We start from the raw sequence: 58,939 nt of genomic DNA, 5'->3' as shown, positions 1-58,939 counted from the left end.
GCTAAAGGATGCCGCCTCGCAGGGCTCTTCCTAGGAGGATTCAGTGAGCATGGCACTTCCTAGCTGGACCAGCACCTCCGATTTCGCGTTGTGCTCCTTCTTGGCCGTGATGGATATCACCACTCGAGCGGTCTGCTAGGTGCGGACAAATGAATTGACCGGTGCCCGGAAACACAAGCTACCCAAGACTGGTACACTACGACATGGTATTGGGTGCACACTATAGAATAGCAGGATCGTCCTCGCCTATACTCAAGTTCGTGGACTAGGTGAAATCGAGTTCTTGGCCCAGATCAGTACACGTATCGACGTCTATATACGCTTGCTAGACAGGAATTAGACCACTGAGCAGCATGCGAAGCTCTTCCGCACGATTGAGGTAGTGGCTATTAGGTGATATACAACGGCGGGCCTCGGCGTAGAGCTCAACTGAGGAAGCAGGCTCCGTCTGAGGCTTCAGTTGTCCACAGAGGGGAAGACGGTTGTGCGCGATGCCGCGAGATCGGTCTGAAGCAGACTATAATACAGAGGCGCCGGTCAGACCTCGAATCAGGACTGTGTCACCGCAGGAACCGTGTCCGGAGCCAGTAACGCGTGTGAGTGCCTCCGGAACCAAGACCAGAGTCACAATCACGAACGCCAAAGATGCGAAGCCTGGACGCACTCGAAGTCCGATCTATGTGCCTCATTCCTCTGGCAGCCGTCGTCCAGCGCGCTCCAGCTATAATCGAGTATATACTCTTCCACGAAACCGGACATCCGAGACTACCGCTGACGACCGCTTGACTAGAGAATACGAGTCTAAGGGACGTGAAGGAGACGATCAAGAGCGATATGATTCTGAAGATGAAGAACTGCTTCCTGACCTTGATGGTGAACTCTCAGGATTGAACTTCGACTTCACATTCTCGGCTTCTGGTGAGAAGACAAATAGCGACTCATCTGATGTGAACCCCACGGTTGCGTCAGCTCTTGGTAGTGCACTGGGAGGAGCAATAGCAGAGACTGCCATTGAGCGCTCAACATGGTTGGGCACCGCGCTTGATGAGTGGTCCTTCGGCGCAGAGCTCTTCGTGTCTTCGTCAAGATCTACAAAGAGGAAGCCGGCAATACGTTGGCTTCATTTGGAGAGAAGTCTGATGACTTTTGAGGAATTTGTCGCTGTTACTCGCTCAGCCATGGATTGTCCGCAAGAAGACAAACGGCATGTCGAAGGGGTGCTCTTGAAAGCGCAAAAGGAACACGAAATGCAACGACAGCGTGGGCGTGAAATGGAGCCGTTCTGCATCGGTGATGTGGACTACCAAGATGCAGGCCCACAAGAAATGCGAACATCGTCTATCTGCTTCTTGAGCTTTCCCAGCTTTTCTCTTGAGCAGGGTTCCGGCGACCGCATTAAAGCTCTCCCATTTGGCTCACCAGAGCACCCGTCGACGCCCCTGGTGCAAGTACAAACCCGCACGGCCAATGAAAGACGCGAGCTAGCTCAAGCCATCGCTAGCCTATCAACTACGAAGAAAGGAGCATACTTACATGTTGCTAATGTCTGGTGCCTCATAGTAAACGAAGCACTCATCATAACCTGCAGCAAAGCCTCCCTCAAAGAGCTTCAACAGGACGCGATCATCCATTCTCCGGCTGAAGATGGAGGTAGTTACACAATTGTCAAAGTTGGAAGTGCTCGGAGCTGGCAAATTCCTCGAAGCCTATCCCTCTCTCTGCCATCAACAGTTTCATATTTCACCGATAATTTGTCAGAGATGATGGGATTTGACCCTGATGCGGTGTTTATGCGGCAGACCCGAGTCCTGGACTCCGTTACATGGCAAGGCGCGTTGAGTCATGATACTCGATCTAATGTCGAGATCCGTCTTGAAAAGCCGGTGAACTCCAATCTGAAAGCCAACATGGCAAAGACCATGCAGGAAGCGCGAGAGGCGTTTTGCCCGGTCTCTGAGAAATATCAGCCTGGAATAACATCAACTCCCAGCGACGAGAAAGAGTCGACTGTCAGCTCGATACAGGTGACTGGGTCTCGCACGAAATTTGCTGAGGCAGCAGAAATTGGGCACATTAAGATTTTCTTATACGCCAGTAATGAGTCAAATGCAACATTGTCCCAGGTCTCGGATGCAATGAGCAACACACTTGCAGAAAACATCCAATCTGCTTTGAAGGATAGTTACGCTACATGCCCAGAAGCCTCCCGCGCGGATGTCCAGGCATGGCTGGCCACTTTTGCAGGCGATACCAGCTTCAAATCTCCCCAATCTGGCACCGCGATAGGTAAGACTCTGGCATCTAGGAAGGAATGGATTGCCTTGCTGTCGGAGTACGTCTTTGGCTTCTTCTTCCCCCTCGACTTCGACCACTTGTTGACAAGAAAATTCTGGGGCGCCCTTGAAAATCTTCTTCAAGCTACTACCTTCTATGGACATGGTGCCGAGGATGTGGAATACGATCGCCAAATGGCAGGAGAATTCCTAGCACTGCTCCTCAAGGACCTTGTTCCCTATATTGCGTCATTGTCGAAGGCTTTCTACGGTCATGAAAGCAAAACTCCGTGTGCACCAGATCACTTCTTCAGGGCTTGGCTGCACATCATTTCTGCGTTCGTACTCGCATCAGAAATCAAGTTTAAGAGGAGTCGTCGGAGGGCTTGGAGAATGCCTCTTGAACAGCTCATATCTGCTGGGAAACAGCTCGAGGGTGGCGAGCGTGCTATCACAATTACCCTCAGGAACGGTGTGGACATTTCGAAGTATGAAGTGTGCTCGTCTAGAGGCCTTGTTGCCCTGGTTCTTGATCGTCTCAGCAATGACTTGATTCACCGCGGTCCCAATGTATCGCAGGTCTATGCTGATTATTGCCAACAATTGGTAAGCCATCCGAATGCCGCTTGACATGCCGTCGCTAACGATGTTGCCAGGAAGCAAAGATGCTGGGCGACCCCCTCAATCGTTCTCACCAAGTGACGATCCGAGCCCTTCATCAGGAACTGGAAGCCGTGACAAGCACTCTCACATCGCAGTTAGATGTTGTCAACGTGTTCGAAAGGACAAATCAGCAGCTTGATGGTGGTACTGAGCTGCCGAATCTGCAAATCGTGCGTGAGAACCGACAGGACGATCTCATTGCGCAAACGAAGGCTACAATCAGCTCTCGCATCGACCAATTCAAAGCGCTGCAAAATCGAACCACAGACCTCGGGGACTGGCACTTAGCCGAGATCGACACCAACAAAGATCGCCAGGAGGCTGCTATCATGGTCTTCACAGTCGTCACCTTGATCTTTCTCCCCCTGTCATTCGTGGCAAGCGTTTTTGGCATGAGCACCAGCGATATTCGCGATATGAGCCAGGGCCAGTGGCTGTACTGGGCAGTCGCTATTCCCGTGACGGTCGTGGTCGCTGGTGGTAGTCTGTGGTGGACGGGTATGTTTGGTGACTTGGGTGCGTGGCTGTCAAGACCTGCGACCAGCTTGAGATCCGAGTCCCTGTCGCCGCGAGGCAAGAACAAAGCGGTGGCGCCAGAAGTTCGTGAGGCGCCTACTAGGCTGCCACCTGCTGCATCCAGGCGCAGAACGACTTATCCGGTCAAACGTGGGTAGGAGTATGGTTAGCGAGTCTACAGTGCATCTCACAGATAGCTTACGTAATTGCTCCGATGCTTCGCCCGCTTTTCTGCCCCTCAATTCGCACGCCTGGGGAATTCACATATTCTTCTGCACACGTGACGCCGCCGATGGAAGCGAGGTCGACATCAATTGGGGTGTTGTCGGCATGCATGCTGGCTTGGCAAGATGGTGACGTAGGCGGCTACTGTACCAGAAATCTTGGACAGCGAAGACAAGGTGCAAGCGACAATATTAATGGCACCACCGACTCTTCACCCGCAACCAACATCGTCCTAGACATTGTTTGTGAGTGAGAAAGTGCCAAGCGCCGGGCCGTCGCACACAAACACAACAACAGCGTGCGCTTCACTCCAGACATATTAAGCGCCTCGCTGGAAGTGAAACGTCTCGGTGGCGCGGTCTGCCGCATGACGTGCACGAGCTGCTCCATTGGCTGCTTCTACTCCTCGCGTCGCGACTCCTTGGAAACTTTGACATACACTTCGACAATCCGACGGCAGCAGGTTTGCCTCGTACGCCGACAGTGACAGTACGGTAGCTGTGCTTTGCTACCAGCTTCACTGCATGGCCAGACAGCCTTCACCACTCCTGCATCCACCACCGCCGCCGATAGCCTTCATGACCCTACGATAACACCTCCTGCGACAATCTTGCCGTGTTCGCCGTCGACTTCCATCGCCCAACACCGCCGCCAACATGTCCAGTCCACCGGCGCCCTCCTGCTCCGCTGGCGGAGGTGTATTGGGCCTGCTGAGCTGCGGATCCGGGCAGGCTTCGCAGAGGGAGGGTCAAACCGTCAACACGCTAGCAGCATCATTGGTGTCCGCCTTTGCCTCACTAGGAATCCAGGTTCTGGTGTTTATGCTGCTGCGTTTGCGCCTCTCCAGGATATATCGGCCCAAGTCATATCTGGTCCCTGAGCGAGAACGAGTCGCGGCACCTCCTGGAGGTCTTGTAGGATGGCTCTATCCACTGTTCACAACCACAAATCTGGGCTTGATTCAGAAATGCGGCCTTGACGCATACTTCTTTTTGCGCTTCCTGCGAATGCTGCTGAAGATCTTCTTTCCCGCCACTTTACTGGCTTTGCCAATCCTGCTACCGGTCAATCACAATGGAGGCGGGACCGCGAAAGGACTGGACAAGTACTCTATCTCGAATATTGCACCTAAAAACAGTGACCGACTGTGGGCGCATCTTTTCCTTGGCATTATCTTCATTCTATGGACTTTCTACGTCGTGTTCAAAGAATTACGAGGTTACATTCGCGTGCGTCAAGCATTCTTGACGAGTCCTCAGCACAGAATCCGCGCGTCTGCCACTACCGTGCTTGTTACTGGCATTCCACGCAAATGGCTGACCATGGAAGCTCTATCTGGGCTATACGATGTGTTTCCTGGCGGAATCAGGAACATCTGGATCAATCGCAACTTCGATGACCTGAATGACAAGGTTAAGTACCGCGACAAGATTGCGAGGAATTTGGAAGATGCTGAGACTGTTCTGATCAAGAACTGCCGCAAGAAGCACATCGAGGCCGAACAAAAGAAGGCCAAGGAAGATGGGAAGAAAAAATCAAAGAAAGAGAAGCTGCAAGACGAGGCAGAAGAAGACGCTGCAGCAGAACGCATGGCTCAAAGTGAAGGTGTCAGTGCTGGAGAAAACCACGAGCTCTCTCAAGATCTGAAGGACACACTGAAGGAGGAAGAGCAACACCAAGCGGACTCTGACAAACGCAGGCGGAATCCATTGGGTCTTGTCGGAGATAGCGTCAATGCCGTTGGCCATGGCTTTAAGGACGTCGGCAAAGGCATTAGCAAATTCGGCGATAGAGTCGTCGGCGGTGTCGATAATGGCTTCCACAAGGCTGGAGATGACTTAAACATCGCTACACGCCGCGCCAATGCTGGTGGTGGATTCTCTCTTGACGATGATCTGTATCGAACCACGTCGACTAATGACGCGGGGGCGAAGAAAGCACCACTCCAGGAAGCACGGACAAAGCTCGATGCGATGCACCGTAATAGAGAAGATGGCGCAGAGCAGCCATTAACGGGCGATACGAAACCGCGAACGACTAGGCATCCCTTTGCAGCCTTGCCGAACCCTGTTGATGGGGAATCGCATGATAGTGATAGGACGCTAGACGTGCGCGACGTTCACACGACACGTCCCGCGGGAGATACAAGGCCCAAGTCCAGCTTGCAAATCGAAGAGCCTGCACATCATAAAGGCAATCGAAAGTCATGGAACATCTTCAAGAACAACGACGAATCCCTGGCAATGCACTCTCCACAACCTCACACAGCCGAGGATGATGACGAGTTCCCACTTCACGGTGATGCAGAGCAAAAAGAGCCCGAAGCCAAAGACAAGCAGAAGTCCAAGAGCTTCATGCAGAAGCTCGCTTTCTGGAAGAAGAATAATGATGAAGAGGACGAAGACAAAGACGAATACCCCAATGCCATCGACAAGAAATGGGACGAAGACCAAGACGAAGAACCGTACTGGAGGAGGTATCTGGAGCCAAAAGACCGTGAAACCATCCGACTACCGCTTTTTTGCCCAACTTGGTTCCCTAGCATTCCACTAATAGGCAAAAAAGTAGATCGCATCTACCATCTTCGACGGGAGCTGGCACGCCTGAATCTGGAAATCGAAGAGGATCAGAAGGACATCGAGAAGTTTCCGTACATGAACTCTGCATTCATCCAGTTCAATCACCAGGTGGCTGCACACATGTGCTGTCAGTCTCTCAGTCATCACATTCCCCAGCACATGGCGCCCCGGCTCGTCGAGATTAGCCCTGAAGATGTGATCTGGGACAATATGTCTGTGAAGTGGTGGGAACGCTACTTGCGAACTGGCTTGATCTTGCTGATTTCCGCCGGCCTCATTTTGCTCTTCGCCATTCCCGTCGCCTTTACCTCTTTGCTCAACAAGGTTAGCCAACTTGCTTCATACATCTCTTGGCTGGAATGGCTCACCACACTTCCGGACGTTGTTATCTCTATCATTCAGGGTGTCCTGCCACCAGTTCTGCTGAGTCTGATTCTGTTGCTTGTCCCGATCATCTTCCGTCTCTTGATCAAGCAACAGGGAGTGCCCACCGGCAACGATAGAGAGCGAGGGGTCCAGAGTTGGTACTTCGCATTCTTGTTCATTCAGGTGTTCTTGGTCGTCACCATTTCCGGAGGCCTGATCGCAATCTTTCAAGCTCTTGCGGACAATCCTACCAGCATTGTTACAGAAGTGGCCAGCAACATCCCAACGGCATCCAACTACTTCTTCTCATATCTTACTGTCCAGGCACTTTCCAACTCAGCAAGTGCTCTCCTGCAACTTGGCAGCCTCTTCGGGTGGTTCATACTTGCTCCAATTCTGGATTCGACTGCACGACAGAAATGGACGAGACAGACCAGCCTCCAGTACGTTACGTGGGGTACCTTCTTCCCACCTTTCACCAACTTTGCGGTCATTGGCATCATCTACTCAATAGTATCACCCCTTATCCTGGTGTTCATGATCTTCATCTTCGCACTGTTCTGGATTGTTTACCGCTACAACGTGTTGTTTGTCTACCAATTCAAGCATGATACAGGCGGTCTGCTCTTTCCAGTGGCCATCAATCAGCTATTCACCGGCATTTATTTCCTGGAAATCGCCATGATCGGATACTTCTTCACTTTGCAATACAAGGGAGAAGTCGTGTGCTTGCCACAAGCAATCATCATGATTGTCATGCTGGTGCTCACCGTGGTTTTCCAATGGTTAACGAATATGTCATTCAAGCCACTATTCCAATACCTGCCGATCACATTGGAAGATGAAGCAGTAATCAGAGATGAGCAGTTCGCAAAGGCACAAGAAAGCAAATTTGCGCCACTCAACGAAAGTGGTAACGACGAACGAGACGTACAGGATATGCTCGAGGATCGTGAACACGCTGAAGAAGATGCAGATCGTGCCGCCATAGATGAGGAGAAGCGTGCCATTGCCCAAAGGAGGAGCCACACACCTGGCTCCACACACTCTCCAGATGCACGACGCACATCTGGATCAGCTCATTCTGCAAGGCCAGGTAGCCACTGGGCTAAGAAGTCAGAGGCCAAGCCTGTCTGGGGAACTGAGTTGTGGAAGAAAGCGGCGCCGGAGGCAGTTGCTCGCCTTCGTTACCTCGCTGACGGCAAGCGTGTGAATGAGAAGAAGACAGATGCAGAAGCTCAACACACGGTTGGAGATGTGCTCTTCTCCGGTTACGCAGATGAGCTCGAAGATTTGACGCCAGACGAGCGCGATTTGTTGGTTCGTTATGCCTTCCAGCACAGCGCGCTTCGTGCTCGGCGTCCGGTCGTATGGATCCCTCGCGATCAACTTGGTGTAAGCGATGACGAGATCAAGAGAGCCAAGAAGATGAGTACAGTGAGCATCGACGGGCAAAACCGAACAAATATTTGGATGAGTAACGAGGGCACGGCTTTGGATGGAAAGGGTCGTGTAGTCTTCAGACGCAGTCCACCTGATTTCAGCAATGTGGATCTCATCGCGTTGTGAGGAACCCAGCACAGCATGGAACACCTGCATAATTTCTGGTGTTGCATTCTTTACCAAGCGTTTCATCGATCTCGGCGTTTTAGCATTTGGCGGAGTTCGATACCCTTGGGCATTTCGGTAGCAGAAATTCTCACCAGGTGTGAGGCTTCCGTATTACAGATATGAATGAACATTGAGAAACATTTCGATTCCTGCCTCGCATGCAGAGGCACGTCTTTGAATTCCCCTCACCTTCCTGTCATATATATCATCCAAAGCTTTGCTATACATTAACGCGCTGGGTAGACTGACGCCTATGCTAACATCAAGTGCTATGACTTTTTCTATTCGACTGTGCGCGTTACCCTCGTCATCGTCGCCTGTGTTTCGAATTCTGTTCGTTGAGCTTGCTCAGTCGTATTTATGCTGTGGAAGCAGTATCGACTGGCTAGCTAAACACATCCTTCGCCTTCTAACTCACTTCCAATCCAGTAGGAGCACATTGATACAGGCAAGTCGAGATCTTTTCAATGTTGACGTTGTTCTCTCTTTAGCAATTGATGGCACCACACAGCACGAGAATCCAGATACCGGTGTTCCTGTGCAAATTGTGCAACGGCGTTGCGCGACTTGGTGAAAGACTTCGGCAATGCTGAAGAAGAGTTGAGTTGAGGGATGATGTTTGTGGGCCATTGCAAGTTGCAGGGATCGGCAACCGAAGTGGGATGAGAGAGGGGCACAATTCAGATCGAATCCCTTGCTGAGAAGTCTCAATTTTACAAACACCATCTCATCTCGATTGCCATTGAACTTCATATTACCTTCACCATGTCGTCCAATCATTCATATGAGCTTCTTTGCCTGGAGAACCCGCTTCTCGACATCCAGGCTCAAGGGTAGGTCTTTGGCAAGGAAGCGTACATTGTGCTCGCTTCGACAAAATTGAAAACATCATTGAGAAACGTGTTGCTGACGTATATTCCTTCGCCACAGAGATGAAGCACTCCTGAACCAATACGGACTCAAGGCCAATGATGCCATCCTTGCCGAAGACAAGCACAAGTCGCTCTACGAAGAGCTCCTCAACAACCGTGAGGCCAAGCTGCTGGCTGGTGGTGCCGCCCAGAACACAGCCAGAGGAGCACAGGTACGTCGGTCCCGTGTGCTCTGCTTCGAGGAACAAGAGCCCGCAATCACGCATACGCAAAAAGAGCACGTAATTCATTGTCACAAGGTTGCTTGGTCCACAGAGGCAATTAAGTTCTGTCGCGAAAGAGTTGGCATGAGTTTGCAGGTGGATACTTGGGTTATCCCGTCACATTTTGCGTGCGATGCAAACGTGTGTCATTGATGGCCGTGGCGTATTGCCTTGATGCAATGTGCTTCGATATTGCTTGATGCGTGACATGCATCACGGCGGTGCGCGGGCTCTTGACATCCCAAGCATCCCTCGTTGAGATTGATATACCGCACGGCTCGACATGTAAGGCTGACGGCGATTCTTTTTGCTAGTATCTACTCCCTCCTGACCAAGTAGTCTTCTTCGGCTGCGTCGGAAAGGACAAGTATGCCGACATCTTGATGAAGGCAAACAAGGAAGCCGGGTTGGCAGTCCAATACCGCTATGACGACAAGGAGCCAACTGGCCGATGCGGTGTCATTATCACAGGTCACAACCGAAGCATGTGCACCGATCTCGCTGCAGCAAATGCGTACAAGATTGAACACTTGAAGGAGAACTGGGGCATCGTGGAGAAAGCGAAGGCTTACTTTGTCGGTGGATACCATCTCACAGTGTGCGTGCCGGCTGTTTTGGCTCTGGCCGAAGAAGCTGCGAAAAACAACAAGGTAAGACGATGTTGTTGATCGGCTCTGGGATGTTGACATGCTGACACCAACCTCAAGCCGTTCATCCTGTCGCTCTCTGCACCGTTCATCCCGCAGTTCTTCAAGGAACCGCTTGATCAGACTGCACAGTACTGGGACTATGTGATTGGCAATGAGACGGAGGCTATCTCGTACGCTGACTCGCACGATCTCAATACACATGACATCCCGGCTATTGCCAAGGCTTTGGCCAACCTGCCAAAGAAGAACACGCAGCGAAAGCGAGTTGCCATCATTACCCAGGGCACGGAGCCGACTGTGGTCGCTGTGCAGGGTGAGGACCAGGTCAAGTCGTTCCCCGTGCACACTATCGGCAAGGACGAGATTGTCGACACCACGGGTGCTGGTGATGCATTTGCCGGCGGATTTTTCGCTGGCATGGTAAAGGGCGAAAGCATCGAGACTTGCGTCGACATGGGCGCATGGCTGGCAGCGCAGAGTCTGCGGGAGCTGGGACCTTCGTAAGTTGTTGGCGTCACTAAATTCTGCAGCCGCGGGTTCCGCTGACAGGAAGTTGCAGGTATCCATTCCCGAAGAAGGCCTACGTCGCTTCGAAGTGAGCGCAGCCTTCTCCTTTTTGGTTCAACACCATGTTTCAACAACTGCAGCGTTGGTCGCGTGATATGATACCCAGACATCCTCCACGATGGCGGGATGCAAAAAGCTTTGAGCTGGTTTGCAATGATGGCGTTGAGGAAAACGGAGCGACGTGTCGGGAGAAGGATATCGTGGTCCCGCACGAGTCATGGATATAGAACAAAACAAGTAAAACGTTTCTGATATTGATGGCAATAGCGCCCAGAAAATTTCAAGGAGTGGTCAGTGGTGCGCATCATGTCAGCAGCAGGTCAACAAGGGAAAGAAGATTCACGAGCTGATGTCAAGGGTGCCCATCTAACCCTGCAGAAACGTTGGGCGCGAGTCGATCGATAAAACGTGTATTATAGGGTTTGCCGGTGGACACATGTCGCGGCAGGATCGACCAGGCCGAGTCTGAGTCTCTGAGACGTGAAACCCGTGGTGACAAGAATAATGGCAAGTGTGTCGGTGCAAGCGGAGGTGGATGTAGTAAATGTCTTGGAAAAGGGCGAGCGAGGGTACAGTATGGCTGACTGCGATGTTGTCAGATTATCTTGCCTTGCCTGAGCCAATCCCAGGCAACATTATTTGTTCTCCTAACCGGGCTTCTGGAAGCAGGCGTCTGTTTGGAAAGTGGGCCGCAGATGTCCGTCGGTCGCGCGTGCAGCAGAATCGGCGGATGGGCGTTAGTAAAATTCGCGAGTTTTGCGGCGCTCCATGGATATGCTCGGGCTTCGTTGTTGGTCTCGTCATAAAATCATGCATGCCCGACGGTATGCTGTGCTGCCCAGCTGAGATGTGAACGTGTCACTGGCGTGCCTTTTTTTCCTGCTTGGGCGACAGGGTGCCGCTGCACCTATCGATACTAAATAAACCGACAGCCGAGTGGAGGACTGGAGGTGCACGTCGATCATTTGCGAAAGACCCCGCTAACTAACACAAAGCGTATCGCAACGTTCTGCGGCTAGCGTACACTACACTCGTATTGTTTATCATATCAAGAATCAAACACCTTCGCAGCTTGTCAAGGACATTCATCCGCCGCCGCTGCATGCGGGAATTGTACGATTCGGGGGGCGATGTGGCAGCGTTGGTGCGTTTGATATGGCTACTACTACTACTACTACTACTACATGCTACTAATGTCGTCGCTGCCGGTGTGACACAAGCGCGTCTGATGACTTGTGCGCTTCTCATGCATGTATGCATGCATGCATGCATGCATGCACACTTTTCCAAGATCCGAGATGAAGGTTGAGCCGGGCAACGCAACGGTTTCGTACGGATGCGGCATGTTTCAGACCTCACGTGGCTGAGGCATTCACACACATATACGACAGCATTGTGTTGGCCGCGAAGTTCACGCATGAGATGGCTTACTATCGTGTGTTCCGGGTTTCATCAACAATGCTCATGCCACAGTCGAAGAAGGCCGTGCGACACTGCCGGCGCGTTTGGGCTGACATCCTGTGACTGCAAGGCGCTGCGCGGCATAGAAGATGACCAGTCGGAGTTTGTTGGCCGGGATATAGAAGTATGGCACCTGCAGGTACCCAAACTCTCCGCAGATCCCTTACTTTCGTCATTGCAAGCAGCATGTTCGCATGTCTGTTTGAGCCCGCCGATGCTACGACGGCAACGGATGCTACGCTGGCTGGCCATGAGGAGAGCGATGCGGCCGGCGCTCGCGAAGCAAAGCAGTGCTCTGCTTCGCTGGCTCGGAAAGTGTGATATCGACCTCGGACGGCACAGCCCATCGCGGGTAGACGTCCATCAGACCGCTGGAAGCTGGAAGCCGGCAGAGTTGGCAGAGCCCATGCCCATGCCCCTTTGGCGCGCCATCGGCCAGTCTGGTGGCCCAAGTGCAGACAGGCAGGCAGACAGGCATTGAAGTGATTGCGAATGTGGGAATAATGGCTTTGGCACCACGCCGCGATATCCGATATCCGTCGTCAAACGAATTCTATTTGCTGGCTCCAGCGCAGCGCAGCGCTGCTACACTCCACGCAGAGCCTGCAGAGACTTTGTTTGCAAGAAGCACTACCCCTCCGACCAATAACGGCCGCGCTCTAGCTTGCGCCTCTCTTGCGTTATGATCCCTACCTGATTCTTGAAGGTTGGCCTGCCACAAACGGCGACGGCGATCTTGTGCGCGTTGGCGGGCGCTGTGCGTTGCGTGGGCGTGCCTCTGCTTTGCCTCTGCGCCTAGGCTAGGCTAGGCCATGCCATGCCATGCCACGGAGCACGGAGCCAGGTCACGACGACTGAGTACTGACTGGCTTCGATGATGACTTCGCAACGGCACTTCACGCGCGCTGTACGGAGACGCCTCCTTTTCGCGGCTCCCACAAGAATAGCCCGCTGACTTGGCCGCCCTCATCAAAAGACGCCGGCTGCACCATGCCGTGAGAATGGTGTGAAGACCACGCCTGACCTCGCCTCTGCGTGGGCCGTCTGTCCTCACGTTACTCTCCTGCTCCCGCTCCCACTGCACGCACACCATAATCAAGTACGGGGGCATCGTCGAGTGGCGCTGTCACTGACGCTGACCTCCATCAATCCTCGAGCCTCACTTTTACCCTCGATCAAAGCAGGTGTAAGTATATCAACCTATACAAGGGTGTAGATCGCGCCGCTACGGCGGCTAGGTTTGTAAGGCCGCTTGACCACTTCTATGGTTGTTTATAGGCTATATATGGACCGCTAAGAGGTCCAATTTCGAGCCAATTTGAAGCCTTATAATCGTATGGTATAGGCCTGTAAATGAGGAGTAACGATGAAGCTAAACTAGACCTTATTTAGAGGCCATTTCTACCTCTTGTTTATCGACCTGTTCTATCTCTTCCTCGCGGTTACGTATCGCGCTTATTTCGACCTTACTGTCGCTAAATTCTACGCTCTTTACGATATATAAGAAATACCTGCCTCTTAAGGATATAGAAGCGTTGCTTACTAAGCTAGAGGTAGAGCGGCCGGTACGTATAAGGTCGGTAAGGTCGGTAAGGTCGAGAATAGCGCTGAGTTAGTGTATAGTTCAAGAGCCCATTTCTACTAAATATATATAACCGAAGGCGCCTATTCTTCTACCCTCCTATAGCCGAGTTGAGTAGTATTTAGGCGTACGAGGGTCTGCGGATAGAAGGCTTCGAATACGACGAATACCGCCATTTCGTAACTAATATGTAGTATTATAAGAATCGACTAAATAAGCTATTAAAGGACTCGCAAGGTCGGTTATATCGCCGACTCGGCTTCGAGTATCGTATCTATAAGCGCTATATAGACTATAATCGCGTAGATAGCAGAGAGGTTGTTTTTAAGCGCAAACGGCCTTAGCGATAGCGCGTAGCGCGTACGATGTATATACACGACTATTACGCGAAGTTAGTAATTATTAAGGTCTACGAGAAGCGACCGAATCGCGAAATAGGCGAGTTTCTCGATAACTGCGTACCGGCCGCGCTACCTTCGACTCTAAGTACGAATTTGACGGTTATAAGGCTAGTCTATGTAGTGTTAAAGCCGCTTACTAACCGCTACTCGTATAGTCTCGAATTCGTCGATTCTTTACAAACTAACGATAGCGTAAAGGCGGTGTAGAAGGACCTAATCGCTTCTCGAGGTAGCTTAACGTTAGTCGCTTAGTTGGTTAAAGAAATGCGAAGGCCTAAACAGAGGCAAATTTAGTATAATGCTAGTGCGGTTAGCATTACTCGAGACCGCGTTTCTAGCGCTAATCGAGAAGGTCTAAAGCGACTAAGTAATAAGCGAAGACAAGGTACTAAACTAGCTATCGAGGAGCAGTTACAGTAGGCTTATTAGTACTTGTCTGCGAAATTCAGTAGTAGAAGTGGCTTTATAGAGATAATTGAATCTCGTAGAAGCGATAGACTCGTCTATAGAGGCCTAATTTAGGCGGCAAACTAGCAACTTCGAGCCCTTCGCAACTATAGGTCCTTGTTCTTGCTGGATTCTATATACCTTACTAATAGGCTTAAATAGCCTCTCTTAACTATATACGTCCGCAATAACTACCTAGAGTAGCTTCTAGCGGCTCACTTCCTTATAAATTGCGAGCAAGCACACCTAATTAAGAAGGCAATCTCGAGCCTTCGAGAAATAGCCAAATTAGACTATAAACACTAGATAACCGGTTTTAATAGCTATAGGAAGTACTTCTTCTTTAACTAGGCTAACCGCTATTCTTCTAAAGCCAAAGACTAAGACGACTTTAACTATACTAAGCAATCTTCCTAGATACTACTATAGTCAATAACTAACGACTTAGCAAGTGAACAGCTCGGAGTTAGTTACGGTCTTGTAGATTGTGGTATTATTCAACGCCTCTGCTAACGGCACCTTGTTAAGACCCTCGAGAAGCACTTCAAGCGCTTTCTACCTGTTTTAAAGGCAATAAGCAAGGCTCTGTTTATCGCTCGAGACTAAGAAGAATGCTAATACTTTATTGACTAAGCAATAGCCGCCTTTAACACCTATAATACGGCTAAATCGAGTAAAGAATTGGCCTATTTGAAGGCTAATTAGAAGGCCTCCGATAGCGATCGCTAGGCGACTTAGGTAAGGCTCGGAGACCCGATTTTAATAGCCGTTCGCACTACTAGTCCATTAGAGGGCTATTATACACACTTGAAGTACCGAGACAAGCGTTAGATACGCAAATAGAGCTTGCGAGGTGCGTATTCTTCCCCTTCTTCTATTACTATCGGAATTCTATAAGAATAGAGTCCTGCTATATTCCTTAGAACGGGCGGATTCTTTAGAATAGGCTAGCTTTCGGCCTTCAGTATCATTCTCAGACTTCTACGGCTTCTTATCACTTCTATATAATAACAACTAACTATTCTAGGTACCGTCCTGCACCTCGTTTAGCTTAATAACTATATCCGCGAGCGCGTCCGTCAAAATAGCGTTGTCGATAAGAATAGCTAGCTTCTAATATAGCGTTAAGAGAAGACTTCTAAATTTCGACGGTTACCTCTTTCTATATAGAAGAAAATGGCGGATGAGCTTATACAGTGCTATAAGGATATAGACAATAACAAGCCTGCTTAGCGAATAGCTCTGCCGGCTACGGACGACAATATATACACTAAGTGCTTCTATTACTTCTAGCACAGCTATCACCTTCCTTATAAGCATATTTAGCGCTTTCACAAGGAAGCAATTAGTCGCCTTACACTATACCGTTATAGCCTCTATATTAGTCGCTTCTAAGGTCTAAATAGTAACCTTGTCTACTCCGACTAGCTTAATATAAAGCTTATTATTAAAGACGAGCAGTTAGTATAGGTCTTCTACGTTAACAAGGTACTAGGAGTGTCTCGGAAGCGCTAGGTAAAGGAATACTTCTATTTTATATAAGAAGTAGTCTTATAGGCCTTCTTCCGGTTCTACGACTCGTAGGCTTCTAACCTTACCGACGGTTAGCAATATAAGGCCCTTCTATAGTAGGTTACTAACTTTGTAGCACTTAGCTACGACTCGCGAGTCGCTTAGATAGACTAGTAGTTTAAGAATAGTGCTCCGTAGGCTGAATTGATACCTCGTCGTACTGCAAAGTAGCGAGTTATTAACGATAAGCCGTTGCGGTAACTAGTCTTCTATACAGCTCTAGCTCTATTACTACTACTACTAGCACCTATCGCTTCTATAACTAACCTTCTATATCGGCCTCGCCTTATTATCGAAGGCTACGCTCTACTAGTCTATAGTCTACCTAATAGCAACGGCGTTGTTGCTTAGGCTAAAGATGAAGACGTACTATACGAGGTTAATAAGGACCTATTTAATAGGCTCTTAGATATAGACCTTCTTCTACAATTAATGCTAATTAGTCGATTGCCGCTATCTTTGCTAAAGGACGCTAGCAAAAGTGATCAATACGATAACGACGAGGTATTAAGGCATTAATGGCCGTTGCTGTCGTCCTTACTAGACGATTTGCCCTTACTAAGTAAGCTGTTTCTACCTTCTATAGTAGAGCTACCTTCTATAGTAGAGCTACCTTCTATAGTAGAGCTACTACCTTCTATAGTAGAGCTACCTTCTATAGTAGAGCTATTACCTTCTATAGTAGAGCTACCTTCTATAGTAGAGCTACTACCTTCTATAGTAGAGCTACCTTCTATAGTAAAGCTACTACCTTCTATAGCACTATCTATAGCTCTATATTCTTTACCTATATAGTCGCTAGGTAAGGACACTTCAATTGATCTACTGTAGCTATTAGGTAGCTCTTATAAACCTCGTCGTTAGAAGCCTTTAATTAGTAAGCTTATAATACCTTCGAAACGCGCTCGTAGAAGGTTATACGCAGGTATACTACCTAAACCGTACCGGATAGATCAATCCTCTCGTACGCTATCTCCTACACTAATTAGACTACTAAAACGACGGATCTAAGGAGAGGTTGTCGCTTCTAAGCGGTAGAAGTGGTAGTGCTAAGGTATAGGCGTAGACTTAGTCGTTTTCGAGCGATTACGGCTATTCGGAACGGTAGAAATCCGAGGTAATTGGGTTGTATAAGGGGTATTTGCAATACCCCGATTTGTACACTAATTTCGGTGGTTTCAGGGCACTCTGCAGGGGCATATAGAACCCACAGGGTGTGCTAGAGCTACCTCGAATTTACTTTGTGGGTTGATATACTTGGATCTGATCAAAGCCGACCGGGCTGTGACACCTCCAGCCCCGCCCATAATCTCATAATCTGGCAGACTCTTGCCTCGCAGTTTCACGCCTTGCGTTTCCGAATTCTATTCGCGAGCAAGGGCCTGGCGCTGCGCTCGGCAGTGCTTCCTTGTCCCGTCTCGACACGGTTTGGCGATTCAGAGGCCTGACAGCAGAGGCTTCATCAACCCCGCGCTACGACCGGCCCTGCTCACATATCGAGACTACACTTTGGCTACCCAACCGTGGGTGCATTGTCTGTTTTGTGCGCATTGCCGTTCCTTTGGCCTTCAAATCTCGCTACACACCTGTCACGTTTCGTCGTTCCTTCAAAGGCTGCGCTGCTGCTGCTGCCACTGCCACCACGCTCGTTTTGCTCTCTCGCTCGCGGCCCAGGTGCAATCATCCCGACCGTGCCGAACTGCTGGTATCTCATCTGCGTGCTCGCTGCACTGCACTGGATCGTCTGAGCGCTTAATAATCTGTCAGCCTAGTATTCTTGGGCATCACCGGGATACAGGCATTCCATCCAAGGACTTAATATTCAGCCTCTTTTCTTGTTCCGCTAAGCCAACATTGGCGACCACATTGACCAAGTCCGGGCACTCATAAACACCTCGACACTTGGGCGCCGTCGGGATCCAATTTCCCTCCGATCATCGCCTTACACCGGACCGCATATAGCACCACACCTCAACCGCAAAGCTGGCGACGTCTGTATATGCATCACCGCCTTTCTCGCCGTTGGCGTCGTCGAGGAAAGGGCAGCCAGCGTTTGGGGATCGCGTCGATTCTGTGATGGACTACAATGATCCATCACGACGGCAGTACGCGCAACAAGGTGCCTATGCACCCCAGCAATCGCAGAGCAGCGGCCAGTCTGGCAGCCAGTACGCAACTCCCGGCGGATCTGTCGAACGTTTCCGACAATCGACATATATGCAACAGTCGCCCACCACAGTACCGTCAACAGGAAGAGCAAGCAGCGATGCGCAGGTGTATGGCTTTGCGCAAAGCTCCCAGTATGGTCCTGCAGCATCTGCAGCTGCACAAACGATGCAGTACGCGACCGACTTGCAGAGCCCGGCAGATCCGCGGTCGCAGGACACTCAGCAGTACTCGCAGTATGGATCCAACGTTATGTATGGCATGTCGCAGTCAGCACAGTCGGCGACGCAGTCACCTTACGAGCAGGTATCACGCTACTCCCAAAGACCCGGCACAGCTTCCGAGACACTGGCTTCCCAATTCGGGGTTGCGCAAACCGCCGCACAGTACTACCTTGCAGGACAGTCGCTACCGAGCGCGACGGCGCCCGAACTGGCAGCACCGCACTTGCCCTCTCAATACCCGCAATCTGCTTACGCCGAAGCTGGACCTTCATCGACTTACGCCAGCGCAGCGATGCTCGATCCTACACAACCAGGCGCGTATTCGTACACCACGGCTGCCACGCAGTATGCGCCAAATTCATCGACGTCGGTCGATCAGGCCTTCAGCAACTACCAGCATAATATTCGCACCATTTTTTCGAACGTGCGGGAAGGGACGTTGCGAGACCTCGGCGGGCACTTGCTCGAGGTTTCGCACTATCTCCTGGGCAACGCAGAAGCTCTAGGTGAGCATGAGCGCCAATATAAGTACTTCCAAGCTGAGCTGATGCTTAGGTGCAGGACTTACCAGAGATGACGATAACCTGCACGATGAGCGCATTCGTCTCTGGGACGAGTTCAATCGAGCTTGGCTCGCTACATTGCAAAAGCAGTTCGACGTGACCCAAGAATGGATACGATCGGGTGGCGGTCGTGATTCACCCAGTATCATGAGCCAGCAGGTATTGGAGCATCTGTCGCGTGAGCTTGTCAGGCTTTGCGACAGCATTGAAAAACACGGTCTGGTCGATTACCAAATGGGCGTGGCAGAGGAAGAGATCATGGATCGTGAGTGTTCAAGGCCACATATGATCGACTCGCTTTTATAGCTAACGTATGCTGTAGTGCTGCTCCGCTGCCTCAGCCTCTTGGACCCCGAGAGCGCTACTGCCGGGGCAGAATCTTCTGCATCGGCTTCTGCTGCAAGAGAACGATAGCACCCCGACAGCCTGGGAGATTTTTTTCGCGACTCATGACGATTATAGCTGATAATCAATTGATCGCCTTTTTTTCCTTGGCATCCACCGCGGCCAATAATGGAGTTCTACTACACGATCTGGCTCACGCCATGCACCAACATCAACTTTTGCTTATTACGGGCGCGCTAATCCGGCCGCGCACACTCTACTGCTACTGCTACGCGCTTTTCTTTACTACTACTACAAGATACCACTACTACTATTGGGGGCGGCTTTCTGTATGCATTTGATGGCCGGCGACGAGCATGAAGGGACGACTGGTTTTTTATTAATCATAGCATTTACAAGGCGAAAAGGATGAAACATGGGAAAGAGAATACTGCTGTTTGCTGTATTCACCAGAGAGGGCAACCATCATTTTCTGGCTGGTCCAAAAATGGCGCGCGCCGGGTTTTGCATTATGACGACATTTTGCGGCAGGACAAGATGTACTGTAGATAATACTATCCAAAAGCGTGGACCTGTGCGACGTGTTCGCGTTCGCTGTCCTTTTTGCTTGCTTGTTTGTTTCCCCGTTGGGCACCGCAGCTGTCTTCGGGACCCGAGCAAACAAATTTTGTACTTGCTTCGATCTAGACCCCTTCTTTTCTCTTTTTGCTCCCTTCCCTTCCCTCCCTTCCCTCCCTCCCGCACTTTTGGGCAGCTTCTTCTCATTTATTAGAGGCTTGATCGTTTGAGACTAACGACTATACAATCTCCTGGGTGAAATGAAAAAAAATCTTCCTCTCCTCTTTCTCTCATTATTATTCTCCTTCCTTGCTTCACGAAATGCAAGGCCTGCTTGCGTGCCGTGTCATCCCTCTTTTTCAAATATAAATCAAGACTTGGTCCTAAAGTTTCGCGGACGGACGTTCAATTATCTACAAGGGTTGAGTGTTTCGGGAAAGTACAGGCTTGTACCCCGATCTGGTTGGCAACAACTTGATAATGATGATAGAAACAACAAGCTATCGAATCGATTTCTTCCGGTTCGGTTGTTGGTTAAAAAAAAACCTCACTACTTCCCGTCTCCGAGGAATTGGGCTGCGAGGAATGTGGTGGATGCTTGTTTTTTTGGTCTTGTTCCTTGCCCTGCTTGTCTGATGAACACTTCGGAAGGCTGTGTACTGTTTTTTCTGACTGGAATAGTAGGGATGGATCTCTAGTTCTACCCAATTGAAGAACAATCTGCATTTTGTCTACCTATCATCGAGTTCAGACGCAGACGCCGTGGAGATAGAGAAGAAGAAAAGAAATCGAGCAGGGGAACCGTCATCAAGGCCCAGGCACTACCTGTCCAGCCTGGACCAAGATCCGGTCCCGACTCCGTCGTGGTGGTTGGCCGGTGCAGTGCGCTAGAGCATCGTATTTTCCCTTGTTTGATGAATGCTGATGATGATGATGATGATGATGATGATGATGATGATGATGATGCTGCTGCTGCTGATAAACTTCATTGCTTCTCATCTCGCGCAGCGCACCCTCGACCCTGGAAGGTCTCTTCCCGTGAAGAAAACGGAGATCACAAGATACCGTTTGTGGTAATGGCTGAGTCATGAACATGGCGTGCGGAGAAAAAAAAGTCTGCTGGTGTGCGGTGCGGTGCCGTTTGGTACCGAGGGTGGACATGGGAGTGCTGTCAGACAACAACAACATGGCGAGCTGTCAGCGTCGACAAGCTGCCGCGTTGCGCGTGAAGCGCGGTGTGTTGGTTAGGGAATCCTAGGCGGTGATCGGGCTGGAATAATACACCCTGATTAAGCGAGATAGCGGACGGGGGTAATCCCCGTAAACGGCAGCTAGCTTGAAAACGTTAGACGTAAACCTTTTAAAGGTACGGATAATTCCTTTAGGCAGTGCGCTAGCTTTAACTAGTTAGATCCCGTTTTTGGGGATTATCCCCTTCCGCTATCTCGCTTAATCGTCTTGTGTAAAAAACAATAGCAGTTCTAGTTATAATAAGGCAGCTACTAGTAGTATTACTTGCTTTGGTTCTTTTTACCTTATTAATTACTGCTAACTCTTAGCAGATTGATACCTGCTAGAAATAGCTAGAAGCGACTCGATCTGCGGCGCTAACGAAAGAGTATACTATCGCTACTTTACGCATTGCTAAGGCAGGCCACTTCTCTCCTACTTAACGATATTCGATCTATAGGGACATAACGCTTCGGCTAATAAACGCGCAACCCCCTTTGCTACATACTAATACGTGCATATCAATCTCAAACCTGGGAAGGACTCGAGAGGCTAGAGCGGTCGCCAGACGATAAAGGTTCCTATCGAATCTGCGCGTTCCTGCGTCTCAAACATTCGACCTGGCTGCAGAGCCTGCGAAGCTTCGTCTTGCAAACGTCGCGAAGGACGTCGAAGCCTGATCCAAAAATTCACTGGACGAAAACCTTGATAAGAATTTGAGTCCATGTGCAATTGTTTCTCTTCGTTGTTGTTTTTGATAATGACCTCGACCAGATACAGTGTGCCTTGCGTTTGACGGCCACAATGAATGAAAAGTGGTAGTTCAGCCCACACCCCCAGACATCATACCGCAGCAGCGGAGATTCTGGCACCGTCAATCCCAAAAATCCGTTGGCTTGGAGGTTGATGTCAAATTCGATCATGCAGTATTAACTCAGTCTCCGCGAGTTACCTCAGTCTCCGCGAAATCCCCCGCCGCCGTCTTCTTCTCAAACAGCAAGTCCAACTCCACAGCCGTCCGGTCCTTCGTCTCTGGCAGCACGTACTATGTCAATACCACGCCTATAGTCGCGGACACTGCCTAAAGGAAGCCTGATTTCGCTCCCCAGCCCCAAGCCGACTTGTTGATCTGGTATAATGTCAGAATGTTGGCAGCGACATTGAATACATTGTATACAATGCGGCCAATCGGTATGGTCTTGCTTCGAAGCAGGGTTGACGGCACTTCTGCCACCAGCACAAAGATGATTGGAATCATGCGTGTGTAACAGATGAAGCCGTTGATGACCAGCAGAGATGCGACTGTCCAAGTCAGAGGCGGTCTGCCATGAGGAACCCCAAGTCCGCCGATCGTGAAGTCTATGGCCGTGACTGTACATACTCCGAACAGAAATAATGCATGACGCCCAAAGTGAGGCATCAGAAACCACTTCAGAGATGTTCAGGCCAGGTGACTGTCTGAAAGATCGCAAGTGGTATCCCTACTCTTGATGAGAATTCGGAAGAACGACGCAGTACGGAAGAAGTGGGCCGACTTGTCAAAATTTGGCCAAGCTCCAAAACCACCAAGCTTGTTGCGAAGAACTGGATGAATATCAGACATGTGATAAGAGCCAGAGTGAACATGATCGTTTTGCGGAATCCAGAGCGCTCGGTTAGATAGCCGGCGAGGAATAAGCCTGTCAACGTGCCTACCGCTGACCCGTTGTTCAGTCCGGACTGCTATGCAGCAGAGATCTGATAGTCGCCATCTGGTTGGAGCTTGCCATACCGTTTGCGAAAAACTGGTTGAGCGAACAGCAGTCCGATGACATGGTAGTCGTAGCCGTCCATAATACATGCTGCCTACTCGGCCATACTCCAGCCGACTGCCTTTGGATAGCGCTTGCTAGCTTGCCAGATAGTCAGCTCATGTTCTCGATTGTTCGCATCCTCGGCATTTGCGACGATTTCTCTCTCAAATACTTGAAATTGCTTTGATGTTTCGGCCATTTTTGGTAGAACGAGCGACTCGAGACTAGACTATAGCCTTATACATCTGGCAATGTGAAAAGCGCTACTTCATCCTTCAAACTTGATGTAAACTGTGATGTATTCAGAAGAGGGCTAATCTACAGAAAGCCCAAAGATGAAGTGTGCACAGTTGCAGCCTTAGGCATTATGCACGTGATAGCCAGCTATATACATACACTCTCCAAGTTACCCCCTTATCGCGTGTATATAGCTAAACAAGCAAACTACTAAGGCAAATAAAGGGGTATTAGGTGTCTAGACTACTTTTAGGCTAATTAAACAAACAAACAAACAAATAATATATCGCCGACCTAGGACTAATACTACCCCTAGGGTATTATTAGCAAACTATCTATTTAGTACTTAGTAGTAGGCTAAGCGGCGCTCTTAATCGCAGCCTTATAATCTACTAAGTTTAACTACTAAACAAAGCGACTATACTTAAGCTTATTAAGCGGCTTAGTAAAGCTATTAGCGATCTAGTCGTATATACTAATCTAGGTAATAGCAACAGTGCTATTAGCGATCTTCTTGCGGATGTAGTAGACTCTAGTATCTATATACTTAGTACGGCTATCGACACTCGTCGACTAAGTAATAGCGATTACTAACTAATTATCCTCGTATAGCGTAACAGGCTTAATAGTGCCCTTATAACTAATTTCCTCTAACAACCGAGCTAGTGCAATAGCTTCCTTAGCGCTAGTTGTTAACTAAACATACTTAGCCTCTATAGACAATAGAGTAACTAAGGTCTAGCGGCCTAACTTATATAGCAATAGTCTACTAGCGAGTATAAAGTAGAAGCTGCCTATAGAGCGGCGAGTAACCGGATCGTTAGCCTATAAGGCATTATAGTAACTAGCGAGATTAAGCTTATTGTCGTTCTGTGTTATAGTACTAGCTATCGAGGCTGCCTAAGGCACCGCGGACTAGATAGAAGCGTAGCTTTTACGCTTCCTTCGATCGTTATAGACAGTTTAACAATCTAATTACGTAACACCTACCTCGCTGCCCTCTCGCCCGTATTATAACTGTCTGTCGCTTCATTCCTGCCCTAATAGATTATCGTAATTATTGCCGTAGTATAATTCTATCGGTTGTTACTATTTTACGAAACCTAGTAATCGTTACGTCTCGAATAAGCGCCTAGAATACGCTACGACCTATAGAACCTACCGAATATCGACTACCGAGCGTATTACCGCTAGCAAGAAGTATAAAAAGAAAGAGCATGTGCTATATTATATTAGAAAAGCGCTAATAGCGCCTCGATACGAAGGAGAACTCGACGTATAGGTTGTACCGCGTTTGCTATAGTTACAATACTAGTGATCGAGCTACTAGACTATATAGTGCTCTATACGGAAGATAGAGCCTCCTATAGGCACTCCCCGTTCTAGCCTCGATAAATAGTTAATCCGTAATGTAGGAAGAGTAGCGCGATATTCTGTAACACCCTAAGCGACAGGCACGATTAGACGACACCGTATATGCGGCGAGGACTATGTTCTACGATAGAAGAAGAATTTTAAACAAGCGCACTAAGCGCTAGAAATCGGTACTAGGCGCGGTTACGCTATCTACTAAAAGAATTAGTCTACCTGTATTATACTTTCTACTATAAAATACTTCCTTTCTAATATACATATATTATTCTATAAAGGCCTAAGCGCTATAGAACGATTAATCTACTTAAGCTTGAAGTTAACTCTAGGTTCTAAAGCTAGTAGTAGTATAGACGTAGGGGAAGAGAGCACTTTATAGTTACTATTAAAGCCGACCCCGAAGCCGATCGAGTTACAGTTATAGATAGTAGGCCGCAATACGTAGTTTTAAGAGTATTTCGACGCTCTGCCTCTCGGTTACGAGTTCGATCTACTACTACCCCGTAATAACGATAACGATAACGATAACGAAGGTAACGATACTAGAACTAACTCTATTAAACCTTAGGTGCCTGCTTATCCGCCGTTAGACCCTTCGTTACTAAATCCCTATGCGGAAGATACGCCCGAGGCGCCTAATAAGGCGAGTCGACTATAGATAGGGAAGGTAGACTTCTCTAGTTTCATCCTATACTAGCCTACTTTAGATAATACCGAAGCTCGTCGATATCGCCTATTTTACTTTAAAGTTAAAGACGCCGATAAACTAGTCGCTAAGGTTAAGAGGTAGCCTACGGAATAGTTAGACACCCTATACGCTGCCGATACCTAGTACGATAAGCTATACGACGACAAGACTAAGCTCGACGGACAATACGAAGAGTTAAGGACCGCCTTTCGGCGCTTAGTAGAGAAAGAATAGAAGCTTGCTTAAGAACTCGCTATAGCAAAGGTTACCTTAAGCTAAACCGTAGATAGCGGTAAGCAGATTATCTAGTAGTAGCGTAAGCGGGTTAAGGAATTAAAGAAGGAAAAGGAACAATAGAAGGAGGAAAAGGAGGTCCTAGGAGTAGAGCTAGCCTTAGTAGAAAACCGGCTTAATTAGTACGAACCTATAGTTAAGGCAGATGTGCTATCCGGCACTCCTAGGATTAAAGAACGTATAAAGGCCGCTCGTACGCTATACCTATAGCGGAAGACAGCTACGGAGTAACCTAGTAGTAGTATCTATTATAGCTACTAGGACGATATATCCGAAGCCTACGAGAGCGACTTTCCGACCGACTTCGTACCTATTTAAGGTATACCGAAACTACGCAGCTGTCTATAGAGTAGTATTATAGGACCTCTACCGCTCTTCGATAGATTAGGAGCTACTCCGCGAAAGCTAGTACGTCCGAGGACTCTACTAGGAGACGACGAGGAAGACTAATATATACTACGATAGTAGTTAGCCGACCGTCGCGGTTCGCGCCTAAACAATACTAATCCTTTTAGTGTCCTACTTTTACTATTACCTTCCCGGCAAGCACTACCGCTACTCGACCTATAGCAGCCGACTCGATAAGCGTAATAGCTACCTCTACTATAGTAGGCGCTATTCCTTCGACCGGAACTAGGCTAGCGCCCTTTCTATTTATCCTATAGGTCTTAGCCTATAGGTCTGTTTTATCCTACTAGCCTAAAAGCTAGTGCACTAGCTACTAGACTAGGTCCTTAACTTAGATAGGGTCCTTAAGCTACCTTAAGAACCGGTAGGGAAGGTAGCCCTATAGTTACTAAAGGTAGGAGCAGACCTCCTAATAAGGTTATATATAAGCTACTACTAGTGTAGTATAGTAACAGCTCCGATAAGATCTCCTTCGAAGAATAGTACGACAAGTCGATAGATTACTTTAAGTATAAACGTTATATATACATAGACAATAAACATGCCCTAACTATAGCTATTAACAATACTACTACCCCTACCCGAGGCAAGATTAAGAACAGAGCGAAGGAGTATAAGATACCCGAGGAGTTGTTAAAGATCTTATATAAGTACTACGGTCCTTAGTACAAGAAGGAAATCTACTAGTAGAAGTTCTTCGGTATAAAGATAAAGCTAGACTAGAGCATAAATAACTACTAGCCTAAATAGGAAGAGCATACCTAATATACCTCCTTCGACTCGCGTAACCCTAATTATAGACAAATGCTAGCGAAGATGTTCCTTAACTCTATTAACGAAACTAAGTAGTAGTAGAAGGTTATAGAGAAGAACTTCGGCATAGCTAAGGAGATACGAAAGCATATATAATAGCTCGAAGTGCAGTATACTAGCAAGCTAAAGAAGGAGACTACTACCGTATCGAAGCCTCGACTAATACGGTCGAATACCGCTCCTACCGTATTAAGCAGCTACGCTATATCGGCGGATAAGAAGCCCTTTATCGATCGCTTAAATAAAGGACTCCGCTAGGGATACGATTAGAAGCAAATAGATATCGACTTTAAAAGGCTAACGTAGACTAATCTCGACAACCTCGGCTCCGGTTCTTACTACGTATATAAGAAGAAGAGTTATTAACAGAACAGCCCTAAGTGCCTATACTAGAAGTATAAGATTAAGCCTATTAAGCAGAACGCTATAACTATTAAGCAGCCCTAGTACGATAAGGCTACTAAGGAGCCTATTCCTAAGGACGACTTAAGTAATCTCGAGTTTAACGTTAACCTCGATAACAACTATAAGTCGGGAAACGACTCGGCCTAAGCCCGCAGCGTAACGAGCTAGGCGAACGTTAGTTAGCGCACCTAAGTAATACGATTCTTCCGCTAACCCTCTCGGGACCTGCTACGTAGCTAATACTCTCGTCGACCTCTATAAGTAAGGATCCGGTATCCGTTATAGACTATATAGTATTCGATGCTATAGTTAACGGATAGCGGGTTAAATGTTACTTAGATAATAGCGCGACTAGGTGCTACATCGATCGACGCTTACTAAAGAAGATATACTTAAAGAGCTCTTTACTTAGCAAGACACTTCTAGTTAGCTACGCTAACGGAGGTAGAGGCTAAGGAATCGACTTCTAGGCTATGCTACCGCTAGAACTAGGCGGATATACAGAATAGCTACCTTGCTTTATTACCGAGTTAGAGTACGATGTCGTCCTTAGCCTTACCTAGTTAGAATAACACAACCCTTCTATAAACTAGACCGAAAGAACCCTAACCTTCGACTCCCCTTCCTACCGCTCGAAGTATAATACTACGGTATATACTACTTCTTCTAAACAACAAGTAGGTACGGAGTGTCGTATACTGTTACTAAAGCCTCCGCTAGTTATTAAATACAGGTTCGCATCCTAACCTAAAGTTAAGATTAGCTTAGCGACTATAGGCTAAGCATAGGAAGACATACTTAATAGAGAAGAGGGTTACTAGGTATAGGAGGTAGACGAGAGCAACAAATTCTAAGTCTATAGTAAGGTAGATCGAGCCTTACGACTCTACTCGGTACGACCTAAGGACTTTAAGAAGTTTATAAAAGGCAAAGAATTTACCGATATTAGTAGGCAACTATACCCTGCCTTTCGCGAATACGTAGACCTATTCGATAAAGCTAAATACGAGACCTTCCCGCATACTCTACTAGATTACTACCCGGACCGCGATATAGCAATCGAATTCAAAGAAGGAGCAAAAATACTATAGTCTAGGCTAAGACCCGCCTTATACGACGAATTAGCGGTTACTTAGAAATACATCTAAGACTTAAAGGCAAAGGGTATTATCTAAGAGTCTAAATCTAAATGCGTGTCGCCGGTGCTCCTTGTACGTAAACCTAGGGGTAGAATTCGCGTATATATCGACTATAGAGCGGTAAATGCAATTACGATTAAGAACAGGTATTTGCTACTATATATACGGGAAACGCTTCTACGTATAAGCAAGGCTAAGGTCTTTACAATTCTAGACATTATCGCAGCTTTTAACTGCCTCTATATCTAGAAGGGTAACGAATAGAAAACTGCTTTTACAACTCGATATAGTATATACGAATACTTAGTAGTACCGTTCGGTCTAAGCAACGTACCCGCTTCCTTCTAAGCATTTATTAACCGTATACTCGGTGCCTATATAGATGAATTCGTCTTAGCCTAGATCGACGACCTAATTATCTATAGCGATAACGAGGCCTTATATATCGACTATATACGGAAAATCCTATAACGCTTACGCGAGGCTAACCTCCTACTAGACTTCGACAAGTGCCGATTCTTCGTAAAGGAGGTCTATTACGTCGGCATTATTATTACGACCGACGGCCTTAAGATAGATCTAGAAAAAGTAGATACTATTACTAACTAGTCGACTCTACGCTACCTTAAGGACGTTTAAGCCTTCTTAGGTTTAGCTAATTTCTATCGGAGATTTGTAAAGGACTATTTAGTTATTGCTTTCCCGCTAACTTTACTCTCCCGTAGCTAGAAGAAACCCGGCTATAGGTTCGAATAGACGAGTGCCTACTAAGCTGCTTTCGATGTACTAAAGAAAGCCTTTACCTTAGCCCCCGTACTAATACACTACGATCCTTACAAACCGTACGTTATCGAAACAGACGCATTAGACCGTATTACCGTAGGTGTCTTGTCCTAGGAAGGTAAAGACAAACTTCTCTATCCTATCGCCTTCTTCTCTAAGAAGATAAACCTAGCTAAATGTAACTATAAGATTTACGATAAAGAACTTATAGCAATCGTAGAGGCCTTCGAGGAATAGCGACCGGAGCTTATATATAGTATGCTAGAAGCGCTAACCCGAGTTATTACCGACTATAAGAGCCTAGAGTACTTTATAACGATAAAGCAACTAAACCGTCGCTAAGCTAGATAGGCTAAGTTCCTTTCCGAATTCGACTTTAAGATTAAATACCGTCCTAGTAAGCAAGGTAGAAAGCCTAACAGTCTTACGAGACGCATACAAGATATAGACTCTACCGAAGACAACGCGAATCGCAACCGAGCCCTCCTTAAACTATACTAGTTAGACGATAAGGTAAGGAAGCACTTAGGCCTAGCGTTACTTACGCTCGAGGATCTATTAAAGGAAGCCCGGATACTACAATCCGCCGAGGCTGCCGCTAAAGCGCAGAGACAAGTAGCAATAAAGATCTTAAGCATAGACGAGCCCTTAGACGTTCTAGTAGCCGCGGCCTATAAGAAGGATAACTTAGCCTAACTTATTATTACCTCCTTAAGGGACAACCTAACTCGGATGCTAGTATCGAGCGCGTCGCTCGGCGGGGACAAGATTAACCTCTCCGAATGTATATACAAAGACGATATTATCTATATTAAAGGAAGACTGTATATACTAGCTAATAAAGACCTCCGAGAGGAAGTTATCCGCTACTACTACGACATACCCTTAGTAGGGCACCCTAGCCGTAATCGCACTTTTAACTTAGTATAGCGACTATATACGTAGCCCTCTATATACGACGACGTTTAGCGGTACGTAAAGGGGTATAGAACATACATTAGATCTAAAGCCTCTCGGGACGCGTATTAAGGGAAGTTGCAACAGTTGCTAGTACTATCTAGCACTTTTAAGGACATTGCTCTAGACTATATTGTCTCCTTACCGGATAGTAAGATAGATAGGGTAACTTATAACAATATACTTACTATTACCTACCGCCTTACTAAGCGCAAGTACTTCTTACTAGTAAAAGACCTAACTCCGGAAACTGCCGCCGAAGCTCTCTACCGATATATAATTAGAGATTAAGGATAGTTCGACTATACCGTCTCGGATCGAGGTACCTAATTCCTTAACGTCTTCTTCCGCCGCTTAAGTAAACTTACTAGCGTTAAACAACACTACTCTACAGCTTTCTATCTATAGACTAATAGATAGTTAGAACGCACTAACTAAGTGCTAGAAGCCTATCTCCGCGCCTACGTTAACTTTACCTAGAACGACTAGGCTCGATAGCTCTAGAGTGCAGAATTTGCGGCGAACAATATAAAGAACGAGAGTACTAGAGTCTCACCCTTCTTTGCGACCCTTAGTAGGAATCCGAGAATAGAAGTGCGTTATATGCCTCGCTAAGACTCCCGGGTAAAGCCGCAATCTACAAGTTAGAAAATCTCCTTCTAGCAAGCCGACCTATTCGCTTCTAAACTCTAAGAAATCTAATAACGATATAGCGAAGCTATTACTGCCGCGTAGGCACGTTATACTAAGAACGATAAAGGTATACCGGCGCGGTCTTATAGTATTAGCGACAAGGTTTAGTTAGATATAAGGAATATCCGCGCGAAAGGCCGCGCTAAGAAACTAGACTATAAGAAGATAGGCCCTTACCCAATCGCGTAGGTGTTAGGTACTAACGTTTACCGACTCGATCTAGGACCGCGATTACAGATATACGATGTCTTCTATACTAACCTCCTACGACCCGTATCCGAGTCCGATCGCAGCGATAATCTACCGCTACTAGACCTAGTTAATAGAGAAGAGAAGTAGGAAGTAGAGGAAATTGTAGACAGCTATCGTAAAGGGCGGAAGCTTAAGAGGCTTAGCAATAAGCAGCAGTTGTATTATAAGGTTAAGTAGGTTAGAGATAATAAACTATAGGAGTATAAAGAGGAAGAGATTATACGCGATATAGTAGAAGTAGTAGCAGACTTCTATTATAGGAACCCTAAGGCTGCTAAGCTATATAGTGTAAGAAGGGTATATTAGTAGGTAGATAGGGTAGTAGTAGGTACGAGTAGTATTCGATAGAGATCTAAGAGGAGAGGGAGGAAGGTAGGCTAGTTAGCCTAACGCTAAGCGCTAAGCCCTGCCTAAGGCATTAAGACCCTAGCTTTACTCGAGCCTAGTTATATGCTAATTACGTATAACCTCTTTAGTCCTAATATACGCTTCCCTTCTAAAGGCCGCGCCCTCGTAGCCGGTTTATATTCTATTCTCAACCTCTATCGCTACTAACTTAGTAGGTCTAGTAAGCTTCTTAGTCCGCGCTAAATTGAATACGTAATCACCGATTATATAACTATATCAAACCTCACCTCTAACATAATACAATGTCTAACTCTAACTGCGCTATCCTTGTATATAATAAAGTGATATATAACTAGAAGAATTAGGGACCTTCGACTAATTACAATACGAGCGCGTCTTTCCTACTATAATAGGTAGATATACGAGGTATTATAGCCCTACCTCCGTTCTAAGTGATATCGTTCCGAGTTCTTTGCGTCTACTCTAAAAGACCTAGCAATGTCCGCTTCCGAGGGTTTGTCCGCTTCCGAGGGTTATTGTTCTTATTGTTCGTAGTTTCGCTAGCCCTAATTAGCTAGGTTTGGCAGCCTTTAAGTATTAATCTTATCTTATCTTTTTAAAAAACTTAGTTCTTCTAGTTTCTATAGGTAAAGGCTATTATAAGTACAGTAGTAGAGGTTCGCCTCGCTTAAAGGGTTAGAAAGATCGAGGAGTAACCTATTATCTACAAGATCGACCCCGGCTAGCTTAGCTCTATAGTTTTTGCCCTTAGTTAGTCTATTAGTCGCTTAATCCTTTAACTTAGTTAAAGTTTTAACTTAGCCTTAAAGTTTTAATTAAACCTTTAATAGGCTTAAAGCTTTTAATTAAAGTTTTAATTAAAGATGCCTTAGGCTCGTAGTATAGGTAAGGTTGTGTCTATAGGCGTAGCGATAATAGCAAGTAATATTAATAATAGCGGCGCTAGTTGCCTTAGCGCTAACTTTACCTTCTTCTAGTTTCCTTCTTTAACTAACAATAACTCGGCAACACCGTTACTAATATAGCTACGCCGGCCGCGCCGTCCTTGCCGATCGCCTAGGTCTCGAGGCCCTAATAGAATAAAGGAACAAGAGGGGGACATGTAGGGCGCGTCGGTAAAGAGATAGAGTCCTTAAAAGAGCATACGATTAATTGATTGACGCGTCGTAGCGCGCCTAGTATAGTCTTATTGTCCTTTATTGCTAATACTTGCTTGTCCCTAATTAGTTAGCTAATAGTACCCCGAGGGTAGCATTATTCCTAGGCGACATTATAGGCCCTTAGCCTTCTTCTTGTTCTTTATACTAGTCTAATACTTATCTAACAACTTAGTTATGTCTTTAAAAGAGGCTTTAGCTTCCTACGAGTCCTATTTAGGTAAATAGCCTTGCTATCTTAGTAGGTACTCCTTCTTGCCTTTCCTAGTCTAATGCTATAGGATACGTTCTATAGACTATAGCTCTTCGCTATTAGCTAGTATGTCCTCGGATTTAGTAGGTGCTTTATCGCCTTCGCGCTAGTAGTATAGTTTAAGGAGGGAGATATAGAAGGTATTATAGATAGTGTAATAAGGTAGAAGCTATAACTAGTAGGCCTAGCTATTGCCTTTCGGTTCTCGGATGCGAAATAGGCTAATGTATCTTAGTGCGAGCTTGGGCCTTGTTTTACTATTAGGCGATAGGTGTTTGCGGATGCGGAGGTTCTTAGTGCTAAGTATAACTATATCGCCTTGTTTAAAGATTATTAGTATATAACGCTTATCGTAGTAGGCCTTTTAGTATTCTTAAGCCTTTGTCAACTTCTTAGCTATCTTAGTATAGATTTCTCGCATCTTCTAGACACGTTCTATTGCCGCTAGTGTCTCTAGTACTTAACGCGCTTCCCTTTCCTTACGCTCGGCCTCGAGCGAGGTAAATAGATCTTGTAGCAACGCGGCGTTTTAACCTATTATAGCTATATATAGTGAAACCTTAGTTAATAAGTGTATACTGTTATTATACACGAATTCTATAGGCTATAGGAGATTGACCTAATCCTTAGGATTCTCGTTAATGTAACTGCGTAGGTACTGCTATAGGGTAGCATTCTGCCTCTCTGTTTGACCGTTAGTCTATAGATAGAAGGCTGTTAATAGCCGATGCTTTAGTCTTAGCTATAGGCATATTTCGCTCTAGTAGTGCGATATAAATGTCGAGCCCCTATCGGAGACTATCCCCTTAGGGGTTCCCTAATAGGTATAGAAGATGTTAGTCTATAGCGCCTCTGCTATATTAATAGCAGTCTAATCCTTGCGAGTAGGAATGTAGCGAGCACCCTTAGTAAATCGGTCTATAATAACTAGTATAGCGTTAAAGACGTCTTTGCTTCCTCTTCGCTTAGTAGGGGGAAGACCTATAATAAAGTCTATTATAAGCTCTGTAAAAGGCTTCTTTAGAACAGGGAGTAAAGACAACTCGCTAAATAGTAAGTACTTTAGTGCTTTAACTCGCTAGCATACTATACAGGTCTGTATATACTCCTTTATATACCGCTTACTATTTAGCTAGTAGTATATGCGCGATAGTAACTCGTGCGACCTCTCTATGCTATAGTAACTAGCGAGCTTACTATTATAGTGCCTCTTTAAAAGCTCTTGTCTAATCGATTGTTTAGCGGGGATATAGTATCTGCCCTTAAACTTTAAGTAACCTTTGTCGTCGATCGACTAGTTATTACTCTTACTAGATCGAGTCGCCCGTCTACTTACAAGCTTATTAATGCGCTCGATAGCAAAGGCGTCCCTCTGCTAAGCATGCAATAGCTTATCTATAAACGATTAACTATCCCTATTTGCAAGGTTATTTAATAGCACCCTCGCTATCGAACGAGGTACGCATTATATATATCTAATAGCACTAGCAGCCGGAACTACTGCAACCTCTTCTACAGTGCTGTCGCTATATAGGCTATTACTATAGATAGTAATGTCTTTAATCGAGTTATTATAGCTCGAGCGATCTACGTCCTTTCTTTTAACGTATACTAGAAGAACGACAACTCCGCTATAGTATTTATTATCGCCGCGGGGTCTAGAAGTCCGCTTATCCTACGCTTGCTTATTAACAATACGGGCTATAGCAATCTTATGCTACAGGGTTAGAAACAAAGAATTAATGTATTAGGTCTCGCTGTCGTAATTAGGTCGCCTCGATAGGCTATCGGTAGGGTTACTTACGCCTAGCTAGTATAATATATTAAAATCAAACCCGGCGAGGTAGACGGCCTATCTAGCCTGTCGACCTATAACCCTAGTAACCTTAGTAATGCTACGGAGGTTGTTATAGTCTATATAGACCTAAATTGTATGCTAAGTACTATTAAGATAGTAGCGCTAATGCTTAAAGGCTTCTACGATTGCTAAGAGCTCTTGCTCGTAGGTCTTATATCGACGTTCTACATCGATTATCTTTCGTAAAAAGAAGGCAATTAGGTGCTAGTAATAGTTATTATCTGATTGCTGTAATATAATAGCCGATATAGCGAACTATAAAGCGTTAGTCTTAATTCGGATCTGCTTGCTTAGCACGAAATAGTGCAATAAGGGGACTTTAGTAAATCGTTTCTTTAGACCGTTAAAAGCGGCTTATATTTTATTAGTCTACCTAAACTCTCTAGAAGGGTTTGCCTTAGTCTTAGTAAGCTTAGTTAATAGCATTATATACCTCGAATAGCCCTTAATAAAACGGCGGTAGAAATTAGCGAAGCCGAGGAACGATTAAAGCTCCTTAATAGACGTAGGAACAGGCTATTTAGTAATTGTTTTAATTCGATCCGGATTAGCCTTAATACTATTAGTTAATACGATGAAACCGAGGAAGGCTACCTCCTTAGCAGCAAAGGTACATTTAGAAGGCTTGCAATATAGTCTATAGGCTCGTAGGCGGTCGAGGACCTTACGGACTATAGCCTAGTACTCCGCAATGTTAGGTAAGTATATATAAACTAGGATGTTATCTAGGTAAACTATACAGAGGTAATCTAATAGGCCTAATAGGGCTCGATTAATATAGGACTAGAATATTGTAGGGGCATTAGCTAGGCCAAATAGCATAACTAAGTATTCGAAATAGCTATAGCGAGTATAGAAGGCTGTTTTCTATTCGTTACCCTTACGAATGCGGATACGATAGTACGCATCCTTAATGTCTAGTATAGTATAGTAGTAAGCCCTAGAAAGGCGATCGAGGGTCTTATTAATAAGGGGGAGTAGATAGCGGTCTTTAATAGTAACAGCATTAAGCCCGCGATAGTCGATATATAGGCGTAGACCACTATCCTTCTTTAGTACGAATAGGATAGGTGCACTAGCAGGGCTATTACTATACCGAATTCGACTATTAGCTAGGTTTTCCTCTAGGTACTTACGCAATATAGCAAGCTCTCGTTTACTAAGGTTGTAGAGGGGCCTAAAAGGAACCTCCTTGCCCTCTATAATATTAATCTTATAATCCGTCTCCTTAAATATAGGCAATGTCGATGCTAGGTAATGTTTGAATATATTAATATAGGTCTCTCGAATAGGCTCTAGTATACGAGCAAGCTAATTAGGGTCTATACTATTAGGGGGTATAGGCTTATCGTTATTACCGAGCAGGTCGGTAGTCGGATTAGCTAAGGCGGAGGCTAGTATTAGGTTGCTAATAAATAGGACCCTAATATTATTAGGACACTCGCTAACATTAATATATTTAATGTCCTCTTTCCTAGCGATTCTAAATCGCTACTTCTAGAGGCCTAGGTCTATAGCTATAGCGTAGTACTTAAGAACAGGGTTGCTAATAACAATAGTAGCTCCCCTATATAGGTTGTCTATATCTACTACGTAGGCAGTAAAGTCTAGTAGGCGTTTATTTCCGAGGTCGTCCTTTAGAGCTATAGGAACATAGTAGGCTCTATAGGTTAAGTGCCGAGCGTTATTAAACTAGGCAAGGGTTGGCAGGTTAGTCTTCGGCAGTTGTCGAAGGTCTAATTGCTTAGCTAGGCGATAGCTAATAAGGGCACTAACTGAATTTCCTAGATCTAGTATAACCTTAGTTTAATAGGTAGTGCCCTTCGTGTCCTATACAAGGTAGGAGCGTGTTATAGCTAGCACAATGTCGATAGTCTTACGCCGTATAAGGCTAATAGTTAGTACGGCGCTTACTCTTTTTTCGACTAATTGAAAGAGCCGACTAGGGTAGCATTAGCGGCTAAAAGGTGTTTCCTATACTTAGCGGAAGCACGGTCAATTCGGGCCTAGTCCTTAGGTTTGTCGTATTAGCCTAGTAGATAGCTAGTGCTATTACAATTGAAGCACTTCAATCCGGTTAGTAGACTGCCGTAGCTATTATTATTGTTAGTAGAGCGGTTAGCATTGTAGGGATACGAGCCCCTTCTACGGCCCCTATCGCGGCCTCCTCTATATAGCCGCCGGCTACGGCCTCTTCTACGGTTATTATTACTGTTCCTACTATTAGTATTGTTGTCCTAGTAGGAACCTTAGTTTCCTCCGCGGCTACTACAGTTGCTACGGTTAGTACTAGTTAGTCGGATCCTTAATTCTAGTCGTTGTTAGAGCTAAATAGCTCGTTCGGCTGTTTCCACTTCGACTATAAATTGAATGCATATTAGATTAGCTTGTTCGAACATACGGCGACGGTCCAATTCGAGGATAAGCTCCTATCTAAGTTTTAGGCGTATCTCGGAGATCTATATAGAATTAGTCTTAGGCGGAAGGTCGTCTTTAAGGGTTTTCAAATAGGCTTTAAATAAGCGAGCCGATTAATTAGTCTTCTATTTAGCTCGAAGATATAGGTCCTAAGCATATTGTTGCCTTAGTATAGGGTTTCTAAGGGTATCTAGTATAATAGTTTTATAGGTCTGCTACTAAACAGCAGTCTAGTTATTAAGGGAGTCGAAATGGTTATCCTATATGCGCTTTAGGTCGCTATTAATGTACTGTATAGCGTAGACAACTAGTAAATAGTTATCTAGAAGAGCCCTCGGTGCATTTCGTTAGTTAAGCTTACAATCGCGTATATAATTATTGTATTGCTTGCGACTAGAGCCGTTAAATACGGTATAGTCCTTAAGCTTAGTATCCTTCTTTTAGACAGGTAGTAAAGAAGGTCCTACTATTAGCTTAGCAGTAGTTGTTAGAGATTCCTAGAGGCGGCGAATCTCGAGAAGATTATCCTTTAGCTGTTGTTCTTAACGCAAGGCAGTAAGCCTGTTTTAGGTAGCTTCTTAAAGTCTCGCTACTAGCTAGGGACTAAAGGCTAGTTAGCTATATCGACGGTTAATAATGTTATTAAGAATGTCGTCGATAGGCAATTCTAGGTCGTTACCTAGAATTATAGGTTCTTCTTTAATAGGTCCTGTAGTAGGCTCTTCGGTAGGAGGCACTTTAGTAGTAGGCTCTTTAGTAGGTGCTTTAGTAGGCACTATACTACTAGCGTTGTCGTTGCTAGCGCTACTAGCGGCAGCACGGTTGTTGTTTCGTAATAAACCGGCTATTATAAGGGGCGGCAGATTGACTTAGTATAATAGGCCGTATAGAAGGCCTTGCTTAATAATTAGTACGGTTGCTTCGATAGAATAGTACGTATAGGTCCCGTTCTTTGAGCGCAATATAGTTAGATTAGTCTTATTCGTAGCTATACCGCTAGAAGCTTGAAATAAGGACTATCTAGCTGCTGCCCTTAAAGGGTGGATCGAATACTATATAAGAAGGGTATGTTAGTAGGTAGATAGGGTAGTAGTAGGTACGAGTAGTATTCGATAGAGATCTAAGAGGAGAGGGAGGAAGGCAGGCTAGTTAGCCTAACGCTAAGCGCTAAGCCCTGCCTAAGGCATTAAGACCCTAGCTTTACTCGAGCCTAGTTACATACTAATTACGTATAACCTCTTTGGTCCTAACATATAGGTACAAACCGCCTAAAGGATAGTTATCCGAAGAAGGTATAGAAGGCCTCGTCGTTAGATAAGACGCCGACTAACCTACTAAAGGAGACAGATACAACCGCTCTAGCAGTCCTCGCCTAGTCCCCTAGTATAACAGAAGATTACCCCTATATATATAATATAGGCCGATGCTTTCGCGCCCTACTAGATAAAGTTTATCTATACTAGCCGATACTTTCGCGTCTAGTAGTTATAGCGCTTTATATACCTTCTCGATTCGACTACGGTAGATGCCCTAGATCCGAGCAAACGTAGCTGCGATTGTATTATATTAGAAGGAGTTTAGTAACTACGCTATCGCTACGGCGACTACGCGTAATCTTAGGAAACGGACATAATATCGAATATAATTATAGACATTAGTATACGTCTTCCGGTAAAGACGAGGTTTAGACGAGGGGATGTGTTATAGTGCTAGCTATCGAGGCTGCCTAAGGCACCGCGGACTAGATAGAAGCGTAGCTTTTACGCTTCCTTCGATCGTTACAGACATTTTGACAATCTAATTACGTAATACCTACCTCGCTACCCTCTCGCCCGTGTTATTCTGCGTACCTTAGAAACACATACTACGGCTTAGAGTGCTAACTAGGTACTTAATAAGCTAAAGAAGTGCGGTATAGTGTTCCTTAGTCGGGTTAGAAATATATCGTAATAATAGGCCTATAGTATAGCAAGCATTAGGTCGAGTAATTATTGCTAGCTAAAGTGCTTTACTAATACCTTCCTAATACTAAGTCTTAAAGGCAGCGCTAGCAGTGTAGCCCTTAGGTGTACGCTAAATCGATGTCTTAACGTATCGAGGTGCTATTAGTGTAGCCGGTGCTATACGGCCCTATATGCTATACTTCTTACTAAGTCTATTTAAATAGGCATCTTAAACGACGCAAATAGTGCGCTAGTTGCGGTCGCGAATAATCCGCATGCTAAGATAGTAGTAAAGGTCGCCTAGTTCTTATATATTAAAGCGGTCCTTTAGTAACTAAGCAATAGCTTCTAGTGCTAATAAAGTGTAGGCAATAATAATTATATTATCTACGTAGATAACAATAATAGAGCCGCTAACAATGTGTTTAAACACGCATATATTAGCTACTATCGGCACGAAGTCTAGGCTCTTTAGATACTTTCGAAGCTCTTCGTACTATAGTATTAGTAACTGCTTTAGACTATATAGTGCCTTTAGTAACAGACAAACTATAGTCTTGCTACTACGGTCTTCAAAGCTATATAGCTACTCGATATAGATCTTATACTTATTACCGATAAGCGTATTAAGGAAGGCCGTTAGGATATTATATTGCTTAGCCTCTAGGTCGTAATAGGCGATTAAGCTAAACAGTACTCGTAGCGTAGACGGCTTAGCGACAGCTACATAGGTCTTATTATAGTCCTATCCCTTAACCTAAGTAAAGCTACGGACAACCTATCGAGCCTTAAACTAGCTTACCTTGCTATTAGCGTTACGCTTAATAGTAAACACCTATCGGCTACGGACAACCTTGCGACCTCTAGGTACTTCTAGTCGAGAAATATATACCTATATATAGTTGTCTATTAATAACTTGTATTCAGCCTTATAGGCCTCCTTCTATTGTAGCTAGTATTGTAATTCCTTAGCGGCCTTAAAGCTCTTCGGAATTAGAATAGTATCGTTAGGCTTCTATTTAGCAATATAGCAGGCGGCTATAAAGCCCTTTATATAGGCTATCGGTATGTTAGTAAGGGTGCGGCGCTCTTTGCGACAGAGAGCGCCTATATCGGCTAGATAACTATATAGCAGTTTACGAGCGCTCTTATTACTTCGTATCTTGCGTATAGAACGACTACTAACAGCCTTAGCAGGTCGCTTAAACTTAGGCAACTAGCCTAGCTCGCCTTTCTTAGCGTAAGGATCGTACGCTAGTTCTTCCTCGGCTAACTAGAAGCTATCTTTATTACTTAGAGGTTAAATAGTCGGCAGGTCATCCTCGAGCGGCAATAGATTAGCGACTTTATTAGCTACCTCCTAAGCTAGTTCTTCTAGAGCATCTTCCTATTAAGCTAGAATGTGCTAAACAATACTAGCAGCTTCCTAAGGTAGCGGTGCCTCGTTACTTATAGAATTAAACAGAGCCGGTATAATAGACTCGAGTATAACAAACTCGTTCTTAGCTAGGTCGTTAGGATTAGCGTATGGATTCATGCCCTCTAAAAGCAATAGCTTACTAGCTGTCTTAATGAATTAGACATCCTTTAATAGAATAACCTTATACTAGTTAGGAAGGTAAATTATGTATTTTCCTAAGTCTACTAAGTCCTTAGCATAGCCGACTAGCTTGCTAATAAGGCCTCTGCTATCTATCTTCTTTCTACGAGCAACTCCGTAATTATATGCAATAGCAGTATAGCTATAGGTACGAAGATGTTAAAGGCGTAGCTGCTTTCGAGACTAATTAAGCTCCCTAGCTATAATAGTATAGGGGCTAAGACCTTCTAAGGTTCTAGGAGTGATATTAAGGACCTATATAGCAGTAGTAACTGTATACGGCTATAGGGCCTTTAGCAAATTCGTATAGAGCATTATCTTCCGAGCGGTCGTATATACGATATAGTTGCTAACCTTAGCTAGGCTATTCTAAGTAGAAGAATGAGGTACTATAACCTATAGTACAATGCCCTAATTACGAGCCTAGCTTAATAGCTGATTTCCGCTATATTTACCCCCTCTATCGAGGCGGTAGATTAGGATCGAATAGCTAGTTTGTATACGGACGTATATACGATAATCCTTAATAGCTACTATAGCCCCTAACTTTAGTAAGCTAGCATATTCGTATCGATAGGCTAATTTAGCGCATATAAACAACGTGAAGTAGCGTTCTTATAGTAGACTAGGGTTGGTAATAGTAACTACATCTATATAGACAATATAGTAAATAGTAGATAGTCGTAGTCGTAGTAGTCGGTTGTATTCCTTATATAACGTTACTATACGACAAGCGATACAGTTTCGGAAGTTACTCTTATTCTTATTGCTAGTAATAACAATCTAACCCTTAGCTTCTATTCGCAATAGCTTGCGGTAATAAATATAGCTATATCGTAGATGCTATTCTTCTATCGTACCTATTAGTACCCCCTTCTTCGATAGAAGCGTAACAACCTAGCTATTAGGACTAGAGGTTAGTATATGTAGATAGGGGAGACTATTCTTTCAGTATATCTAAGCAATAGTAACCTTAGAGCCGTTAACAACAGTAAATAGTATACGCTTGTTATTCCGATAGAAACAGCCCTTATCGGCTAGCTTCTTAGTAGACAGGAGGTTAGCTGCTAGACCTAGTATATATAGTGTCTCTAACAACTTTATATTGCTAATACTATACTTATTAACTACCTCTATCTAAGTAACGCCTACTATTGTTGCGTGCTTCGTATTGCTACTAAACCGAATAGGAATGTAACAGCCTTTATACTTAAGAAGCAGGGCAGGGTCGTTAACTATATACATGCTAGTACTAGAGTCTATAACCTAGTTAGTAGTACGAGTCGCTGCAGTAGGCGCTATAGATGCCGTATTACTAATAGTAATTGTATTAAAGGCGTAGTTGCCGCCTAAACTAGGTGCTAAATCCGGACGTAGATTGTTATAGAATAAGGGTAGTATATTCTTAGCAAATAGGCCTTGCGTACTAGGCTAGGGTTGCTATTGTTGCTATATAGACAGTCTACGCTACTACTACTACTACTATACCCCCTTCTTCTTAGCCTTCTGCTGCTTACAGCGTAGTCGGTCTTCCTCCTTTAGATAAAAGTACTTATTATAGCAACGATTAGATAGATGCGATCCCTAATAATAGGCGCACTTCTTACGGTTAGACTAATAACTATTCTAGTTGCTTCTACCGCGGCCTCGACCGTTACTATTATTATTATTGTTTCCGCGGCTACTACGACCGCTACGGTTCGAGTTACCTCGACTATTACTATTGCTATTGCTTTGTAGTTGCTAGCGCTAGAGACCGAAGAAACTATTATATTAGGCCTAGTTCAATTAGGCTACATTCTTATTAAGCAACGCGCTAATAATGTTGTTAAGGGTGCTATCGTTAATAGTGTATTCTAAGGCGCGCATCTACTTACGTCGTATCTATGCGAAAGCCTCGTAGAACGGTGCGATTTGTATAATAAACATATAGACAGCCTAGTATTAACTAATAGCTAATTTAGTGTCCTTTAAGGCACCGAGCTTCTTCTTATATTCGTTATAGAACTTCTTAACGTCCTTGCTATCGTAGCGAAGGGTAATATAGTCCTAGAAGAGCATAAATTCAGTAGACCCACCTTTACTAGTATACTTCTTATATAGATAACTCTATACTACCTAGGAGGTGTCGAGTCTAAGTAACGACTACTAAATCTCCGATATACAGTTAGCGAATATCTACGTACGCGCTAACTAGTCCTTTGCCTCCTATTTATCTTAGCGGTCTTCAAATTGCTCCTATGTTTTAGTAGATAACAGCTTAACTTTAGGCTTTAGGCGGGTCCCCTAGATATAGCGCTATACCTATATACCTTTAAGGGCACCCTTAGCGGCGTAGGCCTATACTAGATAATTCTCCTTATTCTTTAGCTTAGGAATATTGCTTATATAAGCGTTAGCGGTAGTAGGGGAAGCTATTGCTAACAGCGATAGCGATAATATAGAAAGAGACTATAGACTTATCTCGAGAGGCCGCCGATAGGCGCGCCTATATTGTGTAGCGGACAGCTAATACTAAGATTATAGTAGTAACTCGAGTCGGACTAGCACCTACTAGAACACTCGAGGGCGGCGGCGACGATATTAGTATCGGCGTAATTATTAGTAACGAGTGCTAGCTACGTAGTAGTCGGAGTAACTATTAGAATACGTATTAAACGTGTTATACGCGTTAGAAACGCAGGGGGCTTATAACTACTTAATATAAACTATAATATATTTAGAAGAGGGCTAATCTATAGAAAGCCTAAAGATAAAGTATGCATAGTTACAGCCTTAGGTATTATATACGTAATAGCTAGCTACATATACACACTCTCTAAGTTTTAATGCTAGTAAGGAGTTACGACTAATAGTATTATTTAATAACGCTACGAGCACGCATTAACATACGCGGCTATTGTAAACAACTTAATAGATTGTACCGACTGTAGTCTATAGCCGACCGGCAAGCTAGATATAACTCTCTTTACGAGATGCCTCTACTTTTGCCGAGATTCTATATACTTACGCAGGTTATTAGGCTACGGAGGGCAGGTTATACTTCGGTACCGAGGGTAACCTATAACCTTTCTACTATTTACTTACAAGTTATATCGGATATATAATAAGTGTAGAGTAGAATAGAGGCAAGATCTGTCTTATTACGTACTTTTCTTACTACCTTCTCGGGAGGAGCTTTTAGCCCCTTAGAGGTTATAGTACCTACATTCTTCGTAAACTGCAGCCTGCGCTCGCTGCGGTAGTATACAGGGCTTCAGCAAGGGGCAAGACCCACTTTAGCCGAGAAGGTCCACTTACATGAACAACGCTCTAACATCTGTAGCAGCGAAATTCGCGGCATTTGATAGTGCTCGACGGGCAATAAGGGAAGACTGAAACTCGTACAAAATCTCGATAGAAACAGGGAACTTCGGAGTGGTCACCTATTTCAACACCATTTTGTCATTCAAGCTAGAAAATTGGTCTGGACTGTCACAATTTCCTCCCAGGAGAAAGTGAAGAGGAAGACCGAAGATGAATCCACTCAGAGTCGATCCACAGATGGCCAGAGTCGCAGGTCATCGAGGCCACAGCGCCGGAGCTCCAGAGAATACACTGGCTGCATTTCGAAGAGCCCACGAAATTGCCGGGAGCGGAGTTACGTGCGAGACAGATCTCGCGGTGACCCTTGATCAAGAGTTGATTCTAATCCACGATGAGACGGTCGACCGCACAACGAATGGCCGTGGACTGGTCCGCAGCTTAACATATCGAGAGATTGCTGAACTCGACGCTGGAAGCTGGTTCAGCAAAGAATTCGCTGGTGAACGCATTCCCACGCTTGAAGAAGCGCTAAATCTCGCACGCGAGCTTGGGATTATCTACCAGCTGGAGTTGAAAATATATGATCAGAACGACTTTCTCTTCCTCAAGCTGAGAGCACTGATTGATAGACTGCGATGTGCCGATCTGCTGCAGTTCTCGTCTTTTGACTTTGTACAGCTCAGAGCACTCAAGAAGGCCTTTCCAGAAATCCCGACTGTTGGATTGACTCATTCTCGTTTCATTGATCCCGCCGCGCTGGCTAAGGAGGCAGAGTTGGATGCTATGAATCTTGAGATCCAACACTTCCCCAGTGGCGAGGCGCACCAGCTACACGCCGCTGGCTTCGCAGTGTTTCTCCATGTTCCACGTCCTGAGAAGCTGCGAGACTTGAAGTCGTACGGCGAAGATGTTGAAGCCAGAGTGGTAGAGTGGATTGGCGAGGGTCTCTTAGATCACATCATCAGCGATGATGTCGACCAGATGGTCAGGATCGTGAGGGCAGCTCGCGAGAAACCCCGGACTGAGGAGGAGTGAAGTGCGAGGTTCAGCGGTGATTTTAAAATTAGTATTTGTCCGGTGTTTGTCCAGTGTGCAGCACGTGTGTCTTGGCATCTCGGCAATGCTGAACAGAACCAGGGTCCAATTGGCTAGACCTATAGACAGAACTTCATCCTCTCCTTCCTCTCCAATCTTCAGCACATCACCAACCATGATCCATACCATGCATTTCCTAAGATCCCATTATGCCGGGTTAGATGTGTAAACTTCCACAACGTATGAGCTGACGACGAGTGGACCATGAGTGCCACGCCTGGGGACGCACTCTCCCTACTTACACGAGCTCATGTTACGCGTCCGCACGGGTTGTCTTGTATGCAGAGCCAGAAAAATTAAATGTGACGAACATATCCCATGTCGGAATTGCAGTAGGCGAAACGCCAGATGTATCTATGGATCACCGCGCAACAGCACGCGGGCCTTGCCCAACAGCAACGACGATTCAAGGCGTGACGAACCTCCACAGCATAACACATCAAGCTTAGACATTTCGAATGCTTCACTAGGCGCTGCAAGCGGTACATCACTTGATATTTCGCACTCGGTTTCCCAGGATGGGACAAGATCAGTACACAATTCGCAGGCACCAGAGACTGTTGGTTCCGCTGTGCAGCAGATTGATTTGTTGGGCAGTGGTCCGAGTGCGCAAAACGATGGGAGTGCAACATTTCACACAGGTGTTGGTGGACCAATTCTCCAGGTTGCGGACCGACTCTTTGCGACTTCCCAGATCATTTATCTGACTTTAGCCATGGACTGCTCTCCAGTTTCCAAAGCACCCTCACGCCAGTCCTACTCTTACTTCCTTACTGCTGTCGCCTGCCCATTCATTACACCATTTGACCCTGTGAACTGGCAGAGATTCAAGGAGATCGTGGTACCTGCGGCCGAAGAGCACTCGCCGATTGCTTCAGCATTACTGGCCGTTCAAGCATTACATAGGGCACAGGCATTTCGATTGCCTATGACTCCCGCTATGTCAATGTATGAATATGCTCTGACTGAGTGTAAGGCTCTAGTGCGCGATGACGGAAGTTCATTTGATCTTGTATTGGAAGTGGCCTTCCTACTTTGCCTGTGCATTATTACAATGCCGAATGAGGACACATCCACATTCACTGGAGCTGACGAACACTTTGTGACCAGGCTGGAAGCTTGGTTAGGGAAAAATGAGAGACCCGTCCTTTCTACCCAGCTCACTGCTTGGCTACAGCTCTTGGACACCGCCGCCAAGCGGAGTGGAAGCCCTAGCCTTCTGCCAGAATCAATGATCAAACTCCTCCATCATCACATTAGTGAAGCTCCCGGTCTGTCCCAATCAGATCATGGGACATATCCCGACAGGGTTACATTCGACATGCTCGGCGGTCCCAGTTTCACCTTCTATCTAGCTCTTCAGAAGATATCAAGCCAAGTCGCAGATATAACACATTACCGACGATCACGAATCACTTCCGAAGATCAAGCAGAGGCTAATACCATCGCCGAAGGACTGAGTGACCAGACGAGAAGGTTGTGGGATGGTAGGCCGAACTTGCTCCAGCTGAGGCCATCAGAATTTCGTGGGCGATTGTATCAACCGGGGTTGCTTTCGTTAGGCTCTCTTGTTGGAGTCTACTTGGCCACATACTTTGCTGAGATAATTGCTCTCGGACGCACCCTTGGTGATCCACCATTTCCAACAGCGAGAGCCAGGGATGCGATGGCGAGCATCCGCGCCGTTATTGACGACGAGTGTAGTATATCGCAAGAACGGACGATCAGGGCCGGATATCTAAGGCCTTTATTCTTGTACGGGATTGAAAGCTTCGACGAAACTTCTACAAAATGGGCAGCGGACCGACTGAGAAAGATTGACGACCCTATGAGCAGGAGTGCATTCTTCGCTACTTTCCTAGAGACACATGGAGAAGCACAGCGAGATCAACGAAGACGAGTGACTGTCAAATACTTTACCATGACTACTTTTGGCATTCCGCTGCCGTTTTTGTAGCGTCTTGCGCAATAATCCTCCCACTGGGTCAGCCGCAAGCGAAGCCCTGGTTTCCAAAATTCGAGTTCAGACTGCTTCATTCAAGACACCTCCTTCTGAAAAACAAGACTCGCGCTCGAAATCGACTTTATCATGTGTAATGGCCTCGTCAGAAGCCAAAGAATACGTGCTTCCTCGTATTGACGCTGGTAACGACGCTGAGTCGCAGAGCCTTAACCTGCAACACGAAGGCTTCGTTTCAAGTACAGGGTATGTAGCTCATCTACACATCATCTCAGCTTTGCCGACTGAACCGTTTTCTAAGATAGCAGATGTAGTTACAGGAAGAGGTACTGGCTCTAGAGTCAGAGTTGTCTGCAACTCCCAGGACTTAGAAATTCTTTGACGTGGTGCACATCAGAATGTTGCTCGGGTGACTTACTACATCGGATTGGAGCATCGTTGCTAGAAACGTGGTACGATCTTCCGAAGGCTCCAATAGCATAAGATTGATGCTTCAAGCATCCGTGCCTACCTATCTAGGCCTCGTCTTACAGTCATGGAAGGCTGGAAAACTCTCTGGCATAGCTGGATGAAAGGAACCCTGCGATGGGGAAAGGTTCATAGCAGAGGATATGCTTCTGCTTCGACAGCGGCTGGAGGGCGCCGGGTTTAGACGCATTCAGGTGCTCTGCCCAAGCTCTGATACAGTGCCGCAGATGAGATGTCGGATACCAGTATAGCAATGTGCGAGGCAGACGGTTCAGCTCTCACGTACCTAGCCAAAATAATCCAGACTGCGCATAGAGTGTCAAGGAGGCGAATCTCAGTCCGAAGTAGGCTTGAGCTAGGCGAGAGCAGTCGTACTAGCGACAGGATATGTACGTGCTACCGCCGAGCATTGAATTTGCACTGTATATGTCCAATGGCTTGATCGTTCACACAGTGGCCAGGCCAGGCGTTCGCCGAATTTTCCGCTGCTTTGCTATTCACGGATTCACCTTGACCTGCAAGTAGACGATTTCTGCCAAGCAGAGCAATTCATGTACGCAACGAGGGAGTCTCCAACTTTACGAGCGAGCAGCACCTGATCTTTACCTATAGAAATCGATTTGACTTGAGATTTTATTCACATGCTAGTCGGCATGGACTTTTGGGACGTACCAGTCTCCGTTCCGTAGATGTGGTGGTTGAGATCGTATCAACAGCCAAGCCATACACGTCTTCTTTTCTCTCGTCGCTCATGATGCAGTCAATACTTCATTATATCATAATTTCGTGCCCCCATCCCAAATTCCCACTGCTGTCGGCTTGTCACCTCCCTCGGATCTGACACCAAATTCGTAAAATCCCCAAGTCAGAATGACCATGGTCATGCTGATAAGGTACAGTCCAAGCTCTTAAAACAATCATCTGCACTTCAAGAAAATCTTCAATGTGTCCGCATATTCTCGTCAAGCTTCGAAAGATGAATAAGACAAGATTTACTCATCACCGCCCTCTTCTCAGAAAACCGAATCTCTTCTTCTGCTTCTTCTTCCTCGCCTCCTCACTCACAACACCAAAATCTTCATCTCCAAGCTCCGTAGCTGTGGCTCGTCTTCCCTGAAATCCAAAATCTGATCGAGGTGATCCGACTTCATGAACTGGCGAAGTAGGATTCTCAGACTCCAACCCATCATCATCATCACTCTCCGTACCCGAATGTTGTTGAAGTCCGAAATTTTGCCCCCCACTCTCAACCCGACTAAGTCTCCTCTCCGTCTCCTCAACCAAATCCCTATACCTCAACTCATCCAAAGCCTTCTTCTCTCGCTTCGCAGCTTTACTCTTCTCGACTTTCTCTTTAAGCATAACTGCTCCGAAGACTAACAGGATTGCGGCCATGGCATATATATATATATACAAAACCAGAAAAGATTCGAGATTCGGAGAAATGTGATACAGATATACAATCCTGGGAGGAGAGGATGTTTGATTTTGATTTTGATGGCGTTTTGTCTCGCACTATGTCGGTGCGGGGCCTTTCAATCTCGCAGTTCCAGAACCAGAACCAGAATTAATTCCTCCTTATGAGGATCTCTCCAAAAATGTGATGTGAGATGAGGTGAAGTCGTTTCGAACCATTGCCACCAGCTACAAATAAAGCAGATTCATGATGCGCGATCATGCGAGGTGAGTGGCGAGAAGAAAGAAAGAAATGCCGCGGCACTTGGGGACCTCACCTCACCTCACCTCACGCGACGCCAATCACGTGACTCATGCAAAGCATCATGCATTGAATTATCCAGAAAGACTGCACTGCCTCTGAAGGAGAAAATATCCACCGAATTGCATTGCCCGAGACACGCACGCAAAAATCCAACCTCGTAAAGAAATTCGAGCGCAGTAGAGATGTGCCGCCTCATCCACGCACAATGTCCATAACCTTACAACCACGGTGATCACCGTGGAGGCAATCCGAGGCTGTTACGTCCACGGTATATCGCAAGTTAATACTGCTGGTATTCCTAGCAGATCTGGTCCAACCCTACGGCTATCCCTTGCGGCTGGCAGGATATCGTGGTATTCTTGGCGGCTATGCCTAATCTGATAAGACCCTCCGTATGTCCACTCGTACGTACGTAGCGGGTTTATCGGTGGACACTGACCCTATTTTATAACCACCGTGGAAGCACAACACTAGAGCGCAGCCCAGGCAGGTAGCACAAACCCATCCCATCTAAACGGTACAGTCCAGTCCGAACCAAACCAAACCACCGGGTCCCTCGCACCACGCAATCCAGCGTTTCAAAAAAGAATGCGCAGGGCTGTCAGTAATCTATATTGCGTTGCGTTGCGTAGCACGATGTGATGTTGAAGCCCAAAAAAAAAACCTCTAGTACTTTCCGTCTGGCATTCCATTGAATATACACAACATAAACAATCCCTTCATTGGAGAGACCCATCGAAACGATGTGCCATGTCCATGCCATTCATCTTGACCCTTCCCTTCATCTAGTCAATCAAAGTGTACCATCAACAACAACAATGGTTGGTTGGTCCTTGGAATTCCAACCCGCAGCCGCTGCCAGCAGAGTTTTCCGCCAGGCCAGGGGTGCAGCCCAAAGCCCTCTCATACTGACGGTCGTCCTGGTATCGAATAGTGATAACCTCGAAAGCGAGGGAGAGAAACATATGGTGTGGAGATGTGACCAAAGGTTGAAAATGGCGATGTTTCTGAATTTCTTCTTCTTCCTCACCACTGCTTCCTCCATTGGTCTGGTGTAGTGCAAGCAAATGCAGTCGCTAATCCAGAGGAGACAATAAACAAAGTGTCAAAGAAGACCTCAACCCAAGTAGCAAGACAGTAAGAACCAATGTCCCCGCTCAAGAAGAACGCCGTATTCTGCACACACACCACAAGCCGCTCTTGAAACGGTGCCCAGGACGCCCTCGCGAATGATCTCCCAATTGCTTCCCATGTCGAAAAAAGATTAGATGATATCCTATCACTTCCGGGCCGAGTTCCAGAAAAGGAAATATGCACCGTGCGGCGTGCAGATGAAGAGGCTGTGATATCGCTCCATAAGTGCGTTTCGTACTTCGTGTCCGCCAACTTTTGGGTCATGTCGTTAGAAAAAGTGTGTGTGAGGCTTGCTCATTTCGTGCACTTCCATTTCCTGCAATCATGATTAGCTTCCGGCCAGCAGCGAGCGTCGGTCACAAAGTTGGGACGTACCATTTTGAAAGTGTTGAGCTCCTCTTTGATTTGTTGTGCGAGCATTGGCGTGAGGCGGTTGCAAGTGGCGATCTCGCCTCGGCGGTCATACTCGGTGCTCGACCATACGTCGTGGAATTGGATCCGTGGACTAAAGCTAATGCCTCGACCACTCCCGTTAGGAGTATTCGGCATGCTCTTCGCCATTGACACCAGTCGAGGGCTGAAATAGTCACCATTCGTGGCATTCTTCATGGACTCGGTCCTGCTCTGGCCGTCCTTTGGAGTGCTGGGCATGCTTGATGCTGGGCTCTCAGAGATTGTTGGCACACTTGCAGCGTCATTGGGACGGATGACTGGCGAACCACTGGGCGACGATGTGCCAGTTCGCTTGAGAATACCCTTCTTTACAGCCGCGAGAACTTCCGCGCGGTCTTTATCACTGCCCACAATGCTTCGACGAGAGAGTGAATCTGAACGGTCGGCAGAACCTCGTGCTTGAGGCAGGCCCAATCCAGCATTGTTAGCTGCATCGATGGAGTTGCGCTCCAACTTCGGGAAGCCAGTCACCCCATGCTTGTCCGCGGGGTGTGCGTCGACATTCACCTTTTGTCTTTCTGCTTCCACAGTGACCATTGACACGCCTCCCACACTAGGTGAGACGGTCGCATTGCCCTGTGAAATCGGACCGTCTGCAGCAGGCACACCAATGACCGACTTGGGGCGGAATAGTCCCTTGATGCTCCTAGCACCTTTCTTGGCCCCGCGGCCCATCTTTCTCAACATCATGGAGGCAGAGGAGGCGGTAGAGGAAATGGATATGTTGTCGGTCGAGCCAGCCAAGGCCACCGCAGTGTTAGCATAAATGCTGTTTCCAAGTCCCGCCGCCTCTTGCTGTCTAGCAATTGCCTGTTGTTCGGCATCAAGCTCATCATCAATCTGTTGCTGATGCTGTTCCCTGGTGTGCTGTGCGTGTTGAGCAGCAGCATCGTGTATTGCATTGTTGTTCTCCGCGGCACTTCTCCGAAGCTCTTGAGCACTGCCAAAGGAGAAGGCGCGACGTAACCGTGACTTCATGCCTTTATTGAGGTCCTTATCGGACACCGCGGCAAGCTGCTGCGCCGCAGGAGATGGTGCGTATACGGCGGCTTGGGCGGCCGCAGCATATGTCTTAGGCTTTTGCGGTGAGCTGGCAGGTGTGGTTTCTTGCTCCGTTTCCTTGGACAAAGGTGAAGGTGCTTTGCTGCGCCGGTCGGCTGCCTTGTGTGCTTCCGAAGATGTACGCGGAGGCACATTGACCGGTCGGAGGCCAGTCGGCTTAACGTTTTCAGGTTGCTCAGCTTTCCTCTGCGAAGAGCGGCTTTCGTCACTGCCCGAGCGCGAATGGAAAGACACGGGCCTGATAGTCGTGGGTGCAGAAGTAGCGCCAGCGCTGGAAGAAGGCCTCTGTGCACCAGTTGTTGCTTGCAACGCAGCAGTATCAATGTTGTTCGCGCTGCGGCGTCTATATCGCTTGGCGGACTCGGATGTGCCAGTCTTCACTGCCATATCATCCAAACTTCCCTGACGCTGTGGAACAGGTACTTGCTGGAGCAGATGACCGACACTGGCCATGCCTGACCCAGATGGCGCCGCAGATGTGGTGGGCGTTGTGGCTTTAGGGGTCGTGTTTCCAGATTCAGCCTTCTTGGCTTCCGGTCGACGATATCGATTCGGCGATGGTTTGGTAGGCTGGTCGAAGTTGGTCAGAGACAAATCTGGCATGCTGGCGGACAGATTGATCAGAGAGCTATTCCGCGAGCCTATGACAGAATCGTCCTTTGCTGAGGGCACGGTAGAGGCGTCGGACGATGCTGTCGAGGAAGTGGACGCAGACTGCTGAGATTGGGTATGAGCATGTCGCTGACTGCCAATGGCTCCGTGTGGGGATGGGTTGGAGACACTCCGCGTCTCCTGCCGCAGATTTGGTGTGCTCTGGAAGGCATACGGCTGCACAGGAGCAGTGGTAGTGCTCCTGAAGCCAGCGTTTTGTGCATTGTACATGCCGCGGGCAGGCTGTTGGCCGAGGCGTGGTGAAGTCTGCGGATACTGTTGTGAGGAGGAGTTGAAGGCGTCGGCGGAGGAGGAGGGGCGGTTGTGCAACATGGTGATGGTGCTGGAGGGTGTCGTAGGCGGCGAGAGTACCTCAGCCATCGGGTCTGCCGTGGTTGAAGGCTCTTCGAGGCAGCTGATGGGTGCAGATGAATCAATGGAATGGGAGCAGGAAAAGGCTTGGCGAAGGGGTAATTATATGTTCTGAGCCGGCCAGCAGTCAGTATGGGTGTGTATTGGGTGCAGTGGATGATATGCGAGCGGTGGAGATGGCTCGTGGGCAGCGGTGGTCGCGGTAAGGAGCGTGGATGGAGGGCGGACGGAGGTGGTTGTCGGAGGATAGGCCCCTATTACTTTGGCGGCTGTGGAGGAGGCACGGACAGGCGGGCGGGTGGTCAAGACATGTCGCAGAGGTCGACGGGCTCGCGAGCGTGCGGTGCGGTGTGAGAGGCTGGCGGCGCGGTCGCAGGCCAGGCAGGTCCGGCGGAGAGAAGGAGCGCTGTGTTCGACGTACCTTGTGTATGATGAGAAGCGAAGCAACAGGCACGGACACGAGCGTGGCGGAAAGCGGCGTCCAGAGGACGAAAGGCTCGGCTCAGAACAGCATCAGCGGCAAGGCGGCGACCCGGGCAGCCTCCAAAATGTACAATTAGGATGAAGAAGAAGAAGAAGGAGAAGAAGGTGGATTCCGGAGGCTGCGCAGTGCAGTGCAGGGTGACGAGAATGGGGGTAGAGATGGATGATGTGAGGTCGAAGGAGGTGCGAGAGTGAGGCCGGCCGCTGAGAAGGGGTTGTCCACAGCACACGCACGCACAGACAACACGATGTCTTTCAAGCGTCTCGGAATGTGAACTGCGCACGATTCCTTGCTGCTGACCGCGAAAAAGAGGCCCACCCGCTGCACTCGCGCGTCGCTGAGTTTCCGTTGTTGTTGCTGCTGCTGCTGCTGCTGCTGCTGCCGCCGTTCGATGCAATGGCGGTGATCGCACGCGAAAAAAAGGCCAGCGGGCGTGACACACCGGCACCACCCTTCTTCTCTGCTGTGCACTGTGCTCCTCCTCATCCGCCGACACGAACACGCCAACGCCAACGCCAGATCGACCCGACTAGCCACGAGAGGCACGGGCTACTCTCGCGCGCCTCTGGTTGTGTGGATACTACTGCTGTACAGTGCTGAGAACACGACTGGCCCATCGACGATATCATATGGCATGATGCTCATCCGCCCATTATCTTCTCACGAACTGCACTGCACTACTACTTCTCACCCTTCCTATGACCTAGCGACTTCCTCCCCATTCTGACTACTGATGATGTCGCGATCAGTAGTCTCGGGTGAGCTGGTCGTCCGAAGGGCTCGCGACTTGCAGCACTCTAGGCTCGATTGAGCCCTGAGCCTCCCGTTGTGCCTGGACAGGCACAGGCACAGGCACAGGCACAGGCACGGCACCGCGCGCAGCACACGAACGCGCGCGGTGGACATGTCCTGCAGTTCCCGCGGTGCAGCTGACACAGAGCATGGAAAATCCACGAAAATCCCATCCACATCGCCGCACTGCCGTGGCATTGCATTATACCAAAATGCATCAATGCCACGCTAGAGATGGAGAGGAAACAGAGTTTAGGCTTGCGAGGTATCCCGTGTCCTGAAACAGAATAGGACGCTGCACGCTTCCTCGACCGTCGACGGCGGCAAGCAGCACAGGATTGCCTTGCCTGCCTGGCCGCTGCACAGTTCTCATGCAACGCGCAGCTGCCTCAACATCGGCCTCTGCTCTTATTCTGGGTTCCTTGACGGGAGCCGTCGAGTCCTCCATGGCGAGTCCATGCATCTCAACTCGGCAAATCACAGCTCGCCTGCGCCCCCCCCCGAGCCTACGACATGCATTCAGGGATTGCGCGTGGTCAGGCCTGACTTGCCAATCGAGATGCCTGCTAACACTACTGAAGGATGATGTTGTTTGCTGTCGGCCTCAAGCCTGAAACACCACTCGCTGAAGTCAGCATCGCAGCAGCCTACGTACCTCCTCACCAGTATTCACGTGAAATACCTCGTTCGCGCCCTTCACATCACATGCTCATCGACAGCTGCTGCAAACTCCGAAGCTTTGGGTGCAAGGTGTAGCTCGATGCGTACATCAACTCAATGGCCTGGTGGGTATTGTACCAGTAGGAAAACTCAAGCATTTCGAGCATCCGGAACAACATCTTCGCCTTTCATCAACAACATCTACCACACGCCTCTTCACCGCCCGGACACACGATCAATAATCACACCTTCATTGCTAACAAAAGTACACCATCTAGAATACCCCGCCATCCGACGTCGCCATCGCCCCCATTATTCCCGCAGCTGCGTTGCGCCATCCTCGGGCCACTTTTTCGTAGTAGAGCTCTACAACACCTCCCCTGCAACTTCGACCTGCATAGCTGTCGTGCTCCAAGCTTTGCATTTCGTAGCGGCGGCATACAGCGAAAAGCATCAAGAGAAGTCCATTGGCGGGCAAAAGTCATCATCATCATCATACCTCTAACTTCACCAAGGGTAAAAAAGACGGCGTTTCACTTTCTTCGAACAACTCTTCAAGCCTTCTTTCTAATTCGTGGAACATTAATAAAAAAAAAGCTGACCTCACCTTACCTCACTTGATCCAGCTCTGTGACTCCGAGCACGTAAAAACATGGCCCGAGAGGCGAAATCGCGCACCATTCAATCATAGACTTATTTTTTGTAGCTTCTTTTCTAGCCGAGATATGGACATTTCATTCATACCACTCGGGCAGACCGATCTATATCAAAAGTCATATGTATAGATTCGAAAAAAATATATACACCGGCATCAAACATTCGGCGAAGTAAACAACAACTCATGATCAACAAACACCACAGTGTATACAACACAACGCCGCCAAACACCGGTACTCCTTTCATTACCTGTCAGCGTGAGCGTGCCCTTCCCTCCCATCATGATGATAATAAAAACCACATGGTTCTCCATTCACCCATGTGCCCGTCCCCATAAAATGCCGTTCCCCCCTCCAAAAAAAATAGGAACCTGAAAGCTTCTCATACCACGCCGCTTAAACGCCTCATCAAAAACATATATCCATCCATCCGGGTATTTATTCGAGGCTTGCAGATCCCCCGAAAAAGCAAATCGGTCGGTCGGTCGGGTGTTCGTTCGTTCGTCGAGTACAGTACAGTACAGTACTCTGCTCTACTCTGCACCAAAAGCTAGAGCATCACCGACCCAAATTGCTCAGAACCAATAACTTTCACCACTCTGACTAATGATGAATTCACAGCCCAACCCCAGACTTTGTTCACGCAGCCCTGCCTCATGCTCTTGCAACTGTGCTAAAATATTTTCGCTCACGTGCGGGCCATCTTTCAGGGTATCTTTGATGTGTATTATGATTATTCGAATGCCGGTAAGCGGGAGTTCGTCAGGCGCGCTGTCGATGCCGTCGATTGAACGCGGGAAAGCGAGGGATCGTGGTGAGGTCCCAGGTTCCGTAATGTGCTCCGAGTCGTTATAGGGTGGTTGGAATTGGTAATGCTTCATGGAATCTATTGAGGGAGATGTAGAAGCGTTTGTTCGAGTGGAGGTGCTTGATATTTCGGATATGCGATGATCGGGAGCGCTGCTTCGACGTCTGTCATCCGGTGTTGACGTGTTCGCTAGATGCTTGTTACGCTTCTGAGCGCTTTCGGGAAGGGATGTCTTTGCATGATCCAGTCCATTTACAGCAGAGACAAAGCCAAGCTCCGATCGTTTTCGTTTCTTGCCGGTTTTCTCTGCAACACGCGCTGCTTTCGCGTCGGAAACCATGCTGGCCAGGTTCTGCAGTTCGGCAATGAGATGCTTGGGGTTGAGGTGACCAAATAGTACTGGATCGGCCTGACTGTCGTCGTAGCTGCATTCGATGAAGACACCACCCAGGACACCTTGTGCAATCTTTCGCGCAGCCTCTTGCCAGACGATATGTGTCCTCGGACTGAGCGATAGAGAGTCAGGCTCGACATCACCAAATATCAGAACCTCGCGTTGTGTTTGCTCGTCTCGTAAGAAGTATGCCGCGCTGTCCACAACGCAAGCGTAGTCGGGTGAATCGTGCAAGTGCGGTGAGGGATGACTCTGACCATGAAAACTGTGTCTGGTACCACCTGGAGTTCCAGGCTGCGATTGCATTGCAGATATCGAGAGCGACCTGCCCATAGTCGCTGCAGAAACAGGATCTTGCGACGTCCCTTGGATCGATCCATTGTACGGCGGGACCTGCGAGTCGGAAATTCCAGCAATGCTACCTCGGTGACGGTGGCTTGGTGGGCTTTTGGTGCAGACGCCGTGCGATACTTTGAATGCGCGTGTACCCAAACCATCGCATACTTCGATATATCCTCTCCCTTCACCTTCGCCGACCATGACATCACCTCCCTCTTTCAGACGTTGGAATGTGACGAAACCGACCCCGCCGTCTTCATCGCTTAGATTGGGCCATATCACGTCGTTGAAGATGTGAGTCTTGATCGCATCGACAGTGCTTGGCAAGGCCGCAAGTGTCTTAGGCTTCGAGGTAGCAGCGAATGCAGCCGTGTTGATGGCAAAACCAGAAAGGTGATCTAGATGTGGGTGGGTGATCAGATAAGTCGAAATATAGGTCCTCAAAACATGTAAAGCATTCGCCCTCGCGGACTCATTCGGAAACTTCAACCCTGCGAAAGGGCCGGATTTTAGTATCTTCGGTTCTAGTTTGGCCTGCTCATTGTCGTCTAGAGGAGAGGGAGTTCGACCATTTACTGGCACGGGTCTGCCTCCACCATTTGATGTATTGCCTCCATTTGCGCCGCTTCTGCTCGGATCGGCACTTATGCTGGGGAAATCGCGTTCCAATATGCGTATGATAGGCGCGAGGTGTGATCCGGCATCGACGGCCAGCATCGAATTCTTGGACCACTCACTCGCCAACGACCGCACCAAGAAGCCTGAGACATTCTCCTCGCTCGGCCCACCGCTGGAGCCAAGACAGATTACCTGCAGAGCAGGCTTCTGGCCATCCAGCCCTATGTCTGAGCCCGATGCCGCATCTCGCGTGTCTTTCATGGGTGCGCACGCGCATGCAGCCGTCCGTCCGTCTTGCCGTGCGCTTGTCTCGGGTGCTCGCTATTGCAGGGGCATTGGCCTCGAATTATGGGATGTTCGGATGGTAGAGGAAGTGTGTGGATTCCGCGTATGATGCCGTCTGGAAGGCAGCGACGAGGACTCGAGGCTTTATGTATGTCGCAGCAAGCAGACACGGCCTCGAGGGATGTCCACGTGCTCTTTGCGAAGCAGCCCTCCGTCTCGTGTCGCGAAGCCTGCAGGCCGCCGTCCAATGGTTGATCGAGCGCTTTCCAGGAGATCAGTTTGCGGTGATGATGGCAAACAACAGTGGTAAGCGTGCAGTCGTTGTGTGTGTCAGGGGGAGGATGTGGTGGTGGTCGAGACCGTCGAGGTTGCGTCGAATGGTGTGGGCTTGGGCTTGCCCCTCTTCAGCCAGCCGCTCGCACCACGCCTACTCATCGGACTGCCCAATGCGCCAACTAAAATTGTCGCAAGGAAAGAATAATGACACGAGAATGCACCGCCGCGGAACTGCTGGCAATTTCATGATCGGGCTACTGACGACGCAGACGACGGCGCGTGAAAGGTTCACATCGTTCGCCATGCCATGCCATGCCGTGCCCATCCCAGAGCCTCCTCAGCCTCCTCTTAGCGTGGGGTTGTGCCAGCTGCATCCCAGCCGCTGCCCGCTACTGTGTACGTGTACTAGTCCATCAGGTGATCGTGTATCTCACTCATCAATAATGTCTCGTACAAACTTTGTCCCCCTACACGTTGATCGTACAATGTTTGCTTGCTGGGCCTGGAGAAGCTCCTCCACCACCGCGCATCGCCAACAAGCACGAACAACCGGCTTCACCAGGCCCAAGCGCCTGCCGTTTCCAATGCGGCCGTGCTTTTCTCTCCATTCCGTGACAAGGCTGTGACCTGAAAATCAGCCTTCAAGAGGCGACTAGTGATGCGCAGACCATGTACATCTGCAGCCTTGTCATGGTCACTGAGCACCTCAACTACCATCGAAGACTTTTGCGAATGCTTCAGGCATGAATTGCCTTAGATTGAAAAGGCAATAGCTGCTGCAAGTGAGCCCACGAAGTGCTTGCACTCACTTCAGATATGGCTTTGTCACATGCAGAGTCTT

At 47.3% G+C, this 58,939-nt stretch overlaps 12 protein-coding genes across 12 annotated transcripts; 7 read left to right on the top strand and 5 right to left on the bottom strand.

Annotated features, from left to right (window-relative positions):
• Positions 1–491: 491 nt before the first annotated feature.
• MYCFIDRAFT_213846 (uncharacterized protein) lies at positions 492–3,674 on the top strand (the record flags this gene model as incomplete). The annotated part of the gene is made up of 2 exons (XM_007924831.1): positions 492–2,879; positions 2,930–3,674. The coding sequence occupies 2 exons, from the start codon at positions 492–494 to the stop codon at positions 3,608–3,610; spliced, it is 3,069 nt and encodes a 1,022-aa protein (XP_007923022.1). The 3' UTR covers positions 3,611–3,674.
• Positions 3,675–4,396: 722 nt separating this feature from the next.
• Positions 4,397–8,191, top strand: MYCFIDRAFT_114224 (uncharacterized protein; the record flags this gene model as incomplete). The annotated part of the gene is made up of 3 exons (XM_007924830.2): positions 4,397–5,574; positions 5,776–7,795; positions 7,844–8,191. Coding segments are annotated over 3 exons (3,546 nt in total), but the record flags the coding sequence as incomplete, so codon positions are not given.
• Positions 8,192–8,977: 786 nt separating this feature from the next.
• MYCFIDRAFT_71050 (adenosine kinase) lies at positions 8,978–10,838 on the top strand. Its single transcript, XM_007924528.1, has 5 exons — positions 8,978–9,066; positions 9,164–9,317; positions 9,683–10,018; positions 10,076–10,518; positions 10,578–10,838. The coding sequence occupies exons 1-5, from the start codon at positions 8,999–9,001 to the stop codon at positions 10,615–10,617; spliced, it is 1,041 nt and encodes a 346-aa protein (XP_007922719.1). The 5' UTR covers positions 8,978–8,998; the 3' UTR covers positions 10,618–10,838.
• MYCFIDRAFT_206505 (uncharacterized protein) lies at positions 10,491–12,695 on the top strand (the record flags this gene model as incomplete). Its single annotated transcript, XM_007924829.1, has 18 exons — positions 10,491–10,637; positions 10,666–10,799; positions 10,853–10,936; positions 10,964–10,993; positions 11,034–11,077; positions 11,112–11,179; positions 11,205–11,409; positions 11,433–11,480; positions 11,523–11,535; positions 11,605–11,729; positions 11,806–11,889; positions 11,938–11,944; positions 11,977–12,022; positions 12,059–12,088; positions 12,117–12,142; positions 12,169–12,361; positions 12,389–12,498; positions 12,530–12,695. Exons 2-18 carry the CDS (start codon positions 10,681–10,683, stop codon positions 12,693–12,695), a joined length of 1,398 nt encoding a protein of 465 aa, XP_007923020.1. The 5' UTR covers positions 10,491–10,637; positions 10,666–10,680.
• Positions 12,696–12,735: 40 nt separating this feature from the next.
• Positions 12,736–18,053, bottom strand: MYCFIDRAFT_171324 (uncharacterized protein; the record flags this gene model as incomplete). The annotated part of the gene is made up of 14 exons (XM_007924828.1): positions 12,736–12,846; positions 12,876–12,915; positions 12,947–13,001; positions 13,036–13,095; positions 13,131–13,181; positions 13,210–13,246; positions 17,199–17,234; positions 17,260–17,366; positions 17,395–17,521; positions 17,557–17,584; positions 17,635–17,799; positions 17,837–17,875; positions 17,902–17,989; positions 18,017–18,053. The coding sequence occupies 14 exons, from the start codon at positions 18,051–18,053 to the stop codon at positions 12,736–12,738; spliced, it is 981 nt and encodes a 326-aa protein (XP_007923019.1).
• Positions 17,643–19,956, top strand: MYCFIDRAFT_88778 (uncharacterized protein). The gene is made up of 3 exons (XM_007924826.1): positions 17,643–18,944; positions 19,000–19,266; positions 19,324–19,956. Exons 1-3 carry the CDS (start codon positions 18,125–18,127, stop codon positions 19,413–19,415), a joined length of 1,179 nt encoding a protein of 392 aa, XP_007923017.1. The 5' UTR covers positions 17,643–18,124; the 3' UTR covers positions 19,416–19,956.
• Positions 19,143–19,956, top strand: MYCFIDRAFT_202116 (uncharacterized protein). The gene is made up of 2 exons (XM_007924827.1): positions 19,143–19,266; positions 19,324–19,956. The coding sequence occupies exon 2, from the start codon at positions 19,451–19,453 to the stop codon at positions 19,685–19,687; it is 237 nt and encodes a 78-aa protein (XP_007923018.1). The 5' UTR covers positions 19,143–19,266; positions 19,324–19,450; the 3' UTR covers positions 19,688–19,956.
• A 2,259-nt stretch (positions 19,957–22,215) lies between these two features.
• On the bottom strand, positions 22,216–22,575 carry MYCFIDRAFT_42842 (uncharacterized protein; the record flags this gene model as incomplete). The annotated part of the gene is made up of 1 exon (XM_007924293.1): positions 22,216–22,575. A coding segment is annotated over one exon (360 nt), but the record flags the coding sequence as incomplete, so codon positions are not given.
• A 21,506-nt stretch (positions 22,576–44,081) lies between these two features.
• MYCFIDRAFT_83466 (uncharacterized protein) lies at positions 44,082–44,906 on the top strand (the record flags this gene model as incomplete). Its single annotated transcript, XM_007924694.1, has 1 exon — positions 44,082–44,906. One exon carries the CDS (start codon positions 44,082–44,084, stop codon positions 44,904–44,906), a length of 825 nt encoding a protein of 274 aa, XP_007922885.1.
• Positions 44,907–49,785: 4,879 nt separating this feature from the next.
• Positions 49,786–50,981, bottom strand: MYCFIDRAFT_210219 (uncharacterized protein). Its single transcript, XM_007924825.1, has 2 exons — positions 50,624–50,981; positions 49,786–50,564 (listed from the first exon to the last, which is right to left on the bottom strand). The coding sequence occupies exon 2, from the start codon at positions 50,510–50,512 to the stop codon at positions 50,141–50,143; it is 372 nt and encodes a 123-aa protein (XP_007923016.1). The 5' UTR covers positions 50,513–50,564; positions 50,624–50,981; the 3' UTR covers positions 49,786–50,140.
• MYCFIDRAFT_88777 (uncharacterized protein) lies at positions 49,791–53,404 on the bottom strand. The gene is made up of 3 exons (XM_007924824.1): positions 53,208–53,404; positions 50,624–52,897; positions 49,791–50,564 (listed from the first exon to the last, which is right to left on the bottom strand). The coding sequence occupies exons 2-3, from the start codon at positions 52,793–52,795 to the stop codon at positions 50,517–50,519; spliced, it is 2,220 nt and encodes a 739-aa protein (XP_007923015.1). The 5' UTR covers positions 52,796–52,897; positions 53,208–53,404; the 3' UTR covers positions 49,791–50,516.
• Positions 53,405–55,489: 2,085 nt separating this feature from the next.
• On the bottom strand, positions 55,490–58,092 carry MYCFIDRAFT_213841 (uncharacterized protein). The gene has a single exon (XM_007924823.1). It carries the CDS (start codon positions 57,796–57,798, stop codon positions 55,954–55,956), a length of 1,845 nt encoding a protein of 614 aa, XP_007923014.1. The 5' UTR covers positions 57,799–58,092; the 3' UTR covers positions 55,490–55,953.
• Positions 58,093–58,939: the final 847 nt, after the last annotated feature.

Source organism: Pseudocercospora fijiensis (genome assembly GCF_000340215.1).
Source record: "Pseudocercospora fijiensis CIRAD86 unplaced genomic scaffold MYCFIscaffold_2, whole genome shotgun sequence".
In the NCBI taxonomy this organism is placed as follows: Eukaryota; Fungi; Ascomycota; class Dothideomycetes; order Mycosphaerellales; family Mycosphaerellaceae; genus Pseudocercospora; species Pseudocercospora fijiensis.
The sequence above is the reverse complement of the archived record's forward strand: the minus strand, read 5'-3'. Positions and strand labels throughout refer to the sequence as shown.

What these genes read in the sequence shown, in the direction of transcription:
- MYCFIDRAFT_71050 (XM_007924528.1), top strand. Translation starts at nt 8,999, where the DNA reads ATGTCGTCCAATCATTCATATGAGCTTCTTTGCCTGGAGAACCCGCTT. An exon ending in CTCGACATCCAGGCTCAAGG is followed by an intron (nt 9,067 to 9,163) that starts GTAGGTCTTTGG and finishes CCTTCGCCACAG; the next exon opens with AGATGAAGCACTCCTGAACC. An exon ending in CTGCGGGAGCTGGGACCTTC is followed by an intron (nt 10,519 to 10,577) that starts GTAAGTTGTTGG and finishes AGGAAGTTGCAG; the next exon opens with GTATCCATTCCCGAAGAAGG.
- MYCFIDRAFT_88778 (XM_007924826.1), top strand. Translation starts at nt 18,125, where the DNA reads ATGGACTACAATGATCCATCACGACGGCAGTACGCGCAACAAGGTGCC. An exon ending in GGGCAACGCAGAAGCTCTAG is followed by an intron (nt 18,945 to 18,999) that starts GTGAGCATGAGC and finishes GCTTAGGTGCAG; the next exon opens with GACTTACCAGAGATGACGAT. An exon ending in AGAGGAAGAGATCATGGATC is followed by an intron (nt 19,267 to 19,323) that starts GTGAGTGTTCAA and finishes CGTATGCTGTAG; the next exon opens with TGCTGCTCCGCTGCCTCAGC.
- MYCFIDRAFT_202116 (XM_007924827.1), top strand. Translation starts at nt 19,451, where the DNA reads ATGACGATTATAGCTGATAATCAATTGATCGCCTTTTTTTCCTTGGCA.
- MYCFIDRAFT_210219 (XM_007924825.1), bottom strand. Translation starts at nt 50,512, where the DNA reads ATGACCCAAAAGTTGGCGGACACGAAGTACGAAACGCACTTATGGAGC.
- MYCFIDRAFT_88777 (XM_007924824.1), bottom strand. Translation starts at nt 52,795, where the DNA reads ATGGCTGAGGTACTCTCGCCGCCTACGACACCCTCCAGCACCATCACC. An exon ending in AGCTCAACACTTTCAAAATG is followed by an intron (nt 50,565 to 50,623) that starts GTACGTCCCAAC and finishes TCATGATTGCAG; the next exon opens with GAAATGGAAGTGCACGAAAT.
- MYCFIDRAFT_213841 (XM_007924823.1), bottom strand. Translation starts at nt 57,798, where the DNA reads ATGAAAGACACGCGAGATGCGGCATCGGGCTCAGACATAGGGCTGGAT.